Genomic DNA, 72089 nt, shown 5'->3' with positions numbered 1-72089 from the left:
TGCTTCTTCCCCTGGTCCCCTCTATAGTTTTATCCCTCTGGACCACTTACCAGCAGGGTCTCACTACTCCATCAATAGTTTCTCTCTCGTCCTCCATCCACACTATAGAGATGAAGAATCTTTACTGGGTAATTCAGATACTGTGAAGTCTCTGGAGATGGCTTCAATTCCTCTAGATCCTCTCAGAAAAATGTTCCAAGTTCAAGAAAATGTTCTTCTGTTAATAGAGACCAACTCTTAAAACATAGATTAGGGACAATTTTATGATAAGGAAAGATCTCTTCCCAGGAATGGGCAAAGAGAAAACAAGAAACATTGGGGATGCTTTAGTAATCCATTACAAGAATAATCACCTCTTAACATCCTATATACCCTAAGGCTTCTAATTTGCTATATTCACCATCCTCAACACTAGGTAATCTGCTTTATTTTTACCGTTATCACATTGCTGGAGAAAGTCAGAGAGGCAAGCAGATTTGACTCACTACAATTTTCGCTTCTGTAATATTACAACATTAGTGCAGAAAGACAATACTTTCCTACATGGAAGCTCATATACAATTCCCTCTTCTAATTTTTTTTTTCCAGTTTTACTGAGAAATAATTGACATACATCACTATATAACTTTAAGATAAATCTATATATATAGATTTAACTTTAAAGCACCCATCATGCTATATACTAGAATGATGGGTGATTTACATATATTGTGAAATGATTATCACAATAAGTTTAGTTAGCATCCGTCGTCTCATATAGATACAATAATAAGAAAAGAAAAACATTTTCTTCTTGTGATGAGAACTCTTAGGATCTACTCTCTTAACAGCTTTCCTGTATACCATTACAACAGTGTTTAACTATATTCATCATGTACATTACATCCTTATAACTGGAAGTTTGTATCTTTTGACCACCTTTCTCTAATTCCTTCTTCCTTGCAAACCCCCTCTCTCTTAACCACATATCTGATCTCTTTTTCTGTGGGTTAGGTGAGGTTTTTTGCTTTGTTTTTTCAGATACTACATATAAGTGCTATCATATAGTATTAGTCTTTCTCTGTCTGACGGTTCTTTCTTATGTACACTTTTCTGCTTCCCCAAAAGCCATGTTCCTTTTTCTCACAAAAACATACTTACTTCTAGAGGGATAAATGCAGAGTTATCACACATACATTCATTGGCTTATCTCATCTTTCATTCACTCAGCAAATTGAGCAGTTACTGGATACAAATTACTGTGCTAGGAACTAGAAAGTAAAAAGTGATTTAAAAAAAAAAGACAAAGTCTTTGGTATTATAGGAGATACAGTGTAGATGAGACCAACTTTAATAAAATAACCAGGGATATAAATGTAAAAATTATAATAGTGAAAAGTGAACATAGAGTTACATAGTTCGATAACAGCCCGTAATAGAGAGATTTAACCTAATAAGTCATGTTTGGGGACTTTTCAAAAAAAGTGACGCTGGACCTGAGATCTGAAGAAGAGCAGGCATTAACTAGGCAAGGGGTTAGGTGAGGGGAAGATTGCAGAGAAGGACTTTTTCTAAGAAAGCAAAACAGTTTTTACAAACATAACCATGGTACAAGAGACCAAGAAATTTGGAGGAATTGTACGTAAGAAGGGCTGGATAGCTGGAAAGTTGAAAGCAAGGGGAATGTGGTTGAAGTTGAGACCAGAGATGTAGGGGGTGGGAGAGAGTCCAGATCATGCAAAATCTTGCAGGCTGTGTTGAGAAGTGTTGGCTGTAATACAAGAGAGCTGGAAAGCCAGTCTTAGTCAGCTCAGGCTACTATAATAAAATGCCATAAACTGGGAGGCTTAAAAACACAGAAATTTATTTCTCACAGCTCTGGAGACAAGAAAGTCCAAAATCAAGGCACTGGCAGATTTGGAGTCTGGTGAGATCCCACTTCCTGGTAGAAAGAGATAGCTGTCTTCTCAGTGTGTCCTAACATGGTGGAAGGGGTAAGGGAGCTCTCTGGGGTCTCTTTCATAAGGGTACTAATCCCATTCATGAGAGTTCCACCCTCATGACCTAATCACCTCCAAATACCATCACACTGGGCATTAGGATTGGACATAAGAATTTGGGCGGGAGCACAAACATTCAGTCTGTGGTAGCCATTAAAGAGTTTTAAGCAATGTGCAAGATGTAAAAAATCAGACTTGGCTTTGAAAAGTTCACCTAGGGATGCTGAGTGGAGAATGGATTGGAGGAGAACCAGAATGAATGCAGAAGACCAGTTAGGAAGCTAGTGCAAGAGTCTAAGGGGGAAATGAGGCAGCCTAGGGTTTTGCAAACAGAGATGGAGAGAAGTAATTTGAGAGATATTTAGGAGGTAAACCCTACAGAACTTTTTGATCTCAATATAAAATGTGAGAGGAAATTGTCAAAGATAATTTTTACATTTCTATTTTGGGGAATTGGATAGATGGTTTAACTGGATGTGGACTAAGTTTACAAAGAAGATGTAGTCTACAGTGATGGATTCGATTTTCTCTTTTTTTTTTAAAGGATATTAGAATTTTATTTAATTTAATTTATTTTTTTAAAGATTTTTTTATGTGGACCATTTTTAAAATTTTATTTGTTTGTTTGTTTATTTATTTATTTTTGGCTGCGTTGGGTCTTCGTCGCTGCCCACGGGCTTTCTCTTTTTTTACATCTTTATTGGAGTATAATTGCTTTACAATGGTGTGTTAGTTTCTGCTTTATAACAAAATGAATCAGTTATACATATATATATGTTCCCATATGTCTTCCCTCTTGTGTCTCCCTCCCTCCCACCCTCCCTATCCCACCCCTCTAGGTGGTCACAAAGCACCGAGCTGACCTCCCTGTGCTATGCGGCTGCTTCCCACTAGGTATCTGTTTTACATTTGGTAGTGTATATATGTCCATGCCTCTCTCTTGCTTTGTCACAGCTTGAGGATATGGGGAGCGGGAAGGGTAAGCTGTCAATGGGCTTTCTTTAGTTGAGGCGAGCGGAGGCTACTCTTTGTTGCGGTGCGCGGGCTTCTCATAGCGATGGCTTCTCTTGTTGTGGAGCACGAGATCTAGGCGCGCGGGCTTCAGTAGTTGTACCTCGTGGGCTCTAGAGTGCAGGCTCAATAGTTGTGGCGCATGGGCTTAGTTACTCCACGGCATATGGGATCTTCCCGGACCAGGGATTGAAACTGTGTCCCCTGCACTGGCAGGTGCATTCTTCACCACTGCGCCACCAGGGAAGTCCCTATTTTTTTTCTCTTCTGCAAAAGAATTTGGTTTCACTCTCTGTGTTAGGCTCAATTCCCCGTGAGCAAGGATTTGAATGCAAGTCATTGTTTTGGGGAAGCAAATGTGGAAAATGAGTAAGGAAGAGGGAAGTAAGGAAGGGAAGGAAAGCAATCCATTACCTGTCGATGAACAGGTTACCACTGTAGGCAACTGAGGCTCATCCTGCTGGGGTCCTCTGGGAGATGGGTAGAAAGTGCCTCTGAATTGTCTCATCTGGGAGATGAGGAATCTGGAATATTTATGTGTCAAATTCTATATATTATTGGTTGAATGACCCTCCCAGGGGCATTAATTCATAGCACTTCTGTCCTGTCCTGTGCTTTAGCCAATAATGCTCTGGAAGCCAGAGAAAGTCTCAGGCTTTCTTAGTAAGACATCAGAGTGCATTTGGAAGGGGAATGCCGAAAGGATGTTAGTGGAGCACGGACAGTGTCTGTTGTCCTTGAGTTCCCTCCTTCAATATTACAAATTTCACCATTTCTCTAAGTGTATTTACTGTATCTTGATGTTTTTGTCTTTTTCAATTCCCAGCCCATTTCTCAATTTTCTTTCATTGCCGCATTTTGAGTGAATCACTGATCCACAAATTCTTTGAACTTCAAGTTAAAATGGTACTTTCTCTAACATTCCACATTCCATACCCATAACTTCATATCTTTTTTATGAGACAGTAACTTATTAAGTATAAAGCCATGAACGATTCTGTGAAAGTTACGATGAAAAGCTAAGAAGATGGACTCATAGCCAGAAATACAAAATAGAGGTTACAATGAAATAGTGCTATAAATAATGTTGACTTAAATTGCCCAAATGTAGCTGTCAGTGCTTTGGTTTTACACTGAAAAGCGAAAGCAAGCTGGTTGCCTTAAGGACCTAAATCCAAAATCACTCCTTATTTTTATTAGTGATTTCTGTAATGGTGTGGAGAGCACATTTTACAACATTTGCTGCTATCACCTAGTTGGCAGTAACCACCAGCACTTTGGAAAGTGAAAGTATATCTAGTAGACCATGTGACATATTCTACATGTTCTATAAATGCTTTGTGATTGATGGATTAAAATCTAGTACAGTCTTTGTAGACATTCCTCACAGACCTTATGCCAAAACTTTTCACTCTCTTGGGCTCCCATCCTCACCTACTTCTCCCTTGAAGATGATGTGATGTCCAACTTTATTAAGTTCAAAGTCATCTGATTTTGGTTCCCCCCATTTTCACTTTATCCACGAAAAGAATTTCTGTATTAATCCACCATCTTTTCTAAGTTTCACTCTCCTACTACCGTCCCTTCTTCTCCTTCCATCAGTTGTTTTTTCCTACCCACCCCCTCCTGCATGTTAAGCTTTTTCTTCATTTCTTCATTCAATCATTTCTTCATTCTCCTGGCTGGAAACCTGCTCAGTTGTCCCCTAGATTAAAAACTCATCTGCTCCCCATCATTTTACTCTTCTGAGCCTCTAAGCGTGTCTCTGGAGAGTAATAACCTCCATCTCCACCTCCAGTTTCTCCTCCTCATTTGTCTGTTAATCCTTCTTGCCTTCTCTGGCTTATAATCTTTTATAGCCAGCTTGTGGCACAGCTCCGGTCACTTCACTGGGGATGATTGATCACTTATTGAGGGAGTGCTTGTCAGCACTTGGCAATTTATCTTCTTCCTACCCCAGTACTTGTTGATTATCTCCATTGCTTTCTTCATTCCACTGGTTCAGAGCCTTTCATCTTTAGGTCTTTTTTCTAATACATTTAGAGTTCCTTCCCAAATTTTCTTCTGTCTTTGGCCCTTTTCCTTCTTTGCCTAAATTCTCTCACTTGAGGAGTTCTGCTCTGATAGGCTCAACCATCACTCTGGATTCCCTCCAAGTCTCAGTCACCTGTGAACTCTTCCTCTCACTCCCCTATCTCTCACTTTTATCTCTTCGTGCTACCCCTGTGCAACTTTCACTCTTAAAAATTTAACAACTTGCTGTTTCTCTAGGACATCTTGAACTTTCTTACCTCCATACCTTTGCTGATGCAGGTTCCACTGCCTCTGGTGCATTTTCTTGCCTTTTTTCCAATATCCACATTTGCAATCCCGTGCATTCAGGAAAGCCTAACATCACAGTTACCTCTTCCATAAAATCTTTCCAGCTGTCATTCAGTCAGAGGCACTTATCCTTCATACTACATTATATGAACTCCCCCACAGTTTATTACCTTTCCCTGTATACAAGTGATATCTTTCCATACTTCAGCTTGTTCTAGCCCCTTCAAGTGATCCAGGTCCACTGTACAGATATACACAAGGAGATGGAAAAACTGTATAGCATGCTTAGGAGTTCATTTCTGAAATCACAACAGAGCCACCTACCTCTTCCCCCACATTCCTGTTCTCCCGCCTCCTACTTTCTAATCCCCACTTGTTTCAGCATATGTGCTCCTGACACTCTACTCACTGCTGACCCTCTGCTTTTGCAGTCCAGTTGGACATACTTCTCTACTACCTTTAGATATGATTTATATCACTCATCAAAACAATGGGGCAAAGATACTCCAAACTCCACCCCAGGACTTTCGAACTTTCTGGATTCCAGTTCAGGGTAGAGTCGCCAGATGATGAAGACACTGAAATCCCCTTGAAATCAAGTATCAGGGCCTGCACATTTTTACTATGCCCTTTATAGTTAATACTAATCTTTTAGCATAGTGAGTGCTCAGTAATAAAATTTTAATTAATATGTTAGTTTCTTTGTATAATAAATATCTGAAGAAGTGGAATTTAGGATAGGGTGCTATGAAGGGCATAAGAGGAGGAAAAATTATGTGCTTGGTGAGTCATCTGAGATAACAACCTCTGTAGAAGGTTCTGCATAGCTAAGGAAACTGGATACCTAGAATGCATTGGGAAGTCATACAGCTTAGTTATTAGACATGAATGTTCTGAGTTCAAATCTTGATTCCATTGTCTACTAGGGATCTGTAATTTAACCACTCTGCTTCATTTCCTCCATTGCAAAATGAGATTAATAACAGATCATACTGCATATAGTTCATAGAGCGGTTAAAAAAGATAATATCTGTAATTAGTATAGAAATTAGTATAATGTGTGTTATATGTTAAGTACTGAATAAATGTTAATTATTATCATCAAAGGGAGGAGGGTGTTGAAAAAGAAACAAAGAATCAGAGAAAAAATTTGCCTTCTTCCTGCTTTTATCTAGAGGTGGATTTGTGTAGGATCTCCTTTTTGGCTATAATAAAGTGGTGGCATTATTTAAAATAGACCAGACACCTAGTTAGTTACTGAGGGGATCTAGGCTCTTTCCATGTTTGTCTCCCATCTAGGTTTTTGAAGTCTGCTCATTCTGTTGGAGAATAAGAAAAGTGGGATGAATATCAGGAGTTCCACTTTTTTAATGGGTCAAGACTAGACGTGGCACACATTGCCCCTAGTCACATGCCATTGGCTCGAACTCATCACATGACTGCAGCTAGCTGAAAGGGAGGCTGGGAGATGTAACATGAGCTAAGGGAAAGAAAGGAGAGAACATAGACACAAGTGCGCACTTGTGGTTTTGGCCATCAGTGCATTTTATACACACCTGTCCTCAGGAATTAGGGTACCATTTCTGGAGCATGATCATCATAGGAAGTAGAAAGCTCATGTGTGTTTGTTACTGTGGCAGCATCCTCCCTCACTGCCTCTCCCTCTCTGGCCTATTCATGCCAGGTTACCTTGGCTTCAAGGGTACTGGGGATCAACGAGCATAGAAAAATGCATGGCAGGGGAAGGTTTTTTATTTTATTTTTTCCACTTCAGATAGTCAACAGATTACAGGATGCCTTCATATGTGTGCACTGGGCTAAGGAAAATAAGGAAAAATAGTCAGATCCCCCTAAAACAAAGACTTCTGACCACAAAGCTGAGCATTTACTTGAGTAGCAAGTGTTCAGAAGAATGAAATAAAACAATGAAAGTGGGCTTTCTTTTTCTCATTTAACATTCTTGTACAGAGCTCCCCGGCCAATAGTCTTGAACTATTTTCAACTTTCCCTGCCTAACATTTTTAGAGCTATCGTTTTATCCTAAAGTGATGAAAAAATATTTGACAACAATGTAAACTATATAATTGTATTTGAATGTCAGTACTTTTATTAAACAGGAGAAAATCAAACAACAGTTTAATAATGTGTATACATGGGAGAGACCCAGGAAAACTGAGTAACTCCTAAATATCAGTATATTTAAAGCTAAATTTCAAATTCAAATCTATGATCCACTTGGCTTGTTTTTTAAATCATAACATCAAAGAAAACACTCATTTCAAATGGTATTATTTCCATATACAGAATCCCAAACATAAATAGCACTTATTATGGTTCAGACCCCATTATAAATATTATACATATATTGTCTCACTTCATTTTCACCATTACCCTGTGAGGTAGATGTTATTTCCTCCATTTTAAAGATGATGAAATCATTCCTTGGAGATGTTAAGTAATTTGCCTGAGATCACAAAGCTAGTAACAGACAGAGTAGTTACTCAATTCTGGTCTTGTTCCAAAGTCACTTCTCTTAAATTCAAATATTAGCTCTCTCTTCCACTCCTACCAGTATTTGAAATTAACTAAGCACAATAGAGAAGTTTGGTTAAATGGAGATACTTTACACATTTACTTTTACTTAAAAACTAATCCTATAAAGTTATAATATTTGAGCATACATAATGTATTAGGTAAAATATTCAGATAAAACAAAAACTGTTTGGACTGATTAAATGTTTGTATCATCCATATGGGACACTGTATGGAAAATATACTTAGATTTTTACTTTATTCTTGATAAACAAATTAACATCTGTTATCCCAATTAGGCGAGTTTAGCCAGCCATGACACTTCTCAACAAATATGCTCTGGAAAGTTTAAAAAATATATTTGTTTTGGCGGCTTCAGAGAACTAGAGTTAGCAGCTGGCAGCACCTAGCAAGGTGCTCCTCTTTTCCCCTAATCACTCCCATCAAAAAATTTTCTTTCAAAGAATCATGCAGTTGAATCCAAACAGAAAATATTAAAATATGGAAAAGTCAGGAGAGACAAGGTTTTCGGGGAGGGGGAAATTTCCCCCTCTACCCCTCTTGAGTTCTTGTGGCTGAACTAATAATAAAATTGACACAAGACAGATTAACAGGGGAAAAAGAAACAAGTTTAATTCGTGGGAGGTTCCATGGAAATGGGACCTAAGAAGTGGCAAAAGTAAGCAACTTTTCATACCTTTTGGACAATAAATAAATAAATAAATAAATAAATAAATTTAAGAGGAATTGACAGGACAAAGAAACTTAGGCTTTGACTGCTTAGCTGGTGAAGAATCTAAATAGAATATGAGCTTGGGGTAGTAAATTTAAAAAGTAACTAGGTTTGTTTATACATAAATATTTTGGCCCCAAATTCCCTATCTCTGGTGTTAAGGATTTTTTTTTTTATCTTCCGGTACAGGGAGGGCACCTTTCATGTGAGATATTTATTTCCTGCTTTCTGGGAGACAAAAGGAGGGTCAAAGTGTCCCTCCTGCATCAGCTGTTTCTTTAGTAACATTAATTTGAAGTACTATTCCACTGAGGCACATTTTGGGGTGGCCTGTCCTGGGTCCCAACAGGTGGCAGTTCTGTAAGTAGTAAGATCATATACATGAGATTTGGTTTTTGAGAACTGACTTGAACAATTCCATTATTTATTTTACCCAGTACTAGGTGAGGTCATTGGGAGCTATATCCTGAATCCTTAAGAAGAGTTATTGAACTAAGGGGATAAAACTATTAGAGCATAACATACTGAAGGGCCTGATAGATCTCTGATTTTTCTTCAGTTGGGCCTGCTTAGATCTATGTGGTATCATGGTCAATAAACGTTAGAACTGCTGCACGAGGGCAGAGGTTATGGCTTGCGTAAGGAACACAAGAGGCACCAGAAAACTTGGGGGCAATGAATATTTTAACTATCTTGACTGTGGTGATTGTCTCCTGCTGTATATAACAAAATACCAAATTATATACTTTAAATGTTGGCCATTTGTCACTTATACCTCAAAAAGATGTTAATTTCTTTTTTTTTTTAATGAGGTTGATCTTGGTGAGTCCTAAGAGTTTCCAGTGGGAATGATATATGATTTTGGCAAACCCTTGGGCTTTCTCACTGAGTCCTGGGGTGGACCCTCCCCACACAGGCCTCAGGAGAGGAAAAATTCCTTCTTCCACAGATATCTAATGAATGTTAGGTATGGTCCTAGGCACTGACAATAAAAAGGAAATTTTAAAAATAAAAGATCATATGTTAGGATCAAGAAACAAAATCTAACTATCTGCAGAATACACAAGACAGATGTGAAAAGAGAATAACAAAAAAAATGGGCAAAAGAATAAGATCTAATGCTAATCTAAATTGGAAAACAGAGGTCACAGTCTTAACACCAGACAAAGATGAATGTATAGACACAAGTATTAGATGAAAGGGAATTCATTTTGCATATGCAACATGAGGAGCTGAGGGTCTTTGTGGATCTGTTCCCTGGGAAAATTGGTAAAAATTATATATGCCTCTAGAAACGGTAAGGGTATACAGCAAATGAAGAAATATCTGTTTAAGAAAATCTGCCAAAATTCAGTAAGAACAGTGAGATTCTGTAGTATTTGAACTACGACCACTCCCTCTCTTTCCTTTCTAGTTCAGTGAGACAAAACTGCACTCCAGACTAGTACAGCCCCAAACAGATAGCTCCTAATCTCTTCACCAAGGAACTGACTTTATTTGCCACAGAGTGCAGAGAAGTTCAGACCTTCAGGTGCTCTCAAAAACAATGGAGGTTGGGCTTCCCTGGCGGCGCAGTGGTTGAGAGTCCTCCTGCCGATGCAGGGGACACAGGTTCATGCCCCGGTCTGGGAAGATCCCACATGCTGCAGAGCGGCTGGGTCCGTGAGCCATGGCCGCTGAGTCTGCACATCCGGAGCCTGTGCTCCGCAACGGGAGAGGCCACAACAGTGAGAGGCCACGTACCGCAAAAAAAAAAAAACAAAACTATGGAGGTTGTGGTGAGAGGTAACTGGGAGGAGACTGGTAGAGTCACTGGAGATCGATATTAAGCTGTGGGAGCAGTAGTTTGCCAGAGGAACTGGGGCAGCAGAGAGGATCCCTCTGGGGTCAGAACATATCTAACACACTGACTTTAGTAACTAACCTTTCAAAGGAGCCTGGATTTGATGGTATTAGTTTGTAGAGCCATTTATGCCAGAGGCCACTGTTGAAAAAAAAAAAAAAAGAGCAGTCAACCAGAAATCAGTGACTCTTAACCTCTGGGTGTGGTCAGGAAAAGAGACAAAGAGAGCTCTGCTAAAATCCCTGTCCTCTCTGGGTGACTATAGTCTTAATCAAAGTTGCACTCCCCCACCACCAGGAGCATCATAAGAGGCTTCACACTGTGTGGAGGAAATAGACTCCACTCAAATAATCCATCCAGGCACTAAACAAATAAATAAGCAAATAACAATAACAAGCCCTGGAAGTAGGGATGGTGAGGAGGGGGGAGAAGTACCCAGAATGACTACAATATATTATCTAAAATATCCATTTTCCAACAAAATATCACAAGACACACGAAGAAACAGGAATGCATGTCCCATAAGCTGGAAAAAGAGCAAGTAACTGAAAGAACCTGCAAGAGCAACCAGATGTCGGATTCAACAAAGACTTTAAAATAGCCATCATAAATATGTTCAAAGAATGAATGCAAACTGTGATTAAAGAGTAAAAGAAGGTACAAAGATAATATTGCATCAGATAGAAAATATCAACAAAGAGATAGAAATTATCAAAAAGAACCAAACGGGAACTCTGGAGTTGAAAAATACAAAAACTAAATCCTGGATGGGAGATGGTGTGCCCATGCTGTCTTTGGTAACTGTGTGAAGAACTTTTCCAGCATTTTCTTAAATAAGCAACTTAAATACTTCTTCAGTCACTAGTTCCACTTATGTGTTTTGCTTATCTAAATAATCATTGAAAAAAATATTTTCAGGTGATGTATTAAATTGATTTGACAGGGAAAAAAAGCACTGGGCTTCTTGAATCTGACAGAACAACCCTGGTGAAAAGTGTTCTTAAACATAACAGAGGAGACCTTCAAGATGGAGGAAGAGTAAGACACGGAGATCACCTTCCTCCCCACAGATACCTCAGAAATACATCTACACGTGGAACAACTCCTAAAGAACACCTACTGAACGCTGGCAGAAGACCTCAGACCTCCCAAAAGGCAAGAAACTCCCCCACGTACCTGGGTAGGGCAAAAGAAAAAAGAAAAAGCAGAGACAAAAGAATAGGGACAGGACCTGCAGAGGGAGGGAGCTGTGAAGGAGGAAAGGTTTCCACACACTAGGAAGCCCCTTCGTGGGCGGAGACTGTGGGTGGCGGAGGCGGGAAGCTTCGGAGCCACGGAGGAGAGCGCAGCCACGGGGGTGCGGAGGGCAAAGCGGAGAGATTCCCACACAGAGGATCACTGCCGACCGGCACTTACCAGGCCAAGAGGTTTGTCTGCTCACCCACTGGGGCGAGCGGGGGCTGGGAGCTGAGGCTCGGGCTTCAGTTGGAGTGCAGGAAGAGGACTGGGGTTGGCGGCGTGAACACAGCCTGAAGGGGGCTAGTGAGCCACAGCTAGCCGGGAGGGAGTCCGGGGGAAAGTCTGGAGGCAAGGGACCATTGTTTTGGGGTGCACAAGGAGAGGGGATTCAGAGCACCGCCTAAATGAGCTCCAGAGACAGGCGCAAGCCGCAGCTCCAGCGCGGACCCCAGAGACGGGCATGAGACGCTAAGGCCGCTGCTGCCGCTGCCAAGAAGCCTGTGTGCGAGCACAGGTCACTATCCACACCTCCCTTCCGGGAAACCTGTGCAGCCCGCCACTGCCAGGGTCCTGTGACCCAGGGACAACTTCCCCGGGAGAACGCACGGCACACCTCAGGCTGGTGCGACGTCATGAGGGCCTCTGCCACTGCAGGCTCGCCCTGCACTCCGTACCCCTCCCTCCCCCCGGCCTGAGTGAGCCAGAGCCCCCGAATCTGCAGCTCCTTTAACCCCGTCCTGTCTGAGCGAAGAACAGACGCCCTCAGGCTACCTACACGCAGAGGCAGGGACAAATCCAAAGCTGAATCCCGGGAGCTGTGCGAACAAAGAAGAGAAGGGGAAATGTCTCCCAGCAGCCTCAGGAGCAGTGGATTAAATCTCCACAATCAACTTGATGTACCCTGCATCTGTGGAATACCTGAATAGACAACGAATCATCCCAAAATTGAGGCGGTGCACTTTGGGAGGAACTGTAGACTTGGGGTTTCCTGTATGTGATTGACTGGTTTCTGGTTTTATGTTTATCTTAGTTTAGTATTTAGAGTTTATTATCATTGGTAGATCTGTTTATTGATTTGGTTGCTCTCTTCCTTTTTTTATTTATTATACATATATATATATTTTTTCCTTTTTCTCTGTTGGTGAGTGTGTATGTGTAGGCTTCTTTGTGTGATTTTGTTTGTATATCTTTGCTTTTACCATTTGTCCTAGGGTTCTGTCTGTCCATTGTTTTTTTTTTTTAGTATAGTTTTTAGCACTTGTAATCATTGGGGGCTTTGTATTTTGGTTTGGTTGCTCTCTTCTTTCTTTCTTTCTTTTAAATTACTTTTTAATTTTTTATTTTAAATAATTTTTTATTTTAATAACTTTATTTCTTTGTACTTTCTTTCTCCTCTCTCTTTCTTTCTTTTTCTTCTTCTTTCTTTCTTTCTTTCTTTCTTTCTTTCTTTCCTTCCTCCCTCCCACCCTCCCTCCCTTCTTTCTTTCTTTCTTTCTTTCCTTCTTTCTTTCTTTCTCCTTTTGCTTCTGAGCCATGTGGCTGACAGGGTCTTGGTGCTCTGGCCAGGTATCAGGCATGTGCCTCTGAGGTGGAAGAGCCAAGTTCAGAACATTAGTCCACCAGAGACCTTCTGGCTCCACATAATATCAAATGGCAAAAGCTCTCCCAGAGATCTGCATCTCAACTGTAAGACCAAGCTCCACCCAAGGACCAGCAAGCTACACTGCTGGACACCCTATGCCAAACAACTAGCAAGACAGGAGCACAACCCCACCCATCAGCAGAGAGGCTGCCTAAAATCATAATAAGGTCACAGGCACCCCAAAACACACCACCGGATGTGGTCCTGCCCACCAGAAAGACAACATCCAGCCTCAGCCACCAGAACACAGGCACCAGTCCCCTCCACCAGGAAGCCTACACAACCCACTGAACAAACTTTAGCCACTGGAGGCAGACACCAAAGACTACGGGAACTACGAACCTGCAGCCTGTGAAAAGGAGACCCCAAACACAGTAAGTGAAGCAAAGTGAGAAGACAGAGAAACACACAGCAGATGAAGGAGCAAGGTAAAAATCCACCAGACCAAACAAATGAAGAGGAAATAGGCAGTCTACCTGAAAAAGAATTCAGAATAATAGTAAAGATGATCCAAAATCTTGGAAATAGAATGGAGAAAATACAAGAAACGTTTAACAAGGACCTAGAAGAACTAAAGAGCAAACAAACAATGATGAATAACACAAAAAATGAAATTAAAAATTCTCTAGAAGGAATCAATAGCAGAATAACTGAGGCAGATGAACGGATAAGTAACCTGGAAGATAAAATAGTGGAAATAACTATCTCAGAGCAGAATAAAGAAAAAAGAATGAAAAGAATTGAGGACAGTCTCAGAGACCTCTGGGAGAACATTAAACCCACCAACATTTGAATTATAGGGGTCCCAGAAGAAGAGAAAAAGAAAGGGACTGAGAAAATATTTGAAGAGATTATAGTTGAAAACTTCCCCTAATATGGGAAAGGAAAGGGTTAATCAAGTCCAGGAAGTTCAGAGTCCCATACAGGATGAATCCAAGGAGAAACACGCCAAGACACATATTAATCAAGCTATCAAAAATTAAATACAAAGAAAAAATATTAAAAGCAGCAAGGGAAAAACAACAAATAACATAGAAGGGAATCCCCATAAGTTTAACATCTGATCTTTCAGCAGAAACTCTGCAAGCCAGAAGGGAGTGGCAGGACATATTTAAAGTGATGAAAGGGAACAAACTACAACTAAGATTACTGTACCCAGCAAGGATCTCATTCAGATTCAATGGAGAAATTAAAACCTTTACAGACAAGCAAAAGCTAAGAGAATTCAACACCACCAAACCAGATTTACAACAAATGCTAAAGGAACTTCTCTAGGCAGGAAACACAAGAGGAGGAAAAGACCGACAATAATAAACCCAAAACAATTACAAAAATGGTAATAGGAACATACATATCAATAATTACCTTAAAGGTAAATGGAATAAATGCTCCAACAAAAAAACATAGACTGGCTGAATGGACACGAAAACAAGACCCGTATATATGCTGTCTACAAGAGACCCACTTCAGACCTAGGGAAACATGATCTGTGAAAGTGAGGGGATAGAAAAAGATATTCCATGCAAATGGAAATCAAAAGAAAGCTGGGGGCTTCCCTGGTGGCTCCGTGGTTGTGAGTCCACCTGCCGATGCAGGGGACACGGGTTCGTGCCCCGGTCCGGGAGGATCCCACGTGCTGCAGAGCGGCTAGGCCCGTGAGCCATGGCCGCTGAGCCTGCGCGTCCGTCCAGAGCCTGTGCTCCGCAACAGGCTAGTGTGGTGTAGTGAGGTGGATGGACCTAGAGACTGTCATTCAGAGTGAAGTAAGTCAGAAAGAGAAAAACAAATACTGTACGCTAACACATATATATGGAACCTAAAAAAAAAAAAAAAAAAAGGTCATGAAGAACCTAGAGGCAGGACAGGAATAAACACATAGACAAAGAGAATGGACTGGAGGACATGGGGAGGGTGAAGGGTAAGCTGGGATGAAGTGAGAGAGTGGCATGGACTTATGTATACTAACAAATGTAAAATAGATAGCTAGTGGGAAGCAGCTGCATAGTACAGGGAGATCAGCTCGGTGCTTTGTGACCACCTAGAGGGGTGGGATAGGGAGGGTGGGAGGGAGACACAAGAGGGAGGAGATATGGGGATATATGTATATGTATAGCTGATTCACTTTGTTATAAAGCAGAAACTAACACACCATTTTAAAGCAATTATATTCCAATAAAGATGTTAAAAATAATAAATAAATGTAACAGAAACGGAGGAAAGAAACTAATATTTGGTGAACGCGTACATTGTCTCAGGAACCTCCTCTGTGCTTTCTCATTTAATCTTCATTAAATGGAAAATTCCTCCAGGAATCTGCTATTTAGAGGTTAGGAAAATGAAACCTAAAATCAATGTGGATGAGTGGCCACATCTTTGACTCAAAACTTGTTTTCCTCTAAAGCATTTCCTTACACTCATGAATATTTACACCACTTCTTGAGGCAGGAGGTAGATGGGCTCCAGGTTAGGCATTTACAACTGGCCTCCTTTTTACATTTCATAGGACAGGAAAAAGTGGGCTTCAGGGCAGACACTTACAACTAGTCTCCTGTTTGCATTTCTTGAGACAAGAGATAGATGGGCTCCAGGTTAGACATTTAAAATCAGCCTCCTGTTTACTCTCTGAAATGGAAGCAACAACAGGGACAGGGTAAATAGCCAAGCTTTGTCTCTTGTGGATGCCTTAAGATAACAGTCCTGGCAAGAACAGAGGGACAAAACCTTGTTTGAGTAAAAAGTCAAGGGATCTCTGCTTTCCCACTGCTTGGGGCAAAGGAGGCACTACACATGCGCAGAAAGGCTCCTTGGGGGGTCAACAGTCAGGGGACAAAACCAGGCCGTAATGAGTCTTGCTTCCCCCAGACTCCTTTGCGTCGAGATCCATCTTGGCTGAGAGGTGTGTGCGCACCTAGGGGAAGGTCCTGAGACAAATTAGCCAGGGGAAACAAAGCAACGATTGGCCAGAAGGAAGACAAAGACCTGGAAAACTGCACCGTTATAAAGGATTTAAACTTCCCAAAGGTGCAACCCACTTTCTGAGTTTGCCCATGCGTCTTTCTGGGTATACTCTGCTTTTCCAATAAACTTTTTACTTTTCTCTTTACCTTCTGCCTCCTCACCTGAATTCTTTCCCGACAAGGCAGGCAAGAACTGGGAGTTTAGGCCTTAGCCGCTGGCCTCTGTGGTCTAACAGTTAGGGCTCCCCGTCCGGTAACTAAGATCTTGCTTCCAGCTACTGCTCCCTGCCGCTTTGCTGCAAACTGCCGCTTACTGCTGCGTGCATCCGAAATCATTCTTATGCATCTGAAAAATTTCTGACTCATCCTCTAGACCCCGCTGAGAGGTTACCTGTCCTGTGACATTCTGAATTCTCTAAGGCTGTCGCCATCTTGGCACCTAGAAAAGGTCCCACCATTACTTGTTCACATCTAGATCTTGATGCCAAAATCTCAGCTTCTCTGGACACCAGTGCTGAACTGAATCTCGGAGACAAGAGTTTTGGGAGTTTTGAGTGAAGTAGAAAAGGATAGCTTTATTACTTTGCCAGGCTAAGGGGGCACAGCGGGCTCCTGCCTCGAAAAACTGTGTCCCAACTTGGAGAGGATAGTGAGTAGTTTTATAGTAATGGTTCAAGGAGGGTGTGATCAGCTTGTGGACATTCTTCTGATGGGTGGTGGTGAGGTAAATAGGAGTCAGTATCATGAACCTTCAGGCTCCAGCTGGTCTGGGGTCTACATACTTGTGGGCAGCATACCATCGTTAACCTGGAGGGGGTTTCAGTATATGCAAAGCAGCTCAGAGATATTGTTGTGTGTATCCATTGGTGGGGAACCAGGACCTTGCCCCAAGGCTGCACTATTATTTCTCTTGACTGTTTCTCCCTGGTCTTGATTATCCTCCCTTCCCTAATTAACAACTGCTTGAATCGGCCCATTGGAACTCAGGGAAGGTCATGGAGGCTTGATAAAGGCTATTTCCTATAATCAAAGAAATGGGGGACACAGAAAGGCTTTGTGCCCAGGAGCCCCACAGTGCCCTGCTTGGTATCAGTCTCTTACTGAGATTGTGAGTTCCTGAAAAGGAGGGATGATATCTTATTTGTCTTTTTATTCCCAGAACCTGAGAAGTTTGGTTCACAGTAAGAATTCAATATTTTTTGAGTGAATAATCGATATATGTATTCCTCCTTTGGGAAATTCCTTTGAGTTAGTAGGTTCTGATTTGAGAATGAAAATTGACTGGTAAACATGTAAATGGGCCTTTTCTTAACTATATGATGGTGATGCTATTTGCCCAGCTGACACTGGCTATCCTGGAGAAGTAGCTGTTTTACTTAAGAGCTTGCAGACACAGTAATGTCAGTGTTTTGACAGAAGGCAGGACTGTGTGTGCTGCCTTATGGGAGACTTGGGGTACCAGGCCACAGACTTGGTGGAAACCACCAAAACCAACTTTGACTAATTTAAATTAAAAAATGAATGTTTTGGAAATATATTTGTTAGCTTTTGGAATAAAAAAAAAAGTTCTGGAGAACCAATTTTGGAAATTGAACAGTCATCAAGGGGAGCAGTGTGTCTGGGAAGAGAACACAGCCAAGGCTGCATCATGGGCTCCTCATGGGGTACCATCATTGACCACTGGACACTTGTCATTGGTCTTCTGGCTCTCAGTCCCCAAGCTGCCATAGCAAGTGGTCTGGATCTTTCAAAATCCTGGATGGGAGCATTTCATTGTCCCAAATTAGGTAATATGATCATCCCTAGGTGCCAGGGAGTGAGAAAAGAGAAAGCTTACCCCCTTTCTCTTCCATGGTTGGAATTCAGCTCTGCATTCTACTTATTTTGGGATATTCCCTAAGTGGGAAGGATATTTGCTTGTGATGGGGCTCAGGGCAAGACAGCTCAAAATATGCCACTTTGGCATATTGACTATTTTAAATTAAAGTTACTTAAGAAACAGCCAGTGCAAGAAGGACACGTTGACCCTCCTTTGTACCCCTGGATCCAGAAAACCATGTGAAAGGTACTCTGCCTGTACCAGGAGACAAAGAGACATCCTTATCAGCAGGGATAGGGAATTCAGGGCAGAGAAGGCTTTATCAACAAAACTTGTTGTTTCCTTCCTACTTGAAGGTTAAACTCCTTTGTCTTGTCAATTCTTCACATATTTATTGTTTCTTTGTCTAAAAAGCATAAAAGGTATATGCTTTGGTCTTCTTTGGGTCCTATATCTTTGAGGCCCCCTGTACGTACAAAATTAAATTAAAATTGTTTTTCTCTTGTTAATCTCTCTTTTATTATAGGGAATGTCTCAGCCAAGAACTTAGAAGCGTAGAGAAAAAATTATTTTTTTACCTCCACTTGCTAATAACCACATAAAAATAATAGTTATAATGGTAGATTGATTGCATCAAATGCTTAAGGCCCTCCATTCTGGTGCTGAATACTAGGGAGACTCTTTCTGTACTGTCTCTTATGCCTTCTTTCTATTCCTATGGTATGATCTGTCCCTTCATTATTTCTGTTCTAGGAAGTGGCAATGACCTATTATTGGTTACTTGCTCCTCTCTCTACCAAATCATGATCCTACCCCTCTAATTTACCCTCTCATCGTTGCCAGAGTAAACTTCTTGAATATAAGCAATGGCCATATAATTTCTTCCACCAAAAAAAAAGTCAGTATTATCCTTTGTTATGGAATAAAGTCAAACTTTCTTAGGTTGGAATTGGAATATCTTTGTGACATGTGCCAATTTATCTTGCCAATGTTTTCACATCCTCTAGTCCACACAGACACCTTAGATGCCAGTCATAAAGGACACTCAAGATTAGTGGAGCACACTCATAGCTTCAGACATTCCTTCCAAATATTTACTCTGTGCCTAGGTACTGGTGAGGTAACCATGAATAGGAACTGGTTCTTTGTGCCTCAGGTGTGATATTCGAACTATTTAAACCTGGAATGGATGTCAAACAAATAGAATAACCAAGCAATTAGGGCTGAATCTGTTGTAAACAAGCTACTGGTTTGCATCAAAATACCTGCCCTGTTCTAATTGCACCCCAGCAATCTCCACTCATTTTTTAAGGCCTAGACCCAACATCACCCAATATTTAAAAGAATTTATGATCATCCTCCTTTGGAGTAAGGCTATCTCCTTTCCCTCTTCTTAGAGCTTCTGTCAATACACAGCTCTGACACATAGTACATCCTGTCTATAATTTATCATACAAGCCAAGCCTTTTTCTCTCACTAGATTTGAAGCTCCTTGAGAACAGGAATCCCATCTTGTCTACCTTGTGTTCCTCAATATGTAGCCCAAGACCTTTCACATGGTAAATACCTGTGAAATTGGTTGTAAGTAGAAGACAGAGAATTGAAATATTTCAACACAAACCTGTCACTAGTACGTGAGCATGTACCACATTGACAATATGTAATTATTTTGGTCTGTGTTACAGAGTTACTGCAGAATGTCACAAATTGTAGAAAACCACAATTTGTTAACATTTAATTTAGCAATTAATTTAATGTAAGATACTATTCAAGACCTTTAAAAATTCAATGGAAATGTCAACATACATAGACCAAAACCTATTAATGGTAGAAAGATAATTTTTTTCTTTTGCTTGGTGAAAAGCAGAATTAAAATATTAAGTTTACTACATGGTAGTTGTAGCATAAGCCCTGATAGTTTTAAAAAATTTTTTCCATAATGCAAGTGCCTGACTTCAGCTTTGATTGCTGAGGCATCCATTTCAGAGAGGCGCTCAGTTCAAAGATGGCAATCTTGAATACACACATTGCTAGCAACAAGACTAGATGAAGAGCCAGGCCATTTCCCCCCACGGGGTCTCCCTTGCTTCAGAGATCTTGGATGATTTTGATAACTCACCATTTGGGCCACTGATTTTTTTGTTTGTTTTTGTTTTTCTCTTCTCATGTTTTAAATTCCTCCTTTTATGTTTTAAATTTTCCAAAAGTTGTGAGCCCACAAAACCCTAGGCCCCCACCCTCAATTCCAATAAAAGCAGAACCCCAGGTCAGCTCTTTTTCTCTCTACCTGCAACCTCATTGTGTGGCCCCAGGTGTGCTGTGTAATTTCCAGGTCTTGTAAGTAATAAACCTTTATTTTTTCAAAGTTTCCTGATGATTATTACTGAAGGGTGTCTTGCAATCATAACAAGAACCCCAAGGGCTGGTGCAACTATGACACTGGTTGTTGATAGGCTGAGAGCAGAGCAAAACAGTAATTATGGCCAATAATAGCAATTTATTATGCATATAATATTTACCAGTTCTCATCTAAGTGCTTTACCTATTAATTCTCATTAATTAAACTCATTAATTCTCCTCACACTGCTATGAGATTGAAGGTATTACTATAATCTTTTTATGGATGAGGAAATAAAAACTCAGAGAAGTTTTAAATGATTTGCCCAAGGCCAGTTTAGCTAGTAACTGGCTGAGCTAGAATTACATGTACATGCCGGATCTGCCCAGTTCTCTCATATAGACACTTCCTCCCAGTGTGTGTATAAGGGAAAAACTCTAATTTGATTGAATTGAAAGGCAACACAGTTAATACTGACTTAGATGGGATTTTTCTTCCTTTTTTCTTCTTTATTTTTTTGCATTTAGGGCAAGTCATAACAAAACTTCTAATATTTTGAGTGGTGTTTGTAGTTGTCCCAGTTTGAACAGGGCAGGATTTGATATTGGTATAAATGAGCAGTAACAAGTTAAAAGGAGAGCAAGTCTTAGGCATCTTTGGGAGAGTAGGGTTGGAGGTGGATTGATGCTCATGCAATTAGCTGCCATTCTGCTATCCTTCAAAACACAATGTGACTTATGGCTTGAAAGTAGCCTTTGGAGTTACAGTCAGAATTTGGGGTCAAAAACTCAGACTCACAGATATAGAGAACAAACTACTGGTTACCAGTGAGGAGAGGGAAAGAGGGAGGGAAGAGAGGAGGGGCAATAAAGGGGTAGGGGATCAAGTGGTACCAACTATTATGTATTTTATATTTTTATATATTATATTTTATACATAATAGTTGGTACCGCTTGATCCTCTACTCCCATATTGCCCCTCCCCCTTCCCTCTCCCCACTGGAAACCACTAGTTTAAATTTTTACTATACTACTTACTATTTGGATACCCTTGGACAGTTTACTTGGCTCTTAATATGTTTTTACTTTTATTTCTATAAAGGGAGTAATGTTCAGTGTGATTGTGAGGGTTTTAAATGGCAAATGTAAAGTGCTCAGATCATGATTCATAAGATGTACTTTTGGTGGAGATGATATGCAAAGCTAATTGGCTTTTTACCAGGAGCATAATATGTTATCATTTTCCTTGATTATATTGATTTTTTCCTCCTTAACATGAACTCACAAGCAGGCCTCGCTGCTCAATAGTAACAGTGTTAGAAGATGAACTTTTTCATATCCTGCCCCCCCACCCCCCTCCACCCCCAGGATCCAAACTTTCCTCTTGGAATGGCATGTGATGCCCACAGAAGAGCCTGTGCTTGGCTCAGTGCTCATGCCTCACCCCTTCTACAATGTGTGCTGTCTAAATGGCCATCATACCACAAACTTTACATTAGGCCTGCTCCTGACTTTTTTGCATAATTTGAAAAAAATCAAAATATTAAAAAGAAACACTCATTTACTGAAATAAAATCTCCTGAATGAAATTTTCTATGGGGACAACTTGGACAAGAAGCCAATTTAAACAATCAAGTGTGGGATGTGAGTAGTTAAAATGTCAGATGTGACAGAGGTGTCAGATGTGACAGAGGTGTCAGCTAGAAAGCCATGGAATTCAGTGTTATGTTTTTGAAGAACTGGATGTTAGCTACTTTTCAAAAAAATATTGAAGTATAGTTGATTTACACTGTTGTGTTAGTTTCAGGTGTACAGCAAAGTGATTCATATATATATATATATATATATATATATATATATATATATATACACACACACACATTCTTTTTCAGATTCTTTTCCATTATAGGTTATTATAAGATTTGAATATAGAGTCCCCTGTGCTACATAGTAGGTCCTTGTTGGTTATCTATTTTATGTATAGTAGTGTGTATGTGTTAATCCCAAACTCCTGATTTATCCCTCCCCACTTTTCCTCTTTGGTAACCATGTTTGTTTTCTATGTCTGTAAGTCTATTTCTGTTATGTAAATAAGTTCATTTGTATCATTTTTTTAGATTCTACATATAAGTGATAACATTTGATATTTGTCTTTCTCTGTCTGACTTACTTCATTTAGTATGATAATCTCTAGGCCCATCCATGTTGCTCCAAATGGCACGATTTCATTATTTATGGCTGAGTAATATTCCACTGTGTGGACGTTAGCTTTTTGGAGGTCTAAAAATGATTTCAGAGGTTACACCAAGAGGTGATTAGTCTCTGACTCAAAACCAACAATCATTTGAAAGTGGCAGATGATTTAGATTGGCAATACCATAATAATAATGACCTGGAGCTTAGGCTATGTGATTAGAGTCATATTTTCCTTAACATCAAGCTGAAAGATTTCTCTACATGTCTCAAGCGTTCTTACATTTGGAGAGCAAATTTCTAACACTCCGTGTACTCAATAAATAAATCTTACCTTTGGACCCTTAGAACCATAGTCAATGTTTTCTGCTTGAAAGTTTCAGGGAAGGAACTTAAAGTGTGTCATACTTCACTTCACTGATGGAAGTGAGAAAACTGATAGACCTGGTCAGAGAAGAACTCCAGAGAGGATGGAATGGAGGGTGTATTGAAGGGGGGTGAAACCTCCAAGTCACAGCCCTCGAGTACCCTCACCTCCAGTTCCACCAGCACCCATTCTATGGTGTCCCAGCCACAGGACTAGTGTTGCTACCGAATGAGTTGGGTCATGCTGCTCATGGTTTCCTGCAAAGAGCTGCTTACAGTTTCTTCTAGCTAATTTCCCCAGACCTCAGCCTAGTTTATTTTTATCCTGCATCCCCCTCCTTCAGTCCCAGCCTGAAGGCCTTGGCAGGGTCCTGGCTCTTTGATTAGCATCTGGCTATGGAAGGCCTGATTCCTAGAACCAAAGGCTCTTGCTACTCCACAGACTATGCACAATGCTCTCTGCTGAATGTCTCACAATGCAATGTCCCATCTGCCTGCTTGAAGTTCTCCAGGTGGAACACACTTGAACTTGATGATGCCTGTAATTCGAATTCCCACTTCTCCTAACCCTCTCTTGTCATTGTGCTGCCAAAATGCCAAGGTTCCTCAACATGTGCTATGACCATGACTTTTAATTTCATAATTAAAGTAATGAAAATGTATACAAATGGGTGTAAATTATAATATAAATCTGATATTTATATAATTAACAATAATTTATATTAATTAATAATTCATAAATTAATAATTCATATATAATATAATATAAATCTGTGATGCACAGACATATACGATTACACCTTACGTGGAATTTTATTAGCCCCAGGGTAAGCGTGATCACACTCTTCTTGTCCCTCCTTGTGACGATAAGCCTCATTGTCTCAATGTCTCTTCTAATGTTGGTTTTTCCAATGTTAAAATCCACCACTTTTGATTTTAACATGGCCACATGCATTTCTCTCCTCTACTTCCTGAAGCTTCACTAAGATAAAGTACAGGTATTTTTCAAAAGCCCTAAACCCACAAGGATGGGGAGACCAAGAGAGGGGACATTCTCAGGTGAGTAATCTCAACTGCTGTGTGGAAGCCACAGGGTCAGTGGAGGAGTGGCCGCTGACTCAGCTCTTCAGGAGAACAGAGCAAAAGAAGAAAGCTGATTCACTCTGGAACCCTAGAAGGTTTAGGATTTGGAGGCAGCAGTTATGTCAGAAGGAAAGGTGAAAAAGCTGGGCTTAAAAAACAGAGCAACTTATTTAGACTTGCATATGGGGCATTTCATAAGCCCCACTCACACCCTACTTCTTTAATAAGAAGAATAAAAATAAAATAAAAATAAATAAAAGACATTCGAAGGAACGCTCTAATATGAATGAAAGAGGAGAAAAAAACAGTTGGTCAGATGGAAAAAGGAAACTGGAGGAGGGAGAGAGAGAAACAGTGAGGGAATAGAAAAAAAAAAAACTTTAAAAAATGATAATATCCTCAGACAAAGAAGGAAATGTGCAGGTGTGAAGAGAAAAAGCCGACAGAAGAGGGAGAACCCTGTTCTGCATACTCACCTGTACATTTTAGGGGGAGGAGAGTCCACAGAATTTTCTTGTTGCTTCATTCAAGACTGATATTTAAATACAATCAGCTCTTTATGAACTAAGAATGCAGAAACCATTCTACAAATTCAGTGGTCATTCATTGTGTCTAAATAAACTGTTCTGCTTCCTTTGAGCACATATCCTTCAACACGTGGAGAACCAGACTTGGTCAATGATAACACATGTTTTTTTTGGTAAGCTGATTAAATAGCTATGCTTTCTTTAATAAATTGGAAGTCTAACTCAGCTTTTAATTAATTAACTTGCTACTTTTTCTTGGCGATTGCTAACAAATGGTCTACCTCCACAATAGTATAGATTGTATGAGCCAGCTTTGCTTCACTGCCAAGCCACCCACCCACCTCCTTGACTACCTCTAGAATTATCCCCAAGGCTAGGACCAGCCAGGTAAGTGAGGCCCCAAAGGCATACAGTTTAAGGAGATGTTCCCTGTTAGGGTCTTAGACTTTTATTTTTATGACTGAAATTCCTGAACCACTATATATTTGTAAGTTTTCAAAGAAAAAAGATCTAAAAATGCATGTGGTTTCTGAGAGCTCTCTGTTTCTCTAACGATTTTCAAACATTCAAAGAGTTCTCAAGCAAGTAGCTTACCTGACAGACCCTGCTTTTCAACCCATAGTACATACTGTTTCCTGTGTCTGAGGTTTGCTGGTGGCTTAACTTACTCAAAATGATTACAATCTTGCACGTATGAAATGGATGAAAAGGTTGAAGGCCACATATTGGTTTTCACTTTTTTTTTCAGAAAACTGTAACTGTTCTAGAGCCCTTCTTTTACTTAACTCAATATGTATGGTTAGTCTATCAGGAATGATTAATAAATGGTGAGGAGAGACGCATGTGCTGATAAATTTCAGTAAATATGTACAGTGAGTGTTATTAAAAATAATCTTAGGGATATTTCCCCTCTCTGTGTACTCTATAATTTTTATAATTAAAAATTACAATTTTTATTATAATTTGACCTCAATTGCTCAGGATGGGATTTAGCATAATCCTTGGTTCATGATGTACTATACCATCCATGCACAGCCGTCTTTCATTCATTCATCTATTCATTATTCACTTACTCTCAGATGATGTGATGAACAGTCTTGGATCCTTCACTAAACTCAACAACTAGAAATGAACAAGCACTTGCATCTACCAATGTGTTTCTTTCTTCTCTCATCTTCCCTTCTCCCTTAAAAGGACCCCTGTCCTCAACTCTGTGTTGATAATTTATATAAATTTTAAATGTTTATATAGAGTTCTAAAAAATGGATATATGCTTAAACAACATATTGTTTAGTTTAATTGTTCTTAAACATTTTTCCGAAGGCTCTCATGTTCTATGTGGTCTTCTGAAACTTTTTCACTCAATATTGGGTCCCTAAGATTCATCCATGAGATTGCTGTATGATATTCTTTTGGATAAATTTCTCTATTGATGCCTTCTTTGTCTTTGGGCATTGGGAGTTCCCCCCCCCATACTTTTGTATTACCAACAATGTTGTGGTGAGCCTTTGGATACAAGATGTGTCAGTTCAAATTGTTCTCTACTATAAAGTTACTGTTTTCCCCTCTTTAATTAATAACCATCTTGGAAGAGATTCTTTGAGACCATGCAAAAGTCCTATTTCTCCTCAAATGTTTACCCATTAATTTTAGCATCCTCCTGTAGATGGTGCCTGTAACAATTATTGCTGTGTTTTTTGCCTAATGGTGAGATTGCATTTCCTTCATTTCTTCTACATTTATTAATTATATGTTAAATATATTTAATAACATATAGTGTTGTGTATTAATATATTATTATTAATAACATATTAATAGCATTAATAATAGCACATTTTAATCATGATTATACGGAAGAACTATTTCTGCTCCTCCATTTTAGTATATTTAATTATTTATTTATGTTACCATAGGTTCATGGATATTTATTTTATTTTTTGAGTTATCATGTAATATTATCGTATCAGCTACTTCTGGTTTTGGCCATTGGTTGCTCATTCAGGTGGCTACTGTGCCCTTTTAACATGACCCATCCTTTTTCAAGCACTTCTTTATTTTATTGCATTATAAGATATTCCAAGGACTGGGACTTGCTCCTTAGGAATCTTGTATTTTTCCTGACTTGGCCCTGGAATAAACCACTTTTATAAGGAAACTGATTGCTTTTGTTGGAGAATGGTGTTTAGAAACCAAGATCTGGGCACTATGTGTGCTCATTGCTACTATCTTGTCACTGCTTCTAGGTCTTTTCTGTGGACAGAATTATGAGATGTATATACCCATGGATTCACACACGTACATATGTTCCCTTAGCTTTGAATGTATGAAGTGTTTGCTTTATGTCCAAATCTAACCCGTTAAGTCTCAATTTAATTTTCCTTTGTCCCATAGAATCAACCTTGAAACCCCAAGCTACAAGGAATATTTTACTTTTCTGAAATTGCATAGACTTTCATCTGTATCATATATTCTTTTTTCCCATAGATTATATTAATTTCTATCTCTTCATTATAGTTGATGCTAGACTGTAAGTGCTCTAAAAGAAGGATCTTATTTTAATTCTTTTTACATAGGACTTTTTATAGTTCTTTACATAGAGAATCAACAGTAGAGCCACCTCTTATGGGAAGTTACACATTTTAAAACAGGCAATTATTTTCTTTGTGAAAATGAATTAATTAATTTCAAAAATAATTTTAGATCTTCTCATTACAAAAAGGCAGTTTAAGAGGAAACAAAATTAATAAAGCATGCAGAAGAGTGTTTACAACATTGTAGGTGTAAAATATGTGTGAATTCCTTCCCTGTCCCTTACAAAACTGCTTTCTCACAGGAAGGATTGAATGGTCTTATAATCTAAGTTAATTAATCCATTCTAAAGAAGCAGTCAGCTTCTTATTCCCTTATTATGTCCTAGAAAGTAAAAAGGTCAGAAGTGTATTAACAAATGAACTCAGGACAGAACAGGTTAAATATTATAACCTATTCATTTTATAAATAAGGCTGTAATATTTGTTTTGTTCTTTTAATTATGAGAAATGATCAGCTCTGGCATTTTCCTCTCTCTTATTGAGACTCCATTTTTATATTTTTAGAATAATGATTAAGTTGGACTCTTTAAAGCATGTCTAATAAGCTCTTTGATTTCTTTTTTCTTTTTGCACGTGCTAGCCAGGAAGCCTAGCTGGCCATATTAACTAATGTCATCTCATCAAAATACTTTTTTTTTTTTAATTAGGCATGCTTTATATTTTTTTTTCAGCAGTTCTAAGTTTTTTTTTTTTAACATCTTTATTGGAGTATAATTGCTTTACAATGGTGTGTTACTTTCTGCTTTATAACAAAGTGAATCAGCTATACATATACATATATCCCCATATCTCCTCCCTCTTGCATCTCCCTCCCTCCCACCCTCCCTATCCCACCCTGCTAGGTGGTCACAAAGCACCGAGCTGATCTCCCTGTGCTACGCGGCTGCTTCCCACTAGCTATCTATTTAACAGTTGGTAGTATATATAAGTCCATACCACTCTCTCACTTTGTCCAGCTTACCCTTCCCCTACCCGTGTCCTCAAGTCCATTCTCTAGTAGGTCTGTGTCTTTATTCCCGTCCTGACCCTAGTTTCTTCATGACCGTTCAAAATACTTTTAAGTTGTATGAGTTTGTGCGCTTGCGTGTGGGGGGTGGGGGTTGTGTAGAAAACAGTCTTTTACTGTAGGTTCTATTTTTCTCCTGTCTCTGTCACTGAATTGGCAAACTATGTCATATAGATCATATTTCACCCCTAGGCCAACCAGAGATTCACTCAGCATTCAGTCAAACATCTTATTACTTTGTGATTCTGATCTTATTTCCTGGTATTAGACCATGTTATTGTTAATGACAAGGTTAATAAATATTCTGGCTTTAAGAATTGTCAGAAAATGATTGGTGTGTCTTCTCCACTTGCCTCCTCTTCTCAGAGATGGGGTCATTTGACTCCACCATCGTTCTTTAAGAATCAATTTTGACCTCAGGAGAGAGAGATTTGAAGTGTTCACCACTCTCTGGTGCTTAGAATCAAATCCTTCCTGTTCCAGCTTTGAATGATGCTGGGCCTCTGCAATTTTTTCCTGGGAACAGATTCCCAATTTCCACCCCAGTTGCTGTTACTGAACCTCATGTTTTTCCTTGTCATAGCAAATAGGCTGATCTCCAAATCTCTCTGAAACCTGAGAACCTGCCCCTCTTAAAGGTTAACCTCCCAGGGACAGGGGATTACTCCGCAAGAATCTCCTCATCCACTCCCCACATACCTCGTTGAATTTCTCAGAACTGCTAGAAACACTGTGTACAACACAAACTGGGTTCAGACTCTAGGAGATATATTTTCAATTCTGCTCAATTCAACTTAAGAAGATTTATTAAGCAGCTTCAGGGTTCAGGTCCTGTACTAGAGTCTGGGAATATAAAGATGAATCAGACATAATAATGCTCTCAAGGGCTTCCCTGGTGGCGCAGTGGTTGAGAGTCCGCCTGCCAATGCAGGGGACACAGGTTCACGTCCCGGTCCGGGAAGATCCCACATACCTCGAAGCGGCTGGGCCTGTGAGCCATGGCCGCTGAGCCTGAACATCCGGAGCCTGTGCTCCGCAATGGGAGAGGCCACAACAGTGAGAGGCCCGCGTACCGAAAAAAAAAAAAAGAATGCTCTCAAGAAGTTCCTTGTCTTGTTGAGGAGAATGAGGGGCAAATATTCTTTAACAGTTTGTGTTAAGAGCTAGACATATGTACCTAGTCAGAGTAGTCAACCATCTGGGAGGAAAACATTGAGATGACGAAACTTCTGTGTGTAGTGGCTACACAAGCATCTTGCCTGGACTTTGTCCTTCGGCCATTAGAAGATATGGTAGATTGCATTATTGGCCCCATTTTTTCATCTTTCCCTGTATATATATTTTTGACATGACCTCATGGGGGCAGTCACCTGTCACATCCCTTAACTCTGAGAAATTAGTGGACATAATACTGGCAGGGTGTAGGATGAATTTTCACATTGGAGCTTGTGCTTTTGTGCTGCTATCATTGCTGTAAAGAGATGCTCAGGTCAGTCTGCTGGTCCCAGGAGGGGATTGAGAGACATGTGGAATAAAGTTGTTCCAGCTAAGCTACCTCAGCCAAGCTAGCCTAGAGCAGCAAGCCCAACTGACAACACAGATGCATGAGAAAGCCCAGCTCATTCCTGGTTTCATGATCTATGAAAACTAATTATTGTTGCATTCAACCCCTTAGTTTTGGTGATTGATTATGCAGGAATAGTTAGTCACACAGGAATCATTGAAGCTGTTGAAGAGTTTATCAGAGTTATATTTTAGAAAGATCACTCTGGAAACCATTTTGACAGTAATTTTGATGGGGAAGAGATTAGAAATGGACAGACAAGACAAGATCACAATATTTGGCTAACAGGTTGTGAAAACTTGAACTATAGTGACAGTGAAAACAAGAATGGATTCAAGAGTGATATAAGGTGTAGGTGATAGTGATTTATTGGTTATAGATGGAGAAGGAGAAGATGGAATTGAGAATGGCTTAGAGATTTCTGGGTTAGATTACTGACAAAACTGATTGAGATAAATGGAAAATATAGGAGTTCAGCCAGGTCTATTAGTGGGCATGAAACAACAGCAGGTCAGTAACCCATTCCCCTCTTAGTAGAGATATCTAGAAGTAATGAATTCAGTCAAATCTCCATGTAAATGTGGTAATGACCTGAGGACAAGACCTCCTGGTAAACATACTAATGGTGTTTATTGGTGGAAGGTACCAGAGAGTCCTTACTTTTTTTTTTTTCATGGGACGTGCCTGATGTCTCTTGATTACAGTATACAAAACTGGAATTTATGGATTTATAGGTCATGGATGGCTGAAGAATGGAAAGTCATATCATAGATTGTAGTTAACAGAGTGTGACATGGGTGTTTCTAACATGGAAATGGGTCTCTGTGAGTAGTGTCTCCATATACAATGCTCAGAAAGAATTTTCTCTGTTAAATATGAAACCAAAATTCAGTTAAATGAGGGAGAAAAAAATGGTCTTTTAGGATGTGTGTCTCACTGTCTCATATTCTTCCAAGACATGAATGTTTCACCTGTGACTGGTGACTTCCTGCTTCCTTTGAATTATTAGTAAGTTTTAGTTTGGGGTAGGACCTATAACTTTGTGAGTCTTCTTTGACAATTCAACATATTGTGTTCCCAAAATGTTGATGTCGGTGCTGGGGCAGTGACAGAGAGAGGTGCAAAACTTGGACTGAAGATGATGCTAATATAGCAAGCTGAAGCCACCAACAAGGACCTGGAACTTCATGTATTCATAGTTAATGAATATTCTCCCAAAGACAGCCTCCTCCCAGAGAGTGTAAACTACCTGCCTGTGTTAATGAACAGGGCTGGAGATTGACTTAGAAGATAAAGGTTTTCTTTGATTACAATATGAGGACAATGTAATGGAGTGAGCACTGGAATTTGCCAGAAGGAGATGGTGCAGTTCTCAGAAAAGAGATATTAGGCAAACAAACAATAGCTGTTTTTAATGAAATTCTCTCAGGTTGGCACACAGTTTTAATGTTCAGATAGGTTTCATGTCAAGTCTTTTGTTATTCCAGAATCACTTGAAATGTTGTGTGTTCACTGTTTTTCTCTTTTTAATAGGTTTATGCTTTATTTCTCCCCAAATACTATTAACGTGAGAACAGGAGTCTATTATATACCAGTGAGTCTCAAACCGAGCTCATGCAAATCCCTAATAAATTGCAGATTCTGACTCAACAGGTCTGGGGTGGAGCTTGAGAATCTGCATTTCCAACAACCTCGCAGGTGTTGCTGATGCTGCCAGTCTATGGACCACATGAGTAACAGCATATAGCTCTAGAAAGATCATCTGTCAGAGTAGGAGTATCTCACAGCTGTTTATTATGGGTTCTTAATTACAGGAATTAGTCCCCTGACTGCCTTTCATAAAGAAATTTCCCATTTGAGCAAAGCTCCTTCACTGCCTCTTCTTTCTTCCTTCTAGAGAGCAGAATAAACCAGAGAGAGAGCCCCATGGAGCAAAACAATACTTTCCTCCCTACCCACCGCAGAGAGGCTGCTAGCTGGCTTGAAATGAAAATATGGCTTCCTTCAATGGCGATATGTTAATTAACTGTCCTCAGCAAACTAAATTACAAGCGTAAAAAGTTTTTTTTTTTTTTGAAAAGTGCTTTTGAAGAAATTTGAGGGCACCTAATTTGTCTTCCTTTTACAACCCCCCATACTGCATAGGGCACAGCTAAAATCTCCCCAGCCTTGGAGTCCCTGCTCATATCTGTAATACTCATCTGCCCTATTGATTTAGAGATATTATCATCTACTGGATTTCACCACTATTTATTTATGTCCCATGCTTGACTTGTCTCCCCTAGAAACTGTTAAGCTCTTGGAAGTCACGGATGGTAAGAGTAACAACTACATCAGTTAACAATCACATATTTACTATCTGTCGGGCATCGTCCTGTGGATTTTCTGTGCATTAATTCACACAGTACTCTCGACACCTTTATTATCCCTATTTCACAGATGAGAAAACTAAGGCTTAAAGGGGATAAAGAATTTACTTGAGGCATGTCAGTTGCCACCCAATACCCGTTCTCTAGCAATAGAATCACAATTACAATTAGGGCAGCAATGCAGTTGGCTTACTTTAGTCAGATTACCATTCTCAGCCTCTCTTGAAGGTAGGTTTGCATGTGACTAGGGCATCGCCAATGCAAGCCTAATGTGGTAGAGAACTTGAGGATGCATAAAGGAAGCTGAGGCTATGAGGAGAGAAGCATTTTTCTGAGAGAAGTCCTTGTCACCCTTCTGACGTTTTTCCTTCTTTAGGTCTTGAATGATCCTTTTAAGGGCTTTGAGCTCTAGCAGGTGACCTGGGGGATGAAGGCTATCCAATGGCATTGTGGAGCCAGAAAATAGGAAGAGCCTGGGTCCCTGATGATCTGGAAGCTACACTTCTAGTACAGAACTACTAGCTGTAGACTTCTGTTACATGAGAGAGAAGTTAATATATACTATTTCAGTCATTTCGGACTTTCTCTCACTCATAGCCTGGACTTATCCTAAGTGAAGCACGTCTCACAGCTCAGGGATATTGCCGAGTTTCAGTTGTAGGCAATTTCGTATTTTCTTCCAAGCTTCAGTGCGTGACCGCATGATATGCACATTATATGTTCTGCTTAGTTAGGATGCAAAATGAACTCCTTATTGAGAAGAAAAAAAAAACAGTATATTTTCTAGACTAAAATATCCCTTCCCAGAATTTCCTTTCAGATCCAGCAGACTGAAGGCAGGAATACATTAGTGCTCTCCCTAAATAATTAGAAAATGTAGTAAAGATATTTTCTTGAAGACTGGAAATGCTTTTCAAGATTCTTATTTTATTTATTAGTGTTCCTGCACTCTACATTTTTATTACTTGCAATCATACATCTGAAGTTGCCATTATCATTTGTACACTCATTTGGTAAATATTCAATATTTATAAAACACCTATTGTATGCCAAGAACCAGTTAGTTGCTGGGTGCAGAGGAGTGAACAAAATAGCCAATAGTCCTAATATTATGGTGTTTTTGTGGGAGGGTATGAGGAGAGTACAAATAATAAATGAATAAAAGTCAGTTATTGTATGTTTCATGGAGAAAATTGGAATAAGGTGGGTAGGGTTGCCAGGATTGGGAAAATTACCTAAAACAGGTAAGAGAGGAACATTTGTTTTCCATATATGGCTGTCAACATATATATATATATTTTTTGCAGTACACGGGCCTCTCACCCCTGTGGCCTCTCCTACTGCGGAGCACAGGCTCTGGACGCACAGGCCCAGCGGCCATGGCCCACGGGCCCAGCCGCTCCACGGCACGTGGGATCCTCCTGGACGGGGGCACAAACCCACACCCCCCGCATTGGCAGGCGGACTCCCAACCACTGCGCCACCAGGGAAGCCCAACATATGTTTTTAGTTTAAGAATTAATATATATCCCGGTGACAGAGTTGATACATTTCTGAAAATGTTCTACATTATTCTTCATAACTTAAAAAATTTTCTGTAGACTTGTCTGAACATTTGCTGTCCACCAATCCCAATTGGACAATAACTGATTTGCGTTATCTTTTCTTTTCTCTCTGCTGTGAATGTGAATGTCATTCCATCAGGAGCTCAAGTACTTCATTCCTCAAGTGAGATTTTACCTTGTTAAACCAACTGCATACTCCAGATGTGCACATATATCTGAAATGGGAACTGCAAATAACAAGACCATCCTGATATTTATTTGGTCAAACGATGGATATTCCTAAATATTCAACCCTAATTCCTCTCAGTCCTCTTAAAATGCAGACTCGCTCCCAGTAGTGTGTGTGGTCTGTCAAGTAAGTGGAGGGGGAAAGAGAAGCAGGAAAAAATTTGAAAGCAGTGGAAGGAAAGATAGTGAGGCAGCGGCTAAATGTTTTGCACAAGGGCAGGAAGACTTCCCTTAATGTATAAAGACATGATCTGGCAGCCCTTTCCATTTTGAGTTCATTTTCCTCACCTAATGATTAAGTGAGAATCCAGATGATCTATAGGTCAAGCATTTCCTAGAAATAAGAAGTCCAGAGTTAATAGTTGTTGTCCTTGTCCTTGGACTGAAACCCATCTGCCTTGCACAAACCAACATAAACCAGCTTTCCTGTCATTATCAAAAACAGGAAGCCCCTTAGAAGCTTCCTCAACAAAATACTAGCAAACAAAATCCAACAGCACATTAAAAGGATCATACACCATGTTCAAGTGGGGTTTATCCCAGGAATGCAAGGATTCTTCAATATATGCAAATCAATCAAGGTGATACACCATATTAACAAATTGAAGAATAAAAACCATATGATCATCTCAATAGATGCAGAAAAAGCTTTCGACAAAATTCAACATCAATTTATGATAAAAACACTCCAGAAAGTAGGAATAGAGGGAACTTACCTCAACATAATAAAGGCCATATATGACAAGCTCACAGCCAACATCATCCTAAATGGTGGAAAACTGAAACCATTTCCACTAAGATCAGGAACAAAACAACGTTGCCCAATCTCACCACTATTATTCAACATTGTTTTGGAAGTTTTAACCACAGCAATCAGAGAAGAAAAAGAAATAAAAGGAATCCAAATCAGAAAAGAAGAAGTAAAGCTGTCACTGTTTGCAGATGACATGACACTACACACAGAGAATCCTAAAGATGCTACCAGAAAACTACTAGAGCTAATCAATGAATTTGGTAAAGTAGCAGGATACAAAATTAATGCACAGAAATCCCTTGCATTCCTATACACTAATGATGAAAATTTGAAAGTGAAGTTAAGGAACCACTCCCATTTACCATTGCAACAAAAAGAATAAAATACCTAGGAATAAACCTACCTAAGGAGACAAAAGACCTGTATGCAGAAAACTATAAGACACTGATGAAAGAAATTAAAGATGATACAAATAGATGGAGAGGTATACCATGTTATTGGATTGGAAGAATCAACATTGTGAAAATGACTCTACTACTGAAAGCAATCTACAGATTCAATGCAATCCCTATCAAACTAGCACTGGCATTTTTCACAGAATTAGAACTAAAAATTTCACAATTTGTATGGAAACACAAAAGACCCTGAATAGCCAAAGCAATCTTGAGAAAGAAAAACAGAGCTGGAGGAATGAGCCTCCCTGACTTCAGACTATACTACAAAGCTACAGTAATCAAGACAGTATGGTACTGGCACAAAAACAGAAAGATAGATCAATGGAACAGGATAGAAAACCCAGAGATAAACCCACCCACATATGGTCACCTTATCTTTGATAAAGGAGGCAAGAATATACAATGGAGAAAAGATAGCCTCTTCAATAAGTGGTGCTGGGAAAACTGGACAGCTACATGTAAAAGAATGAAATTAGAACACTCCCTAACACCATACACAAAAATAAACTCAAAATGGATTAAAGACCTGAATGTAAAGTCAGACACTATAAAACTCTTAGAGGAAAACATAGGCAGAACACTCTATGACATAAATCACAGTAAGATCCTTTTTGACCCACCTCCTAGATAAATGGAAATAAAAATAAAAATAATTGGGACCTAATGCAACTTCAAAGCTTTGGCACAGCCAAGGAAACCATAAACAAGATGAAAAGACAACCCTCAGAATGGAAGAAAATATTTGCAAATGAAGCAACTGACAAAGGTTTAATCTCCAAAATTTACAAGCAGCTCATGCAGCTAAATATCAAAAAAACAAACAACCCAATCCAAAAATGAGAAGAAGACCTAAACAGACATTTCTCCAAAGAAGATATACAGATTGCCAACAAACACATGAAAGAATGCTCAACATCACTAATCATTAGAGAAACGTAAATCAAAACTACAATGAGATATCATCTCACACCAGTCAGAATGACCATCATCAAAAAATCTGCAAACAGGGCTTCCCTGGTGGCGCAGTGGTTGACAGTCTGCCTGCCGATGCAGGGGACATGGGTTTGTGCCCTGGTACAGGAAGATCCCACATGCCGCAGAGCAGCTGGGCCTGTGAGCCATGGCCACTGAGCCTGAGTGTCTGGAGCCTGTGCTCTGCAACGGGAGAGGCCACAACAGTGAGAGGCCTACGTACCACACACACACACACAAAAAAAATCTGCAAACAATAAATGCTGGAGAGGGTGTGGAGAAAACGGAACCCTCTTGCACTGTTGGTGGGAGTGTAAATTGACACAGCCACTATGGAGAACAGTATGGAGGTTCCTTAAAAAACTATAAATAGAGCTACCTTATGACCCAGCAATCCCACTACTGGGCATATATATACCCTGAGAAAACCATAATTCAAAAAGGATCATGTACCACAATGTTCATTGTAGCTCTATTTACAATATCCAGGACATGGAAACAACCTAAGTGTCTGTCAACAGATAAACGGATAAAGAAGATGTGGCACATATATACAATGGAATATTACTCAGCCATAAAAAGAAACAAAACTGAGTTATTTGTAGTGAGGTGGATAGACCTAGAGACTGTCATACAGAGTGAAATAAGTCAGAAAGAGAAAAACAAATACTGTATGCTAACACATATATATGGAATCTAAAAAAAAAAAAAAGAAATGGTCATGAAGAACCCAGGGGCAGGACAGGAATAAAGTCACAGACCTACTAGAGAGTGGACTTGAGGACACGGGGAGGGGGAAGGGTAAGCTGGGACAAAGAGAGACAGTGGCATGGACATATATACACTACCAAATGTAAAATAGATAGCTAGTGGGAAACAGCCGCGTAGCACAGGGAGATTAGCTCCGTGCTTTGTGACCACCTAGAGGAGTGGGATAGGGAGGGTGGGATGGTGGGAGATGCAAGAGGGAAGAGATATGGGGATATATGTATATGTATAGCTGATTCACTTTGTTATAAAGCAGAAAGTAACACACCATTGTAAAGAAATTATACTCCAATAAAGATGTTAAAAAAAAAAGAAGCTTATGGAGACTGGTATTGTTTACCATTGGAATTAAAGCTAATAATGTCTTATCTCTAATATGGAAATATATGAACTTCTAGGACGGTTTACTGTTTTCCCTAAAGAGAAATACAAATTGAATTTTGAGTTTGTGTCACATAAATCATGAAGTACCATTACTATATCGTTATACCCTGATCTAGTTTCTCAAATCTGATTACACTCTAAGAATCCATATTTTGCTATTCTCTGTTAATGAGACAATTATTAATAAAAGTTTTTATTGGTCTTTGTGTTTTATGTTGTGCAGAAATCCCTAGAAGCAGAGCATGAGCCAGGGATTCAGGAGTAGGTGATTAATTGAGGAAGAGTTCTCAGAAGAGGAATGGGGAAACCAGGTTAGAACAGGGGAAATAAAGTAAGCAAGGACATGGTCTCAGCTGAAATCTGGCCTCATCTGATCCCACAGGGAGTTCTGGAGTGTGGGTTGTAACTTCTCACCTGGGCTTTTGTGCCTCTGAGTCCATCAGTTGCTGACTGTGGGATATCTTTCTTCTCTTGGTTTATAACCTCCCATAGAAGGTGGCTCCCATTGACCGAAGGTAGTTCTAAGCTGCTGTGAGCCATTAGCAACCAGTATTTAGAGAAGCTGGGATATGGGAACACCGGCCCATGGGTGCGCCAGGCTGGTACTGGTGATCAAAAAGCATCCACCACATTTTCCTTTCTCTTTTTCATTTGGGAAAACTTCTTGCTTGCCTTCCTTTGTAGTATTCTTTCATATTCCCTTCTCATTTTTCTTTAGTACTCATGCTCTTCTTTGTTCCACTCCTAAAAGTTATGAATGGTTGTATTATTCCTTGAATAATTGACCCAACCTGTGAATGTAATGACTTATCAGGGGAGAGTAGACCTCTGAATTTTGTGATCAAAGCACACAAATTCACAGTGCCTTGGGACCCTTCTGGTGTTGTACAACTGACGACAGAATTTTTCTAAGTCTACAATTTTTGCGGGGCTTCTATTGGCTATGCTATAAATAGCTTGGAGTAAGAACTGTCATGTTTGTCTTTCTTATTCCTAGCTTCTAGCATGGTTCCTAGCATAGAGCAGACATTCAATGAACGCTAATGAGTAACTGAATGAATGAATGAATAGTGGAGTTGAGTTTTGAGATATGAGACTTCACTGTAAGAATCCTAAGATTCAAAAAGATTGAAAAGTTTTTGAGGGTCAGTAAATGAGTACAGGTAAGAGTTGTGCTCAGTTGGAGATCCCATACAACATCTTATGGGGTCAACAGCTAGTCAGTGCGAACTGGATGGGAATGCTGGTGTAGATGTTTTCTTTTTTCTTTTTTTTTCAAGAAAAACTAAAAATGTCTTTACTTTTATTATTTAATTTTTAAAAATATTTATTTATTTACACGGCTACACTGGGTCTTAGTTGCGGCACACATGCTCTTTTAGTTGTGGCATGTGGGATCTAGTTTCCCAACAAGGGATAGAACCCAGGTACCCTGCATTGGGAGCATGGGGTCCTAGCCACTGGACCACAAGGGAAGTCACTTTACTTTTAAATATTAACAACTCACTTAGGGAAAACCAAAAAAATTCACACTGGTCAGAGTGGCCATCATCAAAAAAGTCTAAAAATGAAAAACCCTGGAGAGGGTGTAGAGAAAAAGGAACCCTCCTACACTGTTGGTGGGAATGTAAATTGGTGCAGCCATGGAAAACAATATGGAGGTTCCTTAAAAACCTAAAAATAGAATTAACATATGATCCAACAATCCCGCTCCTGGGTGTATATTGGGAAAAGATGAAAATTCTAATTAAAAAAGGTACATGCACCCCAATATTCATGGCAGCATTATTTACAATAGCCAAGACATGGAAGCAACATAAATGTCAATCAATGGATGAATGGATAACGAAGATGTCGTCCATATGCCGTGGAATGTTACTCAGCCCTAAAAGAGAATGAAATAATGCCATTTGCAGCAACATAGATGGACCTAGAGATTATCATACTAAGTGAAGTAAGTCAGACAGAGAAAGATAAATACCATATGATATCACATATGTGTAATCTAAAAAGAATGATACAAAATAACTTATTTACAAAACAAAAGCAGACTCAGACCTAGAAAACAAACTTATGGTTACCAAAGGGGAAAGGTTGGGGGAGGGATAAATTAGGAGTTTGAGATTAACATATATACCCTATTCTATATAAAATAGAGAAGCAACAAGGACCTAGTGTATAGCACAGGGGACCGTATTCAATATGTTATAATAACCTATAATGAAAACAATCTGTAAAAGGATATCTATATATATCTAAGTCACTTTGCTGTACAACTGAAACTAACACAACATTGTAAATCAACTATACTTCAATTAAAAAAAAAAGAAAACCAAACAACTAACATTGTTAGAACCAAACAATACATTTATTAACTGAACTTCACTTGAAAGCTTTCATTTTTGTCTTCTGCCATGGAATATTTCCTGATTGATGGTTACCATTTTTTTTCCTGTTTGAGTGATTAATAACAAAAAATGGAGAACTAGACAGCAGTATTCTCTGTCATCGCCTACTAATCAAAAGTGGCTCAACCAAGAGCATCTTTCTGTTTTTCTCCCAGTAAAACTCTGCTTTGAGTCTTTTCCTGTCCCAGTGACATCTTCTTATTCTACTTTTTTTATGCCTGTGTGTACTTAAACTCCCCAGCCCTCTTCTCACTCAATGCTTGGAGCTCCTGACCACTCTTCTGGAAACCTTGAGGTCATTTATGGTTATACTTCAAAGGCAGTCAGTGAACACCTGGAAATTCCTTTGCCAAATTATGCATATGTGTTTATGTGCATTTTTATGTGGAGGAATTTGTCAGATTCTAAAAGTAGTACCCCTTGTCCTGGGTTATTCCATTCATTATTGAAGCCTCATCTACACTTCTCTGTGTCTTACAGCTACGTCCCTTCCCCTCCTTTTAAAAATATTTTAGTGGATCCTCACTGCCTTCAAAATAAAATGCAGATTTTTTGGATTAGCATTCAAGATCCCTTATCATCATTTCCAGACCTTTCATCCTCTGTTCCACCAATTGTAACTATTCACAGTCTCAAGTTCCCTCCTGCTTCCATGTATGTGCACATGTCGCTCACCTTCTCCCCATCTCTCATGCATCTGTACATGGACAGCTCATATTTATCCTTGGGTTGAGTTTGCCCCAGAAGCAGACCCTAAGACAAGAACTTGAGTGTGAGAGTTTTATTTGGGAATTGATGCCAGGAAGCACAGCTAAGGGAAAGGAAAATGAACCAGAGTGGAAGCAATCTAGTAAAAGATGTGTTATCAAGCCCCTTACCACTGTGGGCAATTAGAGAAATACTATCCCACTGAGGAACTCTAAGAGACAGTGTAGAACAACTTCAGAGTTATCTCAACTGTGAAGGAAAAAGGGTGAGGTATTTATCCACCAACTCCTGGAAGTTACTGCTCTTGGGAGGACTTCCAGCAGCAACTGGGTGTGTTCTAAGGCCAGGAAAACAGCCCTCAAGTGTTGAGTCTTAGGTGTTCCCAGTAAGTTGTCTGTAGAATAGAAATGAGTGCTGAGGGCATATGGACAGGATAATGTCAGTTTCCCTATAAAATTGGAAATGTTTACAGAGGATTCCTCTGTAAACATACCCTGTCAAAGGAAACTAACCCAAGAGAAGTTCTCCAAAGACCTTTCTCCCTCATTTGAGTTATGTAAGTGTTCATTGTGTTCTCTTGATGACCTCTGATAACTTTTAAAAGCATACTAGCTACATAATTGAGAAAATTTGATTAAGTTGATGCCCTGGGTTGGGCATTGTGCTAGGCAATGAGGATGTAACAGTGAAAATGGCAGGCGTCCACCCATCAATTACAGAAGTGATGAGTATCACACAACTATAACAAGTTGACCACTTGTCTGCCTCCAAGACTAAAATATATCTTTTATATCTTAATCCTCAGGCCTTACTCATTATCTGGCACAGAGTGGGCAGTCAATAAATGCTTACCATGATCGGTGAATAAATGAAGTATATTCTTCAGGCTTATCTAGAGCCCTTTATTTGGAAATTGTGAGCACGTGGGAAAATTCCGAGTGAATTGAGCATTGAAATTCTACCTATAAGCAGAGATCTGGGAAATCACTGCCTGATTTGGAACATGCCACCTTGACTGGGGGCTTAATGTGAAGCAGTAATCCCTACCTAGCTGTCACCCAGGAAGAACATGCTGTACAATTCTAAACAGCATGTTCTTTTTCAGTAAACTCAAAGCAAGCCAACTTTGCAGCCAGAATCATTGCAATTGATCATCTGTAATTAAATCCAGGCCTAAGAGGCAGCCTTTTAATCTTTAAAGTGATTCCCAATGTGAATCTATAAGGTTATCTACCCGGTGAACCCAAACCAGAGTGGAATGAATCACTTTCCGACCTTTTGGTGAAGTGAAGTGCAGGATAATGTATGGAGTATTTTCTTGATTATTTTATCTTGACATAACTGAATTTTTCTTAAGAAGGAATGCAGTCTAACATAAAAAGTCTAAAGAAATATTTTCAGATTCAAGAATGGAAGTTCCTACATGTTTGTCTAGAAGACTTGTGAGGAATCACACATTCAAAGAAAGTGAAGAAAGGGCATTTTGTGTAGTCTTTATGTTTACTTACTACTTATTTTTCTGGAGAAGCCTTGATATGCAAATGAACTCGTTTTGTTAAACAGTGTCATGATCGAGTGAGCCACCTGTTGGTCATAGCTGACAACTGCACCGTATTTGAGTTGCATTTTGTTTTCTTTCCATGTGGCCTCATGCTGGAATATGCTGCAGAGCAGTGGTTATTGAACTTTGGTGTGTTTCAGCATCACCTGAAGAGCTAATAAAGAACATACATGATCAAGTTTCTTGAAGCAGGGCAGGGCCTCGGTCTTTGTATTTTTACCAAGTTCTTACACCCATTGAAGTTTGAGAATCACTGCTATAGATTATGAACAAGTTTTTCTCAAATATTTTGAGCAATTGTTTTATGCAGAACACCCATGAAAAAAGTTTTTAAATTTATATTACTCCAAAAAATTAATAAACAACATAATAAATACAATTAAAAGTGTATTTTGCAGAAACAAATGGAAACAATTTAAGTATTAGTCTAATGAAGGAGTAACATTTCATTTTGTTTTAATGCAGAAGAAGCTATAGTTGAATTGTGTACTAAATGCTCATGGAAAACCTGCACGTTATTCTCAGAATAGTGGTTTTATTAAATACTGATCTACGATATCATAACCTTCTTTTTTTTAGCCTTCCTTTGGCTTCCTACTTAAATTCTAACCTTAAATCAGTGCTATTTACACTCTGTATTCCAAATTTCTCTTCTAGCCCATGTTTCTTTTTCTGGTGATTTAAATTATTTTTATTTGAAAGGAATTTATTTATTTTCATTAAAAATGAAATAGGTCATATTATAGAAGGAGACTGGAGCTCAAAAATTAATTTCCATCTGTAGAAAACTTAAAAAAAAATACGAACCATAGCATTAAATACTTTGGCTCAAATATGGACAATTTCAGGTCAGCATACATTGAAAAAAATTGTTCAAAAATAATAAATGTTATCACTTCAAACCCACCAGAATGGTTAAAAATAAAAAAGACTGGCCACACCAAATACTAGTGAGAATGTAGAGCTACTGGAACTGTTTGGAGTGTAAAATGGTATGATCAACTTTGGAAAAAAGTCTTTATAAAGTTAAAAATTTATGGTTATGATACAGTAAGTGCCCTCCTGGGAGAAAGTGCATGCAAGAGAAATGAAAATGTATGTCCACAAAAAGACTTAAACCCATGACCTATCATCAGAGTGGTTCCTTGGATTTTTCAATGAAACTTCAACAAGCCCAAACAGAGGCAGGACTCTCTAAGATTCAGTGGAGACCCATGCATTGGACTTGTTTAGTTCTGGGCAAATCTCTTCTGTTAAGCGAAAAGAAAGACATCAAAAATGAATGTGTCATAGGTAGGGATGAGAGGCAATATGTTGCCAATTTCAGTGAACTGGTCAGAAGAACCAGTGTGGCTAAGTGCAGAGGTTCTCAACCCTGGCTGTGTTGTAATCATCTGAGATGCTTCAAAAAATACCGATACCTGAGCCCCCCACACAAAGATGCCGATGGAATAGGTCTACAAGGGGCCCAGGCAATTCTAAAAAGCAACTGGGATTGGTTTAGAGCAGTGGTTCTCACAGTGTGGTCCTCAGACCAGAAGTATCATCATAACCAGAGAACTTGTTAAAAACCAGTTTTTCAGGCCTTACCCTAGATCTACTGAATCGGAAATTCAGGGATGGGGCCTAGCCATCTTTATTTCAACAAGCCCTCTAAATGATTATTTTGCACCATGTAGTTTGCCCACTGATTAGAAAATTTCTTTGGGGCTGTTTCAGAATCAAGTCTTCCTGGTTTTGGTTTTAGAGTCTCTGGTTTTTGAAGCATTCCTCTTTTTATATCATGGTATTAATTTTAATCTTAAGCAACTTTCTCATGAATTGTGTATGGATCTTTGTATAATTCCCCCCCCCCATTTCTTCAATTCTTCACCGGTTAAGTTTTCATCTCCTCTGCAGCCAATTGTTTTTGCTCTTTCTTTTCCTATTTCTTCTCTTCCTGAATCAGCTTCTTTCACAAAGCCACATCTTTATCTGCTTTCAAGATCCCTACATTGTGCTGCAAGGTTTTGCATACATTTTCCAGTAGAACTTTGTTGAATGCAGAGAACAAATCTCGTGTTGGCTTTGTTCTTCCAGCTCATGCCTGGTTGACACCTCATCGCTCAACTTGGATGGGAAATGGCCTCAATCTTTTCCAGCTATTGTTAACAAAGATTATATCCAGGAGATATATATCATCTGTCATCTCTGATTTATTTTATCTCCTCACTCTGGTGATTTACCAGTTATTTCAGCTGCCCAATGCAATTATTCAAAACTTCAAATTCGTTTTCTTTGTAAACAAGGGTTTCCTCGAGGTCTTTCTGAATTTTATAATAAACTGTAATTTTACTGGTTTTCTCTGCTCAGTGTTCCCTTCATTCTGGTTGGACATTTCCTATAGGAACTGCTCCATGCTCTCCTTAGGTCTTGATTTTTTTCTCTTGAACCTGCCAGAAGTTAAACTTCATCTTCTCTTTGCCAAGTTTAGCTGCATTAGAACTTTTTTTCACTTTCAGAGTTTTATAGAATTCCTTGAAAATATATGTGATATTTCCATAGGCTTGTCACCTTCCAATACCTTGTTCTGTTTGTTTAATTTTGTTTCCTTTATTTGTTTGCTTTTGTGTTTTATACTTCCTGTTTCCCCAAACAAGTATGCTTTCTACCAGCATTTCATTTATTATTTGATTCATTTTTAAAGATGCTGATTGGAATCTTTATGGAGTCTCTTCCTCAGAGAGATGTTTGTATTGTATCCTGATTTACACACACACACACACACACACACACAGTCTTTGCTGCTTTAATTTTCTGTTCCTATTTGACAATCTTTGTTTATTTTAAGGTATCTTTAAAGTTTTGTAAATCGGTTGTGTTGACATTTATTGCCATCTCTTCATGGAAAGGAATACTCTCCTAAAGACAATTACCTCAAACACCTCATCTTCAGGAACTTAACAGGTTTGTTCCTTTCTTTCCGAGTTTCAGCTGTGGGCTTTTCCTAAAGGACGTTCATTGAGAAATGGTTCATTTTCTCTCCTTCTCACCTAAATCCTATTTTTCTCCCTCCAAAGTATCAAACTTCATTTCCTCTATGAAAACACAGTCTTTGCCTGTTGACCATGCTGGCAGTAAATCTCTCTTCCTTTCCTTCTGGCTCTCTTTCTCTCTCTTGTACTTCATATTTTTTTGGATTAAATCATTTAGGGACTACCCACCACCAAACAACCCAAAGCTCCCACTAGCTTGTAACACACATGCAGTTCCTTCATCTTGTTATCATTTTTTGGTATTGCAACATCAGTTTTTTTGTTTCTGTTTTTTTTTTTCTTCCAGGTTTATTGAGATATAATTGGCATACAGCTCTGAATAAGTTTAAGTTGTGCAGCATAATGATTTCACTTACATACATCATGAAACAATTATCACAGTAAGTTTGGTGAACACCCATAATCTCATATAGATATAAAGATAAAGAAAAAAAATGTTTTCCTTGTGATGAGAACTCTTAAGATTTGCTCTCTTAACGAGTTTCATATATAACATACAGAAGTCTTAATTATATTTATCATGTTGTACATTACACCCCTTGTACATATTTATCTTGTAACTAGAAATCTGTACCTTTTGACTGCCTTCCTTCAATTCTCCCTCCCCCTACACCCTGCCTTCTCTGGTAACCACAAATCTGATCTCTTTTTCTGTGAGTGTGTGTGTGTGTGTTTGTTTGTTTCTGAAGTGTAATTGACTTACAACACTATGTTAGTTCCTGCTACACAACATAGTGATTTGGTATTTCTATACATTTCAAAATGATCACAGAAAGTCTAGTTACGATATGTCACTATACAAAGGTATGACATAATAACTGACGATATTCCCCACACTGTACATTTTGCACCCGTGACTCTTTATTTTGTATCTGGAAGTTTGTACCTCTTAATCTCCCTCACCTATTCTTCTCCTCCCCACACTTCCTCCCCTCTGGCAACCACCTGTTTTTTTCTCTGCTTCTACGACTCTGTTTCTGCTTATTATGTTTGTTCATTTTTTTTTGCTATTTTTTTTAGATGTTGGGGGGTAGGAGTTTATTAATTAATTTATTTATTTTGGCTGTGTTGGGTCTTCGTTTCTGTGTGAGGGCTTTCTCTAGTTGTGGCAAGTGGGGGCCACTCTTCATCGTGGTGCACGGGCCTCTCACTATCGTGGTCTCTCTTGTTGCGGAGCACAGGCTCCAGACACACAGGCTCAGTAGTTGTAGCTCATGGGCCTAGTTGCTCCATGGCATGTGGGATCCTCCCAGACCAGGGCTCGAACCCGTGTCCCTTACATTAGCAGGCAGATTCTCAACCACTGCACCACCAGGGAAGCCCCACTTTTTTTGTTTTTTAGACTACACATATGAGTGAAATCATACAATATTTGTCTTTACTTGTCTTACTTATTTCACTTAGCATAACACCCTCTAGGTCCATCCATGTTGTCGTGGCAAGATCTCATTCTTCTTTTATGGCTGAGTAGTATTCCACTGTATATGTATAACACATCTTCTTTGTCTATTCATCTATTGATGGGCACTTAGGTTGCTTCCATACCTGGCTATTGTAAATAATGCTGCAGTGAACATTGGGGTGCATATCTTTTCTAGTTAATGTTTTCATTTCCTTTGGATAAATATCTGGTAGTAGAATGGAATTGATGGATTGTATGGTAATTCTATTTTTAATTTTTTGAGGAACCTCCATACTGTTTTCCATAGTGGTTGCACCAATTTACATTCCCACTGACAGTGCATGAGTGCTCCCTTTTCTCCACATCCTTGCCAACATTTGTTATTTTAAACATTTTTTTTTTTTTTGGTAATAGCCATTCTGACAGGTGTGAGGTGATATCTCATTATGGTTTTGATTTGCTTTTGCCTGATGATTAGTGATGTTGAGCATCTTTTCATGTGCCTGTTGGCCACTTGTATGTCTTCTTTGGAAAAATGTCTATTCAGGTCCTTTGCCCATTTTTTAATCAGGTTTTTTGGCTTATTGTTGTTGAGTTGTATGACTTCTTGGCATATTTTGGATATTAACCCCTAATCAGATATATTATTCGCAAATATCTTCTCCCATTCAGTAGGAGACCTTTTCATTTTGTTGAGTTTCCTTTGCCATGCAAAAGCTTTTTAGTTTGATGTAGTCCCATTTGTTCATTTTTTGTTGTTTTTGTTTTCCTTGCTTTAGGAAACATATCCAAGTAAATATTACTAAGACGGATGTCAATGAGTGTACTGTCTGTTTTCTTCTAGACATTTTATGGTTTTGGATCTTATGTTCAAGTCTTTAATCCAAGTTGAATTGTGAGAAAGTAAATCAGTTTGAATCTTTTGCATGTAGCTGTCCAGTGTTCCCAACCCCATTTATTGAAGAGGTCGTCCTCTCCCCCATTGTATATTCTTGCCCTTTTTGTCATAGATTAATTGCCCTTATAAGTGTAGTTCATTTCTAGGCTCTCTCTTCTGTTCTATTGATCTATGTGTCTGTTTTTGTGTCAGTACCATAATGTTTTGATTACTGTAGCTGTATAGTATAGTTTGAAATCAGAGTGTCTGATACCTCCAGCTTTATTCTTCTTTCTCAAGATAATCTTGGTTATTTGGTGTCTTTTCTGTTTCCAAAGAAATTTTAGAATTATTTGTCCTCATTCTGTGAAAAATGCCATTGGTATTCTGGTAAGGATTTTATCGAATCTGTAGGTTGCCTTGGGTAGTGTGGTCATTTTAACAATATTAATTCTTCCAATCATTGAGCACAGTATATCTTTCCATATATTTGTGTCATCTTCAGTTTCTTTCATCAGTGTTCTATAGTTTTCCAAGTACAGGTCTTATACCTCCTTTGTTAGACTCATTCTTAGGTATTTAATTTTTTTGATGCTGTGATAAATGGGATTTTTTTCTTTCTCTTTTTTTATTGTTTGCATGGGATTGTTTTCTTTTTTTTTTTTAAAGGTGGAATTTAATCTTTATTTACAGGACACTGCAAGATATGAAATTCCACATAGAAATAAGAAACCCATTGAGAGGAGAAGCTTCATACAGTATGTACAGTTTGGAACTGTTCAAGTATAGTTCCTTTGTAAAAAGTGCTACAATAACAAACCACGTGTAAAGAGTTCTTAGTAGAGAAACAGTAAGACAAACTTCTACCAAACATAGTACACAACAAACAACTTTATGCCTCAGATGTACAATCTAAAAGTTGAAGGTCCCAGCAGTGCCATCCTGAACTTGGCATGTATACCCTTCAGAGGTAGTTTCTGGCACAACATTTTGATCTTCCTCTTCCTCCACAGAGAAATACTTCTCAATCAAGTTTAATGAAGCTTTGTACACAGACTCATTTTCATGGTTTTGCAGAGCTTCAATTTTGTCCAAACCTCCACATTCTTCAACCCTTATACTAAGTTTCTCAGTTTCCCCTAGTTTCTCAGCAGTCTGAAAGATATTTGAGATGGCATCCAGAATAACCAGAATAATTTTAGTGTCTTTCGCAGTTAGGAGGTTCATCAACGGTTCTATTATGCCACAATGAACAAGGTATACAATCTGCTCAACTGTTCCGCCGCTTGTGTAGTTGGTCACAGCCCATACAGCTTCCTTTTGTGTCTTAAAGTCGACCTTAGAGAGAACGCCAACAAGGACTGGGACTAATCCATGATATACAACTTGCTGTATCTGGTCCTGGCGTCCAGCCGTGATGTTTGACATTGTCCACGTAGCTTCCTTCTGAATATTAGTTTTGGAGTTTGTAAGCAGGCTGGGAAAGATGGCAAGTGCTCCTGCATCTATTACAACATGAGTCTGTTCATCTATCCCAGTGACAATATTCCCTATGGCTCTTAGCGTGGGAGTCACAATTGGCAATTCAGTAGCTCCTAAAAGCTTCACAAGTTGGGGTACAACCCCAGTTTTCACAATCATTTCAATCCATTCATTTGGACCATCGGTAAGGTAGGAAATACCCCAGCAGGTATCAGCTAAAACTTCTGGATCATCGTGATGCAGGAGACGAACTAAAGTAGGAAGAATTTGCTCAACAGCATCTAAGGGGAGTGCAGGATTCTTGTTGCGACAAAGATTTGAAAGTGTCCAGGTAAGATTACGTAAGTAACCACATGCTAAAGATGACAAATCAGGAACCGCCAAAAGTGCCAACAGCAGGTCAACTGCACCATACTTGATAACCAAGTCTCGGAAAATCGAGCCATCACCTGCAATGTTTCCTAGAGCCCATACAGCTTGTTCACTGATATGAGTGTGGGGAGATGCCAACAGAGAAATGAATGCTGGGATAGCACCTCCATCTACCACAGCCTTTGTCTGTTCTGATGTCCCGGAAGCAATGTTAGTGAGGGCCCAAGCAGATTCAAACTGAATGGGACTACAATCAGTTCTGCCCAAGAAGGACACAAATTTTGGAAACAAACCAGCCCGGATTATGCTGTCTATAGGGGACTGTTTTTCCCTGGAAAGCAGCTTCCTAGCAGCTTGAGTAGCTTGGAGCTGGCTTTCCAAATTGTTGCTATTTATGCCTTTGACAATGTCATCAACAGACCAATTTACAGTGCCCTGGTTGTTGCAGTTTTCCTGCAGTGGAGAAGCAGCATCATCTGGAACGGAGCTGACATTTCTCCTTTTCAGCATCTGGTCATCCTTCTTAGCTTTCCTGAGCTCCACATTAACTTCTATTCGGTGCCGCCTCATTTCTGTACTGTCTTTCCCCTTGTTCCTGAATCTGTTAAGGCGGGCAGCTGGTGAATAGCATTCTCATTGATGGACATGGTTATGAGACAAAGGGAGAAAGCTACACAGCCAGCTCAAGCTTCCACAGGAGGCGGTGCGGGGCGCACAGGCTGCGGATCGACTGCGCTCAAGACGTCCACCACGGTCAGCCAGAGGACGGTGTCGGGATTGTTTTCTTAATTTCCTTTTTGATAGTTCAGTGTTAGTGTATAGAAACACAATAATTTTCTATATATTAATTTTGTATCCTAAAACTTTACCAAATTCATTGATGATTTCTAGTAGGTTTTTGGTGGCATCTAAAGGATTTTCTATGTCATGTCATGTCTATAGTTCATGACATTTATAAACTGTGACAGTTTTACATCTTTCTTTCCAATCTGAATTCCTCTTATTAATTTTTTTCTGGTTTGATTTGTGTGGTTTGGACTTCCAATACTCTGTTGAATAAAACCTACTCTGACTTTTAAATCCATATTCTTTTCCTCTACCAAATACAAACAGGAACTGGGTCCCAAACAGCTAATTAATTAGAGGTTCCTTATGGATTATATCCAGGAGCAAAATCTTAGGACTAGATGGATTCAGTAAATAGTACATGAAGTCAGATGGCAAAAAACTTCAGAGTATAATTTTCAAAAACTTCAAAAGCACTACTTTCTCTCAAATATATAGGGGACATATGTTAATTAATAGCAGAAACTCACTAATGGCATAATCAGCAGGATGGTAAATTTGGGTCAAAGTGGAGTTCAAAAGACTGAAGCACGTATTGTCAATGAAAGAAAAAAGTGTTGAAATAAGATTGTTAATTAAATACAAAACTGGTTAATGTACTACAGGGCAATAAAATTGTTTTATTGCCCTGTAGTACAGTACAGAAATCATTTGCAAATTATAAGTCTTCTAGAAGTTAACATTTAACTTTGTAGAGTCTGAGCTGTAATCAATAGTAAATAGTCAATCAAACAAAGATACATTATGCTAGAGCCGTTCTGTCCAATATGAGAGCCATGTCATATGTGCCTATTTCAAATTTAAATTAAATTAATTAAACTTATATAAAGTTAAAAATGGTGTCCCTTTTTTGTACTAGCCATATTTCAAGTGCTCAATAGACACATGTGGCTAGTGGCTACCATATTGAATAGCTCAGACATAGAACACTTTGATCATCACAGAACGTTCTATTGGACCCACTTCCTTGGCTTATAAGATGAACCTCAGGCAGGCTTGCTAAAGAATACTCTAGCTTTACACAAAAAGGCAAAGTTTTCCATAAATTTTCTTAATAGCAGGAGCCATGAATTGCAGGGACTTGAAATTTCATTGGAAGAGACATGAAAATTGAGATGAGAGTTTAGCTGTGCTGGTAGCTTGTATGGCTAAGGTTTTTCCTGAGCTCTTTGTCTGGACTCCTACCATGGCTCATCCCAGTTTCACTGCATCCTTACTACAATATGGCTGGGATGCTGTGTGGCCCTGATGCTGCCCATACATAAGCCTGTTTTCCTGGAAGTGGCATCCCAAGACAATGGTCTTGAAATGATTTGTTGCAATATCCTAAAATTAAGGGATTTTGAAAAACTATAGACCTCCTCAAATATTTTAAGTTGAATCTAATAATGTAATAACTATTACATTATATTTTAAGTGTATCCAAAGGGATTTAAATATAAATGGTATTTTGAAATTTAGCATCATCCATTTTTTTTTTTTTTTTTTTTTTTGCTGTATGTGGGCCTCTCACTGTTGTGGCCTCTCCCGTTGCAAAGCACAGGCTCCGGACGCACAGACTCAGCAGCCATGGCTCACGGGCCCAGCCGCTCCGCAGCATGTGGGATCCTCCCGGACCAGGGCACGAACCCGTGTCCCCTGCATTGGTAGGTGGACTCTCAACCACTGCGCCACCAGGGAAGCCCACATCATCCATTTTTAAGAAATTCTCCAATGATAATCAGAAAATTTACATCATTTCTCTTACTGCTGAAAACCAAATTTTTATTATGGTTCTCCTACTGAACTGTTTCCTATAGTAATTTATTTTATATTTAAAAGTTTTTATTGTTCATTCTACATTCTTCACAGCACCAAAAGTATGTATAATAAATTGAAAAAAGTATTTTGTTGCTGATAACCATAAATGTTGCTATGTTTAAAAATGTATTGCAATTAATGGTAATTCACAATTGGTAAAAACATTATAAATCTATTAGAAATTTTGATAAATAAGTATTCATATAAAAGCAAAATTTTTTTTCAAGTGCATTTCTTAATAAGTGAGACTTTTCCTCAATTTATATATTGTGGATATTTATGAAGGAGATAAATATTTCTTTATTGCTAAAAGGACACGGGTCTATCATGGATTCTATTTCTATTCTTCTTTTTGTATATATAATCACTGTGAAAGCTTTTTCTCATAAACAAGAACACAGGATTGGAAGGAGTTTTGCATTAACAACAGCATTTTATTATTTGAACTTTCCAAATATACACCAAAATCACATTGTGATTGATCTATCAGAATAACCTTTTAATGATTCTCTCAGCTATGAACTTGACAAACTCCTCCTTCAATTTTGCTGAGAGCTCATGATTGGAAACCCCCAGACTAGCAAAAGTACTTTTATCCCAATCACTAGAGCTGTTCGATATCTCAGTTTCTAGGAAAAAGAGCAAAAAGGTTTTACAAAGAATAATCAAATACTATTAACTCAGCTTATTACTCTTTCAACTAGATATATACTCTGAAAAGTTTTGGAAAATCAAAATGTTGCTAACTTCTATATACCTTTGCAAATAAAATATTTTTATATAATGTCTTGAGGCATTACATGCCTTAAATACATTCTTCTTTTTAATGAAAATCTACATATTAATTCATGGAAAACGTCCCTGAATAACTTAATTGGCAAAGCCAGACCTCATTTTAAAACTCATCAGCCAAACTCATCTTACCTGTCAGAAAAAGTGGGACATCATTTTTCCATACAAATAGATGTTATGATGCATATTGAAATATCTGTCTTACAGAATGCATTTTGTAATGCATATACTAAAAACATGATAAAAATTTATCGATTTTATGGTAAGTTATTAAAAAAATAATAATATCCTGCTTCTCATTACTTAATTTGTAATTATTCAACATATCTAAAATATAAGTTATTTGTAAAGCAAGGAGTATGATAGCATAGCATTTCTCTGAAATATATGTTTGTATATGTGTGTATGTTTGTGTGTCTGGTGTTCTGTTTTTGAGAATAATGATATAGGACTCATGTATTAAAATTAAAAAGAATTTCTTCAATTTCACTAGATATCATGATCAAACTATCTTTATGTATTTAATTTAAAAGAATAGCATAAATTGCTAAAAACAAATTGATCTGACCACCAGTATATAATTTAATTTAATTTTTTAATTACAGGAAAAACAATGTAACATTTATAAAATGAAACTAGATAAGGTTACTGTAATCAAGACAAATAGCTAAAAGTATTATTTGATAAAATAGGTTTTAATTCTTTTATTTAATAATAAAAACAGTGAAAGAAGTCTCATAAAGGTTTATCTCTGATTGGTATCCAGAACAAGGTGATACTCCCAGAAAACAGTTTAAATGAATCAGAGTCACTAACCAGCCATCTTTCATTCATTCAAAAGTTCTTTTCTTCCCTTATCTGGGCATGAGGATTGATAATAGGCATCACTTATGTTTAAAAACATGAAAAAAATTGGTATTTTTGCTTTCAGTATTTCTTATGATCTCTTTGCTTTGTTCTCATGGAATCTACCTCAAGAGGGATTCCTCTTTTGACAGTATTCGGGGATTTAAGAGGTTAGATTGTACACTTCCATCTCTTTACTCTACATCAGAATTAAGAAACATTAGAAATGAATAGTACAAAAACTCCTGTGACATAATAAGAAATATATTTTGTCTTTGGCCCCATTTCCTGGCACACAGCTCCGAAAACCCTTGGAATTGCTGAATATGCTACTGAGATGTCTAGTGGCTGGGGCTCTTGGCTAACCTCAGGATGTGGCTGGTTGCCAAGGGAACCAACCATGTTATTAGAGGGCTGGAAATTTCAGCCCCACTTGGGACTAGAGGTTGAGTTAATCTCCAATGGCCGATTGCGAGATTGGGATTGACATATATACACTAATATGTATAAAATGGATAACTAATAACCTGCTGTATAAATAAATAAATAAATAAAATTCAAAAATTAAAAAAAAAATCTCCAGTGGCCGATGATTTAATCGATCATGCCTATGTCATGAATCTTCCATAAAAACCCTAAATGAAGAAATTGTGAGACCTTCTGGGTTGGTGAATACTTAGAGGTTCTGGGAGAGAGACATGCACAGAGAGAGCATGGAGGCTCTGCATCCCTTTCTTCATACCTTGGCCTCTGCATCTCTTCCATATGGCTGTTCCTGAGTTGCATCCCTTTGCAATAAAAGGTTAATAGTAAGTAAAGTGCTTTTCTGAGTATTGTGAGTGGTTCAAGCACACTATCAAACATGAGAAGGGAGTTGTGGGAACCTAAGATTTACAGTCAGTTGGTCAAAAGTATAAGAGGTCTGGACTTGTGATTGGTATCTGAAGTGGGGACAGTCTTGTGGGACTGAGCCCTTAACTTGTGTGACCTTATGCTAACTCCAGGTAGATAGTATCCAAATTGAATAGAACTGTAGATACCGAGCTGGCGTCAGAGAGAATTGGTCAATGTTGGAAGAAACTCACACCTTTGGCATCGGAAGTATGTGTAGTAGAGAGAGAAACAGTTTTCTCTTTTATAAGACATGTCAAATTCTGAAGGACATAAAAGCAGTGCCTAAAGAAAGTATATAGCTCTAATACATACATCAAGAAACCAAAAATGGTTAAAAAAAAAGTGAGCTAAGCGTGCAAATAAAGAATATGAAAAATAGCAGAAGAAATCCAATAAACCAAAGACAAGGGAAATATTAAAATAATGACAGAAATATGTGAAATTGTGAACAATAGAAATAAAAGCAAATCATAATAATTAAGCAAAACAAAAAACTTATTCTTTGAAAAGCTTAACAGAAAGACAGATTTCTGGCGAAACTGAATGGAGAGGAGGGGAATTTGCAAATATACCGATCCATAAAGTAACTAGAAAGACTATACATGGCACATAAATGTAAAATAAAAAAAAGAATCTTATGAACTACTCTATCCTATTAATTTGAATACCTAGATGGAATGAACAAATTCTTAGAAAAATAACTGTAAGCATAATCAAAGTGGAGAAAATTGAAATGGACCAGTAAGAATTAAAGAAATTAAGTTAGTTGTCAAAGACCTCCTTTTCCAAAACACCTCATGTCTAACTGGTTTTACAAGTATTACCTCCCAAATATTTAAGAAATGGTTAATTCCTATTGTTTACTCCAGAAACTAGCAAAAGATAAAAAGTCTGCCTCTCTGTAACTGATAAAGTAAAACATAATTTTTAAATGACTACTATAATCAAGCATCATCAAAAGATTTAAAGAGGGGAGTGATGTGACCAGATTTACAATTGAAGATCCCTCTTCCTGCTGCATAAGTCATGGACTGGATGAAGTTTAAATTGAAGGAGGAGAGCTCAAATTTGGAGAATTTTGCGATAGTTAAGGTGAGAGGGTAAGAACATGAACTAAGAAAACAACAGTGGTGGTGGAAGAGATGGATTAGAGAGCTTTGAAAGAATTAGAATTGACAGGTCCTAATAACTGATTAGCTCTGGGAAGTGACAATGAGGGAGGTCTCCAAGGTGACAGCCAAATTTCTGCCCCATGAGACCTAGGGAGTCAGTTCCATTAGCCAAGTTAAGGGTGAAGGTGGTCACCAGAGAGAGAGGGTATATCATTTGCCACAAAAAGGACTAGAGGAGGAGGAATATTTTGATGATTTTTAGGTGCCATAAGCTCTAGTAAGCAGATGAATACAAGGATCTAGATCACAGGAGGAAACTCTGGGCCAAAGATTTGGAAGTTTTCAGTATATAGAAGATAATGAAAGGCTGGGATGTAGATGAGATGCATCAGCCGAGACAATGTGTAGAATGAGAAGGGCAAGGAACGAAAGAGGACATTAGCAGACATCTTCAGTGTCTCTCATATCTCCTCTGCTAACATTGCACCCTCTAGCTGAGGCATTCTGTCTGTGGAACATGGTTGCCCAGGCAGGAGGTGGCTGGACACACCATGGAGTTAACCCCCTAGGAAGAACCCTCAGCCAGGAGGAAAGGAGGCTGTCAGTAGATGGATGCCCAGTTTCCTCCCATTTGGTTGGGGCAGCTCTGAGCTGTGTCCTACACTGTCTCTCAGAGCCACCAGTGGGACAGGGCTCCAGTTGCCCCAAATGGTGATGCATTTCTATTGATAAGGTACATTTTACCAGCTCTTGTCTTCCCTGTCTCGCTTCCCCACTCCATACCATGGTTTCCTAGGATCACCTCTGGAGTAAACTACCTGCACACAAATTCTTGTCTCAGGAAACCCAAACTATCACAGGAAGGGAAATACCAGTGAGAGAAGGAGAACGTTGGAGAGAGGGTGTAGAAGGAATTGTGAGAGACCAGTCTGATATTGTAAAAGGCAAAGGTGGAAATAATTTCTAAAAGAAGGGAATACAAATACTGTAAGATTCTACTTATAACGAGTATCTAAAGTAGTCAAATTTATAGAAACAGAAAGTAGAATAGTGGTTGCCAAGGGCTGCAGGGAGGGGAGATGGGAAGTTGTTGAATGGATATTGAGTTTCAGTTTTGCAGGATGAAAAAGTTCTGGAGATTTGTTGCACAACAATGTGAATATATTTAATGCTACTGAACGGTACACTTAAAAATGATTAAGGACTGAGTGAACTGATGAGGATGATTATAAGTTTTCTGACTTTCTGTTTGAATTAAAACAAAAAATCCCACAAGGACTCAGAGGCAAAAAATATACAAATTGATTTTCACTGCAAAGTAAAGGAGCTGTTACAGTGGAGGATTACTGGACTGAATGTCAGTATTATGACATAGTATGAGTGTGTTTCGTGTTTGGTAACTGCAATCATTGTTGCTTTTGTTGTGGTCATCCATTTACAATGCTTGGTGTCAGTCTATTTATCTCTTGTAAAAATAAAATACAGTGTGTGTGTGTGAAAAAAATAAAAAATAAAAAAAATTATGGTTAAGTTTTCTAGTGAAGGAAATGGCATTTTATTGTGGTTTTAATTGCTTTCCTTGATAATTAATGATGTTGAACATGTTCTCATAAGCTTGTCATTTGTATATCAACTTATTCAATTCTTTGACCCTTTGTAAAAAATTGACTGTTCATACTCATAAAAAAATGATTAAGATGGTAAATTTTATTTTATGTGTATTTTACCACAATTAATTTTTTAAGTGAAAAAAAAGGGAGAAGATAACAAATGGTGTCAAATGCTGTAAAAGGTGGTAAAAGATAAGAAATGACAAAGATGTATGGACTTGGCAAAACTGGGGTTCTGAAGAACCTAGAAGAGAGATTTCATTGTAACAAGGGTGGTACAAACTGGAAAGCAGTGGATTGAGCTGTGCTTGGGTGAGATTAGCATATACTGAGTATTTATACCAAAGGCTAGAAACCAGTGGAACAGAAGGAAATCAGAGTAATCTGCTTCTTGCATAGTCTTGTTGTCCCGTGAGAAAATATAAAATGAGATATTTCTCCACTTATAGACCACTTATAATTGAGAACACAGTTATATTGATCTCTGTGGCATTTTGTCATTTATTCACCTATTCTATAATACAGTTGGAGAGAGACAGAACAAAAGAGAAATGGAGAGCAACCAAATACTCATACAAATTAATAAGACAGACCCTACTACGAACAGCACCTATCAATAATGCTTTAGAAACTGAGATACATGGTGCTATAAGAACATTAGAGTTGCTACTGGACCCAACCAGGAAGGCAAAGTCAATCATGGTGATGCAGGATGAGGAAGGAGCAGGAGTTAATGGAAGCAGGGGAGAAGTAGAGGAAGAGGTTGAGAGATGGAGAGAATAGCATGTGCAAAGGGCCTGGAAAGAGAGGGAGAATGGCAAGGTATGAGCCTAAAAGAAGGCTCCAGGGACTGGAACAAAAAGAGCCCAGTTCAAGAGCAAGAGAGAAAGGTAGGGGTCAAAGGATGCAGGCTTTGCTGGCTCTCTTAGAGAGAGACGACTTCCTTCTGAGGCAAAGAGGAAGTCTGAGAAACCTTTTAAGTGAGGGGGAGGTGGGTGGAAGTTGGGGGTAATAGGAGTGTAACATGATCTCTCTGGCCCCAAAGTGGTGAATGGATGGAAGAGGGCAATAGTGGTTGGGGTGAGATCAGTCAGGAGGGCAATATAGCAGTCTTCGTGAGAGAGAACAGTGACTGAGACTGGGTGGTGGCAGTGGAGATTGAAAGCATGGAAGAATGCAAGACATACTTAGGAAATAACAGATCATCAGGTTGTGAGTCTCCTGTGGAAATGTGAACATAAAAATTCTCCATAAAACAAGAAGGAAATTAGGCAGAATCTGGAATTTACCCAGGCTATAGTGGCCAGGTGAGCAGAAAATACATCATAGCACATCATGGTATGAGGATGGCTGGGGAGAGAGCAGTTGCAGATAATTGAGTCATACCAGTTATGGTACCCAGGTCTGCAAGGTCAAGTTCTGGGCCAAAGGAGGTTATTATAATTACAGACATGGAGGACTGTACTGGGGCAAGTCAAGGCCCACTTTAGTGTAGTGGTAGGAGTACAGTAGGTTGAGATTCTCAACAGTACAAGATTATTAGAGTCCTCAGAAAAGTAGGACACAGAAAGCCTGCAATTTAGACCCACTTTCTACCTATCAGCCATATGACATTTATTCATTCATTCATTCACTTACTTGTCTAATAATGTATGAATTCATTCACTTATTCAACAAATATTTATTGAGTGCTAACATGCAAAGGCTGTGTGCTAGATGCTCAGGAAATGAGGAAAAAGACAGATAAGCTATTGCTTTCAAAGAAAGCATGACAAGTATATGCTGGTAAGTGTTTAGCATTTCCTTCTCCCTGTACTCCTTTCTCCAAATGAAAGACCTGCTTTGTACTTTATGCCACTTTCTAGGAGTAAATATTCTTGCTATCATTGATTTCAAATTACCAACATAATATCAACTGACTCACAAAATTCCTGGAAATGTAACAGTAGGTTCTTATGAGCTGGTATGAGCCAGCCCAGCATCATTGGAATGGACACTCTAGTGGGGAAGAAGAAGAAACAGTCAATAGTCAAGAAGGAAAATAAGGACTTCCCTGGCGGTTCAGTGATAAAGAATCCACCTGCCAATGAAGGGGACACGGGTTTGATCCCTGGTCTGGGAAGATCCCACATGCCACGGAGCAACAAATTCTGTGAACCACAACTTCTGAGCCCGCATGCCGCAACTACTGATCCCGTGTGCTGCAACTACTGAAGCCTTCTCGCCTACAGCCTGTGCTCCGCAACAAGAGAAACCACCCCAATGAGAAGCCCACACACCACAATGAAGAGTAGCCCCCTTTTGCCACAGCTAGAGAAAGCCTGCGACCAGCAATGAAGACCCAACACAGCCAAAAAATAAATTAAAAAAGAAGGAAAATAAATAATATTATTATATACTCTTATTTCATTATTGGTAGTTAGTGCTAAGTAAAAAGTCATAAGGGGGAAAGAGTGTCTTTAATTAGGGTAATGAGGCAAGACCTCTTCAAGAAAGGTCATTTAAACTTGGCCGGAATGAATGAGAGGGATCAAACTAGAGCATTCTAAGCTAAGGGAACGACTAAGCAAAGCTCCTAGAGTTTGGAGCATTTATTTCTCTATTTCGCTCTCTGAGAATTCTTTCAGGCTGCCAGAATTTCTCCACTGAGGTTCTCAAGTCCCTTTCTTACTCTCTCCTGTATCTACCCACTTTGGTAATGTCTCCCCAAGGCTTGGTCATGTGACTTGCTTTGGTCAATGGGACATTAGCAAACATGGGGCATGTAAAGGCTTGAAAAATCATTTGTGCATTTCCACTTTTACTCTTGGTCCTCTGTGTTCACTATGACAACATGCCCATGTCAGCTTGCTGGAGGATGAGAGATACATGGAGCTTGTCTGGCTCAGTATGACCAAGGTTCAGATATGTGAGAGGGTCCAACAAAGATCATCAGAACCATCTAGATGACTTGTGCCAGACCGCAGACACACAGGTGAGCTCTGCTGAGCCTAGGTCTTATCAGCAAAACCACCCAGCCACCTGTAAACTCCTGGCAAATAATAAATTATTGTTATTTCAAGCCACTAGGTTCTAAGAAGTTTAGGTAGCAATAGCTAATATAATTGGTTTTGTCTATATCTATTGATAGATATAGATAGATAGATAGATAGATAGATAGATAGATAGATAGATAGATGATAGACTATGAGATTAAGAATTTGTGGGGAGGAGAATATTTTTCTGCTAAGATGACAGTTATACAGAAGGCTTCAAATGTTTAGAATCTAGTGAAATAATATCTTCTTAATTTATAATTAAGAATTCAATGACTTAAATATATGTTCTCAGGGCAAGACAAAAATGGGACTTAAACTATGCAAACAAAGATTTGTCTTTCAGCCCCAGTTAGCTTTAGAAAATGTACCTGATGGTATTGTTTTCTGGATATTGAAATTAGACATATGTACCTTTACCAGTTTCTCCATTTTATAAGAGGGAGAGAAATCTTATTTTGTAAGAGGGAGAGAAAGCTTTAAAAAATAATTTACTCTAAAAAAAAATAATAATAATAATTTACTCTAGTTTCATCCAACTTGCAAAATTTGTGCTGTCTCTAGCAATATTTGGTTTTCTTCTCTTCTCCAGTAATCTCTCTTCATGCTTTGTTACTCTCGAGAAAGACTGTGCTTTCTTTGTTTACATACACAAACTGTGTCTAACTTACCCAAATTCCTTGGAAAACGAAGCAAGCAGGGATTTTTAAAGTCGAAAACATATACTAAATTACTCTTGGATCTCTTCTTTCTGTTTAATTTAATTACCCTGAGTAATTGGGCAGAAAAAAAACTGCAACTAAAAAATAACATGTAATAAATTTATAGATATATGTCATTAACCATGATTCATTGATCTTTAAGGACTTGTAGTAGCTTTGGGCCTGGAAGATAGCATTTAACCAAGAAATGTTTTTTGGCCAACTGACTTAAAATGAATGTACCCAGAGACCAATTTAAATATGTGGACATTGTCAACATTAATATTTAGATTAGTATTCCCAAAATAACACTCAGATTGTTCCTATAAACCTATGTGGTTTCAATCACATTTTATCACTAAGAAATTTATAGCAGTTCCAAACGATATGTTAAAATAATTTTCACCCCCAAAGTTCAAGGAGGTAGAATTTTTCTCATCAGATACATCTATTGATTAAACCCACATCATTCTTGTCATACAAAAGAGAAATGCTTTTGAAGACTGACTACTGTGAACTTGGCTCTTTTCTTTGATGTGGATTATTTTTACACAGCTAATTGCCTTAAAAGCTGATGATCGTGTTAGCAGTGGTAAATTGCTAAGCACAGGTGCTGTGTCTGTATTTTTGAAAATCATGATTTTGAAATGCTTTTGGAAAACAAAAGCAACTTAACAAGCAAAGACCCTCTCTCTGTTCTAGATTAACTTCAAATGAGTGTTTATCATATGAAGACTATAACTGAATGAAAATTGCTCAAAAAGCCCACTTTGGTAAAGATCTTACATTTTTAAAATGTGTCTTGTACACACACAAATCAGTGCATGAAGAGAATCTTTTAAGGATGTATGAAGCCTTCTAATATTATTGATACTTAGTAATAAAAAGTGACCAATTACCAATACATGAAACAACATGAGTAAATTTTACAGACATTGTAACAACGGGAAAAAATGGACCCCGAAGAATACGTACTGTATGAATCCACTTATATGAAGTCTAGAGAAATCAAAACTAATTTTTGGTAAGTGAATTCAGAAAGTGGTTGCTTCTGGGGAAGAATTTGCCTAGAAAAGGGCACAGGGAACTTTCTGGGGGTGATGACAATGTTCTATATCTTACTTTGGGTGGTGGTTACATGGCTACACAGCCCTAGTCAATTGTCAAAACTTGTCAAACTAAACACTTAAGAACATGTTTCATTCTATGTAAATTATAACTTAATAAAATAAAAATCGGGCATTCAAGAATAATTTTAGCTTTGCTATTTTTATTATAAAGAACAGAGTTTGATTTTATAACCAGGAAGAATGGTGTCAACTAGGGATCAGATATTATCTGAATACACATAGCACTAAGTAGATGGTGGTTGACTAATTATGTGTGATCCACTGGAACACTGCTCAAATATTGTGATGTGTAATGAAATAGGAAAATTCACAAAAAAAATAATTGCAAAACTTTATAGAAAATCAAATAAATATGTAGAGTGTGGGTGTGCAACTCTAGCAGAGCAGACTGGCCTATTCTATATGTAACACCTTATAATGATTGTAGCCATCAAATGGATATATGTGTATATATAGATCATTCATTTCTGTATTTCTGTAGAGATTTAATCTTCCAACCTTGCTCTTAGCGTAAGTGCCTGGCCAAGTCCCTGGGCCCATAACTTTCTGCTTCACTCTGTAAAACTCCTCTTTTATCTGTTTTGTATATTAAGATTCTGTATAAAATGTCATTTGGAAAAGAGGTTTGTGGCTCACATAAGATTGAATTTCACTGTAGAAACTAGTATTTTAATTCTTCTGAGTCAGGACAAGAGAATGTGTTTTAATTTTTTTTAACATATTTTTTGGAGTATAATTGCTTTACAATTTTGTGTTAGTTTCTGCTGTATAACAAAATGAATCAGCTATACGTATACATATATCCCCATATCCCTTCCCTCTTGCATCTCCCTCTCACCCTTCTTATCCCATCCGTCTAGGTGGTCACAAAGGACCGAGTTGATCTCTCTGTGCTATGCAGCTACTTCCCACTAGCTAGCTATTTTACATTTGATAGCGTATATATGTCAATGCCACTCTCTCACTTCGTTAATTTTTTTTTTCTGGTAATATGTAGTAAGTAGCAGTTGTAATGGGTTTGCTAACCCTCTATACTCTCTTGATCAGCCTATTTTGTGACCAGTGGCATCCCTTTTCAGGATAGGAATCACAACTCAAATTCTTAAGAAGTGGCTATATTTATTCTTAGAGATATTGACTATAAATGATGTTGCTGTCACGGTTATTACATGGCCAAATATTTTCTCATAAGGTGGATAATCAACAGTGTTAGAATATGATAGGTTTTTGCATACTTTTTAGATACCTTTTTTGGAAAAGTGATTTTTAGTTACCAGTATCTGAATCTTTGTACTAACATCAGATTTAGAGGGATTTTTACAAAACACTTTTGATTTAGCATCAGTTTATTTTCAGATTGTTCAATAAAGCCTGACTTACTACATGAACAAAGCTAGAGCATCTCTGGTTGAAGTATAACTGGGGAAACTGGGGTTTTACTTATTTGGTTTCCCCATAATTTTCTGCAGCAGCCCTCAAAGAACCACAGCATAACCCTAGGGACCACATAAAGATATTGATTTGGAGCAGTGATTCTGAATGAGGGGTACTTTTATGTCACAGGGGACATCTGACAATGTCTGGAGACATTTCTGGTTGTCACATTTGTGCAGAGGGGCTACTGGCATCTAGCTGGTACTGGCCAGGGATTCTGCGCACCATCCCACAGTGCACAGGACAGCCTCCACATGAAGAATTACTTGGCCCCAAATGTCGATAGTGCCAAGACTGAGACACCCTGAAGTGAAGCAAGATTGAGATGCAAACACTTCAGTGTAATTTGTACCAACTTTGTTGCTGAGTTAATAAAAATCCACTTACATATTTTGCTATGCTATGAAGTGAAAAATATAGAGCTTGACTCTGATACTTACATTTCTGAGCAGCTATTTATAGCACTCCTCTTCCGTCTTTAAGTACTTACCTAGAACTAATTAGGAAGAACACTTTAAGGGTCTCCTTATTGCCTTTAATTGGGTCTTGACATGATTGGTCTTCATTTTTCTCACCCAGCCAGAGGTCAGAAGTACAAACCTCATCACATAGTTCTAAAGCAAAAGGAAAACTTTCAACTGTATTCTGAAAATACTGGAGCAATTATGATTCAAATTCATAATAATGCTTCCATTAGACCTGTGTTACAGCTTTAAGTAAGTCATAGTTCTTCATATGAGTATTTTTCCTAGAGATGGAAAGCAATTTCTCTCTGCCTATAAGACTGGTAACATATGTCCATTGTTTGAGATGACAGATTTAAGTAAACATTTCCATCAGGTTTCATTGTTATGAAAAAACAATCCACCCACTGCACAGGAAATTAAGCAATAATGAATGAAAAGTAAGGGAACAGGTTATTAACACTTCAAGTACAAAAAGCAATCAAGGCTTCTTGCCAGTATCATGTATTACTTTTAAAAGAAAGATTTTTGGAAAACTCATTATGTTGGAATTTGACTAATTAGAAAACTAATTTGCAGCAACACTTTTCAGTTCGAAGATACAATGTATAGGCAAGGCTGCACATTTAGAGTGCCCTGGATTTTTAAAAATATGAACCTTTTCAGGTTTTCTTAAGTGTGATCTCCTCACTTGCAAGATCACTCTGTCAGTTGTTGCTGCATAAAATAGTTATTTATTGCTGCATAAAAGCTACTCTAAAGTTTAGTAGCTTAAAACAACAGTTATGTACTTAGCCCTTGGTTCAGTGGGTTAGCAATTTAGGCTGGGCTGAATTGAATAGTTATGGTTATTCTAGTCTTGGCTGGGCACACTTATGCATATACAGTCAGCAGTAGATCAAGGAAGTGACGCTGCTTCTTGCAGTTGGTTGGTTGTTGGCTGGTACAGAATTAGGACAACTGGGTCATCAGACACCAAGCTAGCCCTCGTTTGTTCACATAGAGAGGCAAGGGTTTGGAGAGAGAGGGAGAGAGAGAGAGACAGAGAGAGAGCGCGGAAGCATGCAAGGCCTCTTGCAGTCTAAATTGGTACAAAAGTGTTTTGTCACATTCTATAGGCTAATGAAAGTTAAAAAGGCCAGCCCAGGTTGGAGAAACAGGTTCTAGCACCTAAGTTTTGCCTTGGGCTTTATTTTCTATGAAACTCAGACTATGAGATTGTCTATCACTCTACAGTTTTGTTTTGTTTTTTTTCTTTAGCCAATGTCCTTGAATATGCTTAAATTTTTTTTTTTGGTATAAGTACTATTAAGCTAGGATTAATAAAAATAAAACAACACAACATTGTAAATCAACTATATTCCAATAAAAAATTTTTATAAATTACATATAGTCCCATTACCTCCACAATAAAACAGTCCATTATTTTCCAATTTTCTTTTCTAATGCTTTTGCACATACATACAACACTTTGCAGTAATTCCTCCTTGACTACTTATCATAATATATTCTGCATTTTCTTCTTTTTTAACCTAACCCCATCATGATAGTCATTACCATTACTGAATTATCTTCAAAAATTTTGCTAATGGCACAATACTCCAAATTTTGAGGGATCTGACAGATTATTTTCATTTTCCTTGACAGATGCTTAGTCTTTTTTGTTCTCTTATTGCCTCTTTATGGTTTTACCATTAATGATACTCACAAAAATTTATATGTAAAGATTTTCTAACCTCTGCTTTTCTAATATGTAGCATGATTGAATAAAAGATCACAAGAACTTGATATGATTTGAACAATCACTTAGTATAAAATGTGCTGCAAAATATAGTCACTAACAATAATCAGATTGTTAATTTTATAATTTTGTGTGATTTATATAAAAGAGATGAATTGTTTGATTTGTTCACTCGAAAAATATTTGTCATATGCGGGCATCATTGTAGTCTTCTTAAATACAAATACGAATAAAATATGGTATTGACCTCAAGGAGTTTTCAGACACTGAAGTTCTGTTTCTTGCTACTCTAGTTACTTGACTAGTTATGTAAATTTATAGTCATTATTATTTAATATAATTATTATTAAATTAAAATCAAAGTTATATTTTAAGGTTATAAAATGTTGTGGTGTTTGAGCAGGAATAGAAAAAAAATAACTAATGGAACAGAATTCAGAAAGAGACTCATGATAAATGAGAAAATATTATTCTTTAGAGGTGACATTTCAATTCAATGGGGGAAAGTTAGACTATTAAATAAATTATTGTTGGACCAATAATCCATTCACTTTGGGCAATAAAATAAAATGATTACCTACACATACCATAAAATATAAAATCCAGGTGGAATAAATTTCTAGAAGTACAAGGAAATATAGCAGAGGTTAGGAAGTTTTCCTATGCAAAACTTAAAATTCATAAAGGTAAAGATAGCCAGATTTGGTTTTGTAAAAATGTTTTTAATCTTCTGTAAATTTAAACTTATAAGATGAATGACAGATTTGAAGAAAATATATAACATACAGAAAAGTTAAAAACAGATACTATTTCTGTAATATTCAGGTTTCAGTTGCAGGCAGCAAATCCATACAAGATGTTTTAGGTTGAAAACAATCTAATATGGGGAACAGGATATAAACAAAATCAACACAGGAGCTAGAAGAGTAGAAGTTATTTCCAGGGGACATCAGCATCATGGTGGAGTGAGATGCTCCCTTTATCCCTCCTCCTCAATCTACAACCAGTAAAACATTCACGATTCAGAAACATGACTCTGCCTTACATACCAGCATGCTGAAAATCCTGCAAATCTGTGCATCTAAATGTGGGAGGACTGGAACACATAGAGGAGATGGAAGCAGGGGAACAGTGGAAGCAGTGTTTCCAGTCCTGGATGCCCCAGCTGCAGCAGCTGAGACTGCAGCCCCAGAGAACTTGGTAGCAGCAGGGGAGGTGGTACAAATGACTTCAGTCTCCTTGCTACAACAATGCACATGGCCACAAGTAACTGGGCAGCACTGGCAGTGGACCTGAGACCCCATCCCTCCAGTCACAGAGGCACCCATTACTCAGACCCCTTGAGCCCCACCCACAGCAGCAGAGTCCATGTACCTGACAACACCAGACACGGCAGAGGTGCCCACATGTCCCTGGTTGCTCCAGCCTCCTCCACCTCCCATCACAGTGGTGGAGGCTGTGACTCAGGAGATCCTGGACCTGGCAGAAAAGTCCACCATCCTGATACCCCAGGCAGCAACACTAGTGGTACTGGAGAGTCAGCTGCAAGGCACCAATAACCCCGGAGGCACAAGCACTGGTAATGAGGGCACTGACAGAGGTGGTGGAGGGTGGAAAATGTGGACTCTCAAATATAACCAGAGGTCTCTCAGGTAAGAAAAACTAAAAACTTGTGCTGTTGTGCCACCTACTGAAAAACAAAAGGAAGTCCTCTAATTTCTAACCTGTTAAATCTTTAGAAACAAGTAAAAAAAAAAAAATTAAAAAGCTTTACCTAAAGAAGAAAGATGCTTGCTACTTCAAATGCACCAGCAGAAGAAGAACTCATCAAGCACCATGAAGAATCACAGTAATACTGTATCACAAAAGAAAATGACAATTCTCCAGAGGCCAAACTTAAAAGCATGGAATATTGCAATATGATAGAGAATTCAAAATAGGTGTCATGGAGTAATTCAATGAGAGAAATTTATAGTTATACAGGCCTACCTCAAGAAAAAGAAAAATCTCAAATAAACAATCTAATGTTTTACCTGAAAGAACTAGAAAAGGAAGGACAAAGCTCAAAGAGTGTAGAAGGAAGGAAACAATAAAAATCATAGTGAAAATAAATGAAATAGAAAAGATCAATCAAACTAAGAGTTGGTTCCTTGAAAAGATAAAGGAAATTGACAAGCCTTTAGCTAGACTCACTAAGACAAAAGGGAAGGCTCTCACGGATGAAATCAGAAATGAAAGAGGAGAAATAACAATGGATAACACAGAATATAAAGGATTATAAAATAATACTCTGGACAGCTAAACACGAACAAATAGAAAAAAACTAGAAGAAATGGACAAATTCTTAGTATCATACAACATCCCAAGACAGAAAGATGAAGAAATAGAAAATCTTAGTAGACTGATCACTAATAAAGAGATTGAAAGAGTAATCAAAAATCTCCCCAAATACAAAAGTCCAGGACCAGATGGCTTCACTGGTGAATTCTACCAAACATTCAAAGGAGATTTAATAACTATCCTCCTCAAACTCTTCCAAAATTTGAAGAGGAGGGAATATTTCCTAATTCATTTTATGAGGCCAACATTACCTTGACATCCAAACCAGACAAAGACAACACAGAAAAGGAAAAGTATAGGCTAATGGACATAGATGCAAAAATCTCCCAAAAAAACATTAGCAAACGGAATACAACACTACATTAAAAGGATCATACACCACAATCAAGTGGGATTTATTCCAGGGATGCAAGGATAGTTCAACAACCACAAATCAATCAACATTATGCACTACATTAACAAAATGAAGAATAAAAATGATATGATCATCTCAGAAATAACATTTGACAAGATTCAACAACAATTTAAAAAAAGAAATTGTTGATAAAATGGGTATAAAAATAACATGCTTCAACATAATGCATCATTCTCAATGATAAAAAACTGAAAGCTTTCCCTCCAAAATCAGGAACAAGACAAGGATGCCCACTCTTATTCAACATAGTACTGGAAGTTTTAGTCAGAGCAATTAGGCAAGAAAAAGAAATAAAAGGCATCCAAATTAGAAAGAAAAAAGTAAAACTTTTACTATTTGGATAACATGGTATAGAAAACTTTAAAGACTCCACAAAAAAACTATTAGAAATAATAAACAAATATGATAAAGATACATAATACAAAATCAGCGTACAAAAATCTGTTCCATTTATGTATGCTAACAGTGAGCTAGCAGAAAGAGAAATTAAGAAAATAATCCCATTTACAATTGCAAAGAAAGAAAAAATACCTAGGAATAAATTTATCCAAGAGGATGAAAGACCTATATACTGAAAACTATAATACATTGTTGAAAGAAATTGAAGATGACATAAATAAATGGAATGATATTCTATGATCATTGATTGGAAGACATAACATTGCTAAATGTTCATATTACCTAAAACAATCTACAGATTCAATACAATCCATACTAAAATCCCAAGGACATTTTTTCACAGAAATAGAACAAAATCTCTAAAACTTATATGGAACTACAGAAGAGCTCAAATTGCCAAAGCAATCCTGAGAAAAAAAGGAACAAAGCTGGAGGTATCACGCTTCCTGATTTCAAACTATATTACAAAGCTAGAGTAATCAAAACAATATAAAATTGGCAGAAAAATAGATTCATAAATCAGTGGAACATAATTGAGAGCCCAGAAATAAACCTACACATATATGGCATAAATTTACAACAAAGGTGCAAAAAACATACAATGGAAAAAGAATAGTATTTTCAAATAAATGGTGTTGGGAAAACCGAACAGTCACATGCAAAAAATGAAACAAGACCACTATCTCAAACCACACACAAAAATCAACTCAAAATAGATTAAAGACTTGAACCATAAAACTCTTAGAAGAAAATATGGGGAATGAGTTCTTTGACATCAGTCTTAGCAATATCTTTCTAGATGTGTCTCCTCAGTCAAGGGAAACAAAAGAAACAATAAACAAATGGAGCTGCATCAAACTAAAATGCTTCTGCACTGTAAAGGAAACCATCAGCAAAATGAATTTCTCAAGTAATTTAGAATAGAACTACCATATGATCCAGCAATCCCACTTCTGGGTATTTATCCAAAAAATATGAAAATACTAATTTGAAAAGATACATGCACCCCTACATTCACTGCAGCATTATTTACAACAGCCAAGATATGGAAACAACCTAAGTGCCTGTCAACGAATGAACAGATATTCATTCCATATATAATGTGTGTGTGTATATATATATATATATACACACACACACACACAATGGAATATCATTCAGCCATAAAAAAGATGAACTCTTGTCATTTGCGACAACATGGATGGACTTTGAGGGTGCTACGCTAGGTAAAATAAGTCAGATGGAGAAAGACAAATACTATATGATTTCACTTACATGTGGAATATAAAAAGCAAACAAACAGCTAACCCAAATAAATGAACAAATCAAGCCAAACAAAACCAAACATGTAGATACAGAGAAAAGAGTAGTGGTTACCAGAGGAGAAAGGTTGGAGGGAGGGGAAATGGGTAAAAGGGGATCAACTGTATGGTGATGGGTGGAAACTAAATTTTTGGTGGTGAGCACACTGTGGTATATACAGAAGTAGAAATATAATGTGGACATGAAATGCAATGTTATAAAGCAATGTTACTTCAATAAAACATAAATTTAAAAAAAGAAATAAATTATGTCCAGCCTCAAAACTACTCTGCCCCAGGTATGATCTGGGAAGCTACCTCTGTGGCTGCTTCAGGAAGCTAACAAACCCTGACTCTGTTGTTACTACTGCTGATAGAAATCCATGTTCCATTTGTCTAAATGAGGAGAATTGCCTTCATTAATAAAGTTAGCAGATGAACCAAGAAGATGCATACAGATTAGAAAGTTGAACTACAGCCATTGATACCAAAGCCATACCACCTCCACAAGTGACATCTGTGAAATAAGTGTCCTGGGCCCTGCCTCTTCCATCTCTTCTGAGCAACATACTCTGCAAGTGCATCTGATTGGTGGCTCCTAAATGATGTTCAGTACCCAAGTTTCAGAAATATCTGGGAAATCTGGTGTTTACCTGCCCACTTTTGCATGCAAGAAGTGGGTTGGGATGAAAGTTAAGTGAGTCAACTGACCACAACACCTAATATGCAAAGGGTTCCTATGAATCAATAAGAAAAGGATGACGAATTGATAACCAAAAATAATTCACAGAAAACGAAATTTTAAAAACTTATATACTATAAAAGAATGTTCCTCCTCATTAGCAATCAGGGAAGAACTTTACAAGTTAAAAAAATCAGATTGACTGAAATAATAAATAGTATCTAATACTGGCAGGAAGAAGGAACTCTCATTGACCTATTAACCTGTGGTGAGGGAGAAATTTTATTCAGGTTTCCCCTGCCCTTTTTGGAGGGCAACTTGTTATTATCAATCAATATTTAAAATCCTTTGACCCAACAGTACTTCATCCAGTAATCTGTCCTTCAGCAATACCTAAACTTGCACAAAGAGACATGTATAAAGTGTTTATTGTATCATGGTTTGATGTCAGATAATTAGAAATAATTTAAATGTTCATTAGAAAGGCAATATTTAAATTGTACAATCATGTTATAGGATTTTATACAGATTTTTTGAGAACTATATTTATGAAGATGGACATGGAAAATGTCCATGAATTTAGTAAATGTAAAAGCAAGTTGCAGAACTATAGAGAATGATCCTTTTTTCGAAAAATAAAACATTCATGTAACATATCTATCCCCATTTCTCTACAAAACATCTCAGTAATATCTACATTGGTTATTTGGTGTGTGTGTGGTGAATGTGTGTGAAAGATTCTAGAAGAATATACATAACATTTTTACCAATGATTACTTTGGGATAATGAGGTTGGAGAGGAGACTGATTTTTACCCTGCATGTATTTATATTGTTTGAATATTTTGCAAGTTGCAATGCTCTTGTAAGTGAAAAAAATGCATGATGTACCAAGGAAAATGCTGTCAACAGTTATTCAAACTGTTAGATTTTGCCCTAAAACCCTCATTCTAAATGCTGTCAACGATAATTTCCAGGATTATCATCATAGAATATCATTGAGGACTAAAATCTTGCCTATGAAATCTTTTGAGATTTGTCTGTCTGATAATCATCAAAACTTCCAAGTTAAACTAATTAACCTTGATACCATTCCTAGGGCCCGCCCACTCTGCACATCTTTGCCTGTTACAACATTCTGTCTCCAGCTGGCAGTAGATGTTATATGCTACTGAATGATGCTACTGCTAAATTCCAGTCTAACAAGCATCGCTCAGAATTTACCAAAAAGAGCTAAAATACAAATCCCAGGGTACTGTGCAATTATTTTGGCTACTCCTTGGCCTAGGAGAAACTGCTAGACATTTAAAATTAATAATAAAAATAGCTAATGAGGCAGTACTTATTTTTGCTTTATATAAATTGCCTGATTTCCCTGCAGCTCACTCTACTTGATTTTTGGCCCTGAGTATTTAATGAGAATGAAAATCTTATGATGCAACTGTGGGGCCATTTGCTCCTTTA

The 72089-nt window shown here is 38.1% G+C and overlaps 1 pseudogene; it reads right to left on the bottom strand.

Moving 5' to 3' along the window:
- Positions 1–47900: 47900 nt before the first annotated feature.
- On the bottom strand, positions 47901–49828 carry LOC115861603 (importin subunit alpha-1 pseudogene; annotated as a pseudogene).
- Between the last annotated feature and the right edge of the window lie 22261 nt (positions 49829–72089).

The sequence above is a fragment of the Globicephala melas genome, chromosome 15 (assembly GCF_963455315.2).
Source record: "Globicephala melas chromosome 15, mGloMel1.2, whole genome shotgun sequence".
NCBI lineage: Eukaryota > Metazoa > Chordata > Mammalia > Artiodactyla > Delphinidae > Globicephala > Globicephala melas.
Note: the sequence above shows the minus strand (reverse complement) of the source record. Positions and strands in the feature narration are given on the sequence as shown.